The sequence below is a fragment of the Danio rerio genome, chromosome 23 (genome assembly GCF_052040795.2).
Source record: "Danio rerio strain M-AB ecotype USA chromosome 23, GRCz13ab, whole genome shotgun sequence".
Taxonomy (NCBI): domain Eukaryota; kingdom Metazoa; phylum Chordata; class Actinopteri; order Cypriniformes; family Danionidae; genus Danio; species Danio rerio.
The window spans coordinates 717,171-789,259 of NC_141043.1; the positions used below are offsets into that span (position 1 = coordinate 717,171).

Sequence of the window (72,089 nt, forward strand, 5' to 3'; positions counted from 1 at the left end):
CGTCATATGAAGCCAAACAACCAGCCTGTGCCTGAAACAGAGCATTAATTGTTGCATAATTATTATTATTATCCGTCACCTACAGCCAGACAAACAGCCCAGAGTGACGTGAACTTCACAAACATTATTTTTAGACTGCTTTTTATTTTAGAGAACTGGATGAACAAGTTTATGAAGTCACACTGAAGTGAAAGTTAATCCATCAACACACTTTCTTACAGCCTTAAGCAAGCGGCTCATCAACGGCTCCGCAAATTATAGACTTTTCATTTTGCCGATTCTTCATATACTGTCATACTGCAAAGCCTTACTTGGTTTACCTTTGTTTTTGTTGCTGTTTTGTGTACGAGCAGCAGTTCTATGAATATAACAGTAGAGGGCAGCAGTGCAGCATCACAGTACCGTGTATAAGTATGCTGTTTCTCTGTTTGTGTGTAGGTGACTCCTATGTTTGCTGTGGACGCTCTGCGCAAGCTTAAAGCTGATAATAATGTGGAGATGAAGCCCCCACACCCCCTCGCACAGGAAAACCAATGAATACTCCAGCTTCAACATCGCTGCGCCCATTTATATTATGTATAATACTAGTAATAATAATAATACTGATAATGCAGTACTGCAAGCTATATATATATATATATTCAGATTAATGGTTGCAACTTTTAAATCTGAATTCTGACTATTAATCACAATTTTGTTAATTATTTTCTTAATCTGTTTGTAAAAATATTTTTTCAAAACTGAAATAAAGAGTTTGTTTAGTGTGATGTGCTATCTGGTGATTACTGAAGGTGTTAGAAGGTGTCAGCTTGTACTGAAGAGATGCATGTCACATTTGATATGGGTTGTGTTTAATGCAGAACATGCGTCAGACACTTTAAAAATGGAAACTTTCCCTGCTGAAAAAATAAGCTTGAGCCAGCCTAGGCTGGTTGGCTGGTTTTTGCTGGTCGACCAGCCTGGTTTTAGAGGGGTTTTGGCCACTTCCAGCTATTTCCAGATGACCAGTTAAAACCAGCTTGACCAGCCTAGCCAGGCTGGGAGCCCAGCCAAAACCAGTTATGTCCAGCTTTAACCAGGCTGGTCAAGCTGGTTTTAGCTGGTCATTTTCCAGCCTGACCAGCTAAAATCAGGCTGGAAATGGCTGGAAACCAGCCTAGAAATGGCCAAAACCCCTCTAAAACCAGGCTGGTCGACCAGCTAAAACCAGCCAACCAGCCTAGGCTGGTTTAAGCTGGATTTTTTCAGCAGGGTTATGTTTAAATTATATAAATAATTAATGCTTGGGCCTGGGTGATAACTGTATTTTCTATTTCTTAGTTGACATTTTCACAAGTTGAGATGATTCCTGAGGGTCTTAATGAAAAGTCTGTATCATTCAAGAATTCATTATAAGAATTACATCCCGTGACACCTTTAAAGCAGGCTAGTGTGTGTTAGATTTCATCTAGTAATCTTTTTTTTTTCTTCAAAAAGCTTGACATGCTGTCAAATTTATAATAATATCCATCTCAAGCATATTTTATTTAAACCAGGGCTATCCACACTCGGTCCTGAAGGGCCTGTGTCCTGAAAAGTTTAGCTCCAACCCTAATCAAACACACCTGAAGCAGCTAATCAAGCTCTTACTAGATACACTAGAAACTTCCAGGCTGAAAAATCCAGCTCGACCAGCCTGGTTTTGGAGGGATCTTGGCCATTCCCAGGCTGATTTCCAGCTATTTCCAGCCTGGTTTTAGCTGGTCAGGTTTGAGATGACCAGCTAAAACCAGCTTAACCAGCCTAGCCAGGCTGGGAGCCTAGCCAAAACCAGCTTTGTCCAGCTCAAACCAGGCTGGTCAAGCTGGTTTTAGCTGGATTTAGCTGGTCATTTTCCAGCCTGACCGACTAAGACCAGGCTGGAAATGGCTGGAAACCAGCCTGGAAATGGCCAAAACCCCTCTAAAACCAGCCTGGTCGACCAGTTAAAACCAGCCAACCAGCCTAGGCTGGTTTAATCTGGATTTTTCAGCAGGGTGTGTGTCGAGGCAAGTTGGAACTAAGATCAGCAGGACATCTGCCCTCCAGGACACCCCTGATTTAGACTCTCTGACCTTACGAAAGGAAAACAAAAGCAAAATAATCCATCACTGCTGCTGTTTTCATGTGCCACTTCGAAAGCGAAATAAGATTCATTAAATATAAATCTAGAAAGCTGATCTTTTATTTCTAGCCAACATTGTATTACAGTCTCACAACTTTAAAAATATACAATTTTAGAGCATTTAGAACATTTATAAAGAAAACAACAACAACAAAAAACTAACAGCAATTGTTATTTGAGAAATCACAACAACAAAAACATAAATCAGGGAAAATAAAGTGATAGAGTGTGCTTAATCAAGAGTAGATATACCCGTATCTGAGTTCAAAACCCGAGGTTTGTCTTCTTTTTTTAATCCCCTGCTCTCCGACAGAAGGAAACACCGAAGGAAACCCCACTTTTCTTTTCTGATGTGTGATTAGCACCATCGCTCTTCAAAGACACCAGGTCCAAGATCCTGTGTGTGTGTGTGTGTGTGTGAGAGGAGAGAAAGAGAGAGAAATAGAGAGAGAGAGAGGGTTTGGTTTTGTTCCATCTTTAGTGTCTCTTCCCTGGCTGAGAACAGGCTGAGTGTAATGCTAATGTAAACTAGCATGTTGACCCCACACGGAGAGCTCGGCTGAAGGCTGCTAATACATTCAGCTCGCCTGCTAGACCGAAGGTACAAACGCAGTTCATAAGCATGAAACAAGACTGCCATTACGGAAATAACAGTGACTATCTCATTTAGCATATTCACAGAACACTCATGTTGATATATTCTCGTACAATGGAGTACATGTGTTTTCACCCAGTAGTATTGGCTTCCTATAATACTGATTAAAAAGACATACCCTGCAGAAAAAAGGCTTGAGATTAGCATAACTAAAAGGTGCGTGGCATCACGAACAAGTGAGTTTTGATTGTCTCGTATTTTTGTTTTCATTTTGGGATTTGCTAGCATATGTTGTTCTACATTTTGACGTTTGATAAGAGAGTATCAGCTGACTAACTGTACCGCGTTATCTGTGAGGTGTCCTATAACTCCTGAAGGCGCACCAGCAGTACACATTTTCCAACATACAGTAAAAACGTACCCCTGTCTACGTTTCTGGAGATCGTGAATTATGTAGCCAGAGGTATATATGGCTGCATTTCATCTTTAAAGTGAACACTATGGGACGGTATGATGTCTTTTATTTTCGTGCTACCAGCTGGCCGATTTCCTCTCTATGGATGGCGTTTCGGCGGTAACCAGTTTGTACATTGGCTCACCACATGTATTGATGGACTTAAGACGCAGAATGCAATGTCGGGGTTTAAGTCCGGTGAAGAACGGATCCAGAAAGCAGGCAAGACAAGAACAGAAGGCAAAAAATTAAAAAAATAAACAAGTAAATATCAGGGTGAGAACGTGGTAAAATCTGAAAACGTGGTAAAAGTCAGGCGAGGGCTTTCTGGATGGCTTTTGAAAACACTATTGGTTGGGTTCAGGGAAGGGGGTTATCAGGGGTCTGTTCTCCTTACCTCAATTAAATGATCTAAGATGATGTGTCAGAACAGAAGCCGAAAAAAATAAAATAGATAAATAATCAAGTAAATATCAGGGTGAGAATGTGGTAAAATCTGAAAACATGGGAAAAAATCAAGCGAGGGCTTTCTGAATTGCTTTTTAAAACACTATTAGTTGGGTTCAGGGAGAGGAGTGATCAGGGGTCCGTTCTTCATATCTTGCTTAAATGATCTAAGATGATTTGTCAGATCCTGGATGTTAATCTTGATGACTGATCTCTGGCTAATTTGGTTTGGACTTAAAAAGTCTGGATGAGCTGATTTGAGATCGCTGCGTGTGTTGTGAAGGACAGATCTATCCATCCACAAAATCATGATTGATTTGATTGGCTGACGGCACAGCAGCGTAATGACATCATTTAATTAATATTAAATTATCCATAGGAGCAAAGTTACATACAATTCATAGTAATCAGTTTAAATATGATATGCAATAACTTTACAGCATTACTATGGGCTGCAGGCGTTACACTTTCACGTGTCAAGTGTCTTAAGCAATTTATTTAGTTTTACATTTTAGATCGGATTTTCTTCACTATAGTAGCCTATAGGCATATTTTAGTTTCTTAAATGATGTAAGGAATTTAAATTAATTTTGCATCAAAAAAGCATTTTGAATTTGTCACAGGCGTCTGCAGCATTTGCAATTGTACTAAAGCTGGATTGGTACCTTAAAATAGTATGCATTTGTATCTAAAAAATCCATATTAATAAATGTTCTCTGTGATCCCCTTGGGGAGAACCATCCTGTTATATATATATACGCGGTGGTGCAGTAGGTAGTGCTGTTGCCTCACAGCAAGAAGGTTCTGGTTCGAGCCTCGACTGGGTCAGTTGGTGTTTGTGTGTGGAGTTTGCATGTTCTCCCTGTGTTGTGCGGGTTTCCATTGGGTGCCTCAGTTTCCCCACAGTTCAAACACATGCGGTACAGGTGAATTGGGTAGGCTAAATGGTCCGTAGTGCATGTGTGTGAATGGGTGTGTGTGGATGTTTCCCAGTGATGGGTTGCAGCTGGAAGGGCATTCACTGCATAAAAACATGCTGGATAAATTGGTGGTTTATTCCGCTGTGGCGACCTCGGATTAATAAAGGGACTAAGGTGAAAAAAGGAATGAATAAATTTTATTTATATTATTAATTATTATAAATTATAATTTTTAAAAACTATTTTCCTATTTTCCCCAGTGTATATAATCTATAGGTTACTTCTGTAGGAAAACATCAGCATTCAGTACATACTTTCAGTATCACCTTTGCTTGAAATATGCCGATCTAATCCTGTTCATTTGAAATAAGCTGCTGCTCCTGAGCAGGTTTGAGCTACCAGACCTGTTGCTATGACAACAACTCTCAGATCAGTTTTGAAGAACGAAACGATCCTGGATCATGTCAAATTTTCAATAACCAAATCCAGCTAACTGAGTAATCCACGTACGAAGAACAGACCCCTGGTCAATCAGTGCTGTTGAAAACACTACTGGTTGAGTTTAGGGATGGAGGAAGGTGGGTCAGTTGATCAGTCAGTCAGTCTACAGCGGCCTCTGGTGGATTTACGTGAGAACAGCAGGCGAGAATAACACTCATGAGAGAAATTTGAGATCTGAAAAAGCGTACACAGTGACCTCTGGTGGATTAGAGAAAAAAAATGCAAAGAAACGTAGCTCCTGGGACATATTTGGCGTTCTCCAGAAATGTACATAGGGGTACGTATTCAGAATGAGCCTGGGTTGACATTTTTAACCTCTCCCTAATTAAACACACCTACATCAGCTCATCAGAACATTAGAAGAGACTCCAAAACCTGAAGTTAAGTGAGACATATAAAAAAATGTACCATTGGTGTGCCTCCAGGGACAGGGTTGGGGAGCACTCCTACAACTAAAGCAGGTGAAGAGTGTCAGATCATCAGTGGTGTGTGTGGGAGTGCTGAGGTAAAGGGCTGTGTGTGTGTGTCTGGCCTCCGGGCTCCAGCTCAGGGGCCGACCAGCGTCTCTTGCGGGGCCGATGTGTGTTCTGGAGTTCAGTGCCGGATGGAGGCTCTCTGCTGCCCCCCGGTGGGCCCCGGCTCTCGCTGGGGGCGAGGTTGGGTTTGTGTGTGGGGGTAGGGGTCAGGGCCAGACACACGTCTCCTGTGCTGAGCTGTCGACACTGCAGGCCGTACAGCTGCGCGCTCCGCTGGGGACTGCAAGACGACCAGCCGCGGTCCCGCACGAAGAACGGGTACTCCGATAACACCGTCAGAAGCTCCTGAACAACAACAGAGAATAGTTCAGTCAGTTGCTTTATGCAGTTGATTATAGACATAATGATCTACCCAAGCACCGGATAACTGGAATACCCTGGTGTAATAAACCCAAGTGTTTCCTGTTTACTGTGGGTATTTCTGATCTCAGCGAGGTGATGTTTGGGTCTGCTATTTCAAGCATTTAATGCTTATAAATGGCGAGCCACTACTCATTTAATTAGTGTGGAAATGAGACAATGACCAAACCTTTTTACTTCTCCAGTCAAATTAATGAAAGGCACAGTGGTACACTGGAAATCTGACAATTAGCCAATCAACAAAACTGTCTCAAGATCCTTAACCACACAATAAACTCCCCAAACAATTCTCATCGTCATGCATTCTATAGGAGACAGTAGATATGTTCTATATATAGAGCAATTCAGACAGTGTAAATATGCCTTATTGAAACCGTAGAGTACTGTAGAGTACGTACAATGTCTTTAGATCTTTTATAGATCTGTTCTTACTGTTATTTGACCTAAAAACTCCAGTTACATCACATCACTGTCATTTCCAAACCCCAAGTCATTCACGGTATAGTGAAGTGCACACTGGAAGTAGTATGTCATTTAGGCAACTCTTTTATGACTGTTCCTTATACTGTTTTAAACAATTAAACCACAACAGCATTTCCAAAATTCAGTGCAAATTTCCACTACTGGTCAATCCTCACTTCATTATCACTGCTTCTGTTTTCATTTAAACTCTCTGAATTTGAACACTGAGCTTCCACATTACTGGACAATCATTTACTCAATGTACAAAGCTGACTACTTTATTAGAGACTCTCTTCTCAATAATGTTTTTTTCCTTAGGTGAACTCTGCCAGAACTTTTCAGAGAACATTCACTTTTATCTCAGAGATTTATATCAGCATCAACAAATTCATGATCTCTATGTGCACGTGACTGCTGGTTCAGTCGTTGCATCAGGAAGAGGTTTCAAGTTCATTTTCATGGTTACCCGTGTTTGTGTGTATATTTTTCCTCATTATTCTGGTAGACTGTGGACATCACTAGTAAACTGTGTCTTCACTTGAGCTGTGCTTATACAGTCAAGTCTGGAATCATGCCGCAAGTGTGTGAATCATTCCAGGGTTGACTGTAGTTTCATTTGTGTATGCATGTGTGTTGAGCTGGACTAACCTGAGTGTTTCGGTCTGTGAGCAAGACCTGCAAGTGGTTGAATCCGTAAGTGGGTCCTGGTGAGATCAACAGAATAGTGCAGGAGCTCAGGTGAAACTCCGGCAAGGTGTCAGCACTGCGCAAAAAGTCTTCTGTCTTCAGCTCCTCCACCCTTTTCAGATGGCCACCAGCTAGTTCAATCAGGGAACCTTTGGCAAAATGAGGTAGGACTGCAGAAGGTGGAGGGTCTGGACCCATGAGCACAGCAAGGGGAGGGCGGCAGGGTCCTGCTGGAGAACTCCAGTCTGTCTCTACACCATGGCTGTTGTGTTGGTTCTGGGAGCTCCTTGCGGAGCAGGACAGGGGAGATCTCGGCTGTGGGAACACTTGAGGGTTCTGCTGAGCAGAAGGACAAAGAGACCCCAGAGTATAGTAGATCTGAGCTCCGGCCGGAGAGGCACTACCACCAAAATGGTCCTGAGAAGTGATGGCCTTCCCTGCCTTTGTGTCAGGTGAGGGGGGCATTGAAGCTTTGGGTGTTCCCCGAGGGTCCCTGTCCCACGGTGAGGAATGTGCACTTGTACTCACTTGTGGCGGAAGGCGCTTCTCAGGGGTCTGTCTGCTTGTGTTCTCCTGTCTTCTTCTGCCATTGGCATGTGGAGCATCTAACCTGCTGACGCTGTCATTCCCATAGTCGTTGCAGGAGGGCACCCTTCTGCTGAACCCAGACTTGCAGTCTTGGCCATCGATGCCGTTGTGCCGCCTACTCTGGTACCTGAGTCTGCTGTCGGGGAGGCTGTCGGGCGGATAAACGGCAGGCTGTGGGAAGACATGGGGGGAGAACAGAGATGAGCTGTAGTCTGGCCGACTGAGGCCACAGGACCACATTTCCCTGGAATCCCCACTGTAGACACTCTTGAATGTGGGCACGGAGAGGAGCGGCTGCATGTTAATGTGAGGGATGTCACTGCTGAGCCAGCGAGAGTGCTGAGGAACGCTCTGCTCCAGTCCTCCATCCACACCCCGTCCACACAGCGCCTCTCTCCAGGACCCGCGCCGCTCCCCCAGCTGTAGAGGCAGGTATGTGTGGGGATGGATAGAGGGGGTGTAGGACACCGGCCAGGGTAGCGGCAGCGGGACAGGTGGCAGCAGATCCCCACCCTCTCTGGGACCCTCTGTAGGCTGATGTGGCCTCCGGCTCCGGAAAGGTGCAGGAGGTTTGAAGTCATCCTCTGGGGCTGGCTGATCCGTAGAGCCCTGGCGGGACTCCCTCTTTTTTGGGGGGAGACATTCCTTGCTGCGGTCTGGGCTTGGATTCATGGGACAATCCCACGGGCCTCCTAGGCCACACTAGGTTACATGGGCTGGGGAGAGCAAAGGGCTTGGAGAGAGATGAGTTCTGATCAGCATCACGCACAGCTCAAGTCACACACCGCCAGCTCCTGAACACACACTCACCTGACAGGAGAAAGAGGAGAAGAAAACACACATCACTGATCACTCGCAGAGCATCAAAGCCAGAAACAACTCTGAATGACACATTTCTGAATGCCTGAAACGTTTAAATGAAAGTGAAACGCACTGAGCCAATTACATATTGGTCATGAAGACATGTGGAATCACTCTGAAATGACTTTGTTTGCTCGTAAAACACCTTTAACTGATGATATTAAAATACTATGAGCAAATTCTGTTTGTGTTTCTTAATTCCAGCATGTGGTCAAACTACAAACAGTTTTTACTTGCACAGCAATTATGATTGCTTTAGATATATTTATTTGAACTAAAAAACATAAATTTAAGGATAAAATAGAACATTTGGCTAAATTAGATGTTTAATAATAGTTGGTTCAAATGTTTGTGTCTTTCTGACGTATCTAAGTTCTGTATTTTGAATGTAGGCACTCGCTGTCCAAGCAGAACAATCCCAGTTGTCATCCTCTCCAAAGCCAATCACTAATATATTATGATACCTACCTTTGATTATACCTGTCAACCCTCCCGTTTTTCCCGGGATTCTCCCGTATTTTACAGTTCTGTCCCGCAATCATCCCGTAAAGGTATTTTCCCGTATTATTTTCAGTCTTTCGCTGAAGGGTGGCAATAAACATTGAAGAGCCAATCCTCCCTATAGACAACCCATACAGCCCAACCACCAGGGGCCGCCCTTGCTCTTAAACGTGAGTCTGTTCTGTGCTTTAGTTTTATTTAGACATGAAAATACTTTAAAATAAATATAAAATCACGGGATTCCCTTTTCCTTTTCATTACAGGTGCCGTGGCCCCTCCTATGCAAGGCTCAAAACAGTCATATAGCAGTGCGTGACTGTCAGCTGACGCGCTCTATAGTGATAAATCTGTACGAAGCAGAGTGAGAGTCCGGGTTTTGGGTGCATGTTTGAACAGACAGATACACAAAATTAATAATAATAACAACTAAAGATATCGATCTTGGTGGTGGTTTTTCCAAACACATCTAACTTTGTCCTAAATGACTATAAAAAGTAACAAAAGCAAGAGAAAATATCAAGGGAAATATCCATTATTATGGTGGGCATGACTCTTATTTTTATTTTTTTTTTTACATCCAAATGTTGACGTATGCCTTTGATACTTAAAAGTTCAGAAAAAAATCATTTGTTGTAACAAAACTGTGATCAAATACACACACACATGCACACACACACAAACCTCCTTAAAGTAGTGAAAGATGCTAGTCATTTACACCTTCTTATGGAGGAGTTTCTGTAATGTCAGTTCAACACTCTGAATTAGGCACTTATATTTGACTGCTGCACAGTGCCAGCACATCTGGTCTCTCTCTACGCCTCTGTCTACCACACTGTCTGCATGGACTGAACCCAATACCCTGTTGTCGTCTCCATGGAAACTGAGTCCATACATCTACAGTGACCAAAGAAGGCTAAGAGGGTTATATAGGGATCCTGTCAGGAAACGTAGGCCGGCAAACTGTTCAGCGCTCATCGCATGTTGAGTAAAAGAAAAAAACAAATCAAGTTCTGGAATGAATAATCTGTGGGGGGAATATTTACTTGAATAACAGAGAGAGAGAGAGAGTTGAGCATTAAGACTCTTCCTTAAATAAAACATTGATCTGTCAAGTGATTAAAAGTGCTTCATTATGCTGTATGTGTAGATTGATATATGTGTGTTTCGTGTCTGAACGCTGCACATGATAGCAATTCATGATGCACGAAGAGAAATCTTGAACTGAACATGGAGAAACAACATTTAAATATTAATTTTAAAGATTTTTGTTGTGACAATAAACTGCTGTGATGTGAGTTATTGTAAATGGAAAACGCACTGCAAATTGATATACACTCACCGGCCACTTTATTAGGTGCACCTTATTAGTACCGGGTTGGACCACTTTTTTCCTTCAGAACTGCTGATTCCAAGCTACTGGAAATATTCCTCAGAGATTTTGCTCCATATTGACATGATAGCATCACACAGCTGCTGCAGATTTGTTGGCTGCACATCCATGATGCCAATCTCCACCACATCCCAAAGCTGCTCTATTGGATTGAGCTCTGGTGTCTGTGGAGGCCATTTGAGTACAGTGAACTCATCGTCATGTTCACCAGTCTGAGATGATTGAGCTTTATGACATGCTGCGTTATCCTGCTGGAAGTAGCCATCAGAAGATGGAGACACTGTGCTCATAAAGGGATGGACATGGTCAGCAGCAATACTCAGGTAGGCTGTGGCATTGATGCTCAATTGGTACTAATGGACCCAAAGAAAATCTCCCCCACACCATTACACCACCACCACCAGCCTGAACCGCTGATACAAGGCAGGATGATCCATGCTTTCATGTTGTTGAGGCCAAATTGTGAGCCGAGCATCCGAATGTGTCAGCAGAAATGGAGACTCATCAGAGCAGCAACGTTTCTCCAATCTTCTATTGTCCAGTTTTGGTGAGTCTGTGTGAATTGTAGCCTCAGTTTCCTGTTCTTAGCTGACAGGAGCGGCACCCGGTGTGCTCTTCTGCTGCTGTAGCCCATCCGCCTCAAGGTTGGACGTGTTGTGTGTTCAGAGATGCTCTTCTGCAGAGCTCGGTTGTAACGAGTGCTTATTTGAGTTACTGTCGCCTTTCTATCAGCTGGAACCAGTCTGGCCATTCTCCTCTGACCTCTGGCCTCATCGACAAGGCATTTGCACCTTGGTTGTGCATGAAAATCTCAGTAGATCAGCAGTTTCTGAAACACCAACAACCGTGGCACGTTCAAAGTCACTTAAATCCCCTTTCTTCCCCATTCTAATGCTCACTTTGACCTGCAGAAGATCATCTTGACCATGTCTACATGCATAAATGTGTTGAGCTGCTGCCATGTGATTGGCTGATTAGACATTTGCGTTAACGAGCAGTTGGACAGGTGTACCTAATAAAGTGGCCGGTTAGTGTATTTAAAAAGAATCTTAAAAAATCCCATAGGATTTTGAAATACCCATAGGAACTTGAAAGTTCTGCAAACTGCTTTTCTTAGTGGTCAGACGACATATCTTAACCTGACATTTACTACAGTTAACCTTTGCAATAACACCGAGGCTTAACTGAAATAGTTCTGTTAACTCTGCAGCTCTAGTTCACACTACCTGCAAAGCATCGCTCAATGAACAACCAAGAGCAGCAATAAAAAGGAAGTGAAAATAATGACAGAATGAAGAGTAGCAGCACATCTCCAGCACACAGAAGCAGGAGTCAAAGCGTGATCAGAACGAAAAGCACCGCTGACCTGAAGAGACTGACCTGGATGGGCTGTTCTGTGCAGATTCCCGTGTGACGCCACTGCAGTCCATCACACCTGCATCTACACACACACACATGCAGACACACCACTGATGCAACGGCGTTTGCAAATCTACAGGCAAACTGTGGTGTCACACCATGTCGAAAGGCTGCAAGGCTGACGGTGAAGAAGTGTGAGAGTTTGTGCGTGTGTGTGCATGTACACAAGGCTGAGGAAATGAGTAATAGCGTGCACTGAGAGGCATGTCTGCTGTGCAACAACACACAGGCAGACCAGTTGCTGCTGTCGCCCACTCGCCTTACTCACCGAGAAAGGGATAAGCACACACTCTATCACACACACACACACACACACACACGCATGCAATAACAGACGGGTAATTACACACACTCCCACTCATCCTATCGCTCTCAAACACACACTCTCAACTCTGAGCATATGCATTTACATACGTGACAAGTATGTAGATGGATAGTGATGCAGCTCCTGTTTCATGCTTGTACCGTAAGCAGCAATCAGGGATTTCTGATCATAAACTGGGGAAACATTAAATGCTGTCCTCACGTAGAGCATCTTTTGTCTTGTTTCTAGTCCAGTTATTTTAAAACTCTCAAATCAAGAAGCACTAAAAATTAAAAGATTTCGGCAAAACTGATGCAAACAATTTATATGGGCTGAATTTAAACTAATTAAATTGATTATTGTTCAACTTGATTTGTTAGTAACACTTTATTACACACATACAAATGCTCAATTCCTGACTTATAAGCACTTTTAATAATAATAATAATAATAATAATAATAATAAAATAACAATATTAATAATAAGAATAATAACAATAACAACAATAATAATAATAATAATACAAATATTAATAATAATAATAACAACAATAAAAACAACAATAATAATAATAACAAAATAATAATAACAATAATAATAATAACAATAATAATAATAATAATAAAATAATGATAACAATAACAACAATAACAACAACAACAACAACAATAATAAAATAATAATAACAACAACACTAATAACATTAATCATAATAATGACAATAATAATAACAACAACAATAATAATTATAATAATATTAATAACAACAATAATAATAACAATATAATAATAATAATAATAATAATAATAATAATAATAATAACAACTACAACTACAACAACAACCAACAACAACAATAATACTATTATGTTTTATTTAAATGCGCCTTTCTGGGTGATGTGAAAATGTGCTTAATGATTGTACATAATTTGCTACAGATTAATTTTTCATGACAATGAAGTATGGCATTCTTTACAAACCATTAGTATTTATTTTTATTTTAGTAATTTGGACTAGAAACAAGACAAACACTCTATGGAAAGCATTTTTTTTTTTGGTGCAGTTTATGGGATTCATTGTGTAAATGTTTACTAAAAAAGTATGTCTTTAATAAAGATTGCCAATGAAGAAATATCTTAATTTGTGTTAAGAAGATGAACAAAAGTCTCAGAGGGTTAAAACAACATAGGGGAGATTAATTAATAAGAGAACGTTTATTTTTGTGTGAACTAACCCTTTAACAGAAAGCCAGTGTACACTCTCAGAAATAAAGGTGCGTGAGCTGTCACCGGGGTGGTATCTTTTCAAAAGGTACGTAAAGGTTTGTACGTAATGGGTCCATATTGGTCCCTCATAAGTATATATTAGTACCTACAAATTTAAAGAGGAATACTTTTGTACTTTTTAGGTACTAATATGCATCCTCGAGTTATTAATATGGACCTTTCAGGTACAAATGTGTACCTTTTGAAAAGATACCACCCCAGTGACAACTCACATATCTTTATTTCTGAGAGTGTAGGAAGACTAAATTGGCATGATGTGATCATATTTTCCTGACCTGTATAAACTCCAGCAGTGGCGTTAATTAACTTAAATGAACTTTTTGGAGTGAATGGCCGGGGGCCAGAGAAAGGCCAAAAACAAAAACAACAAATAGGCCAAAGGCACTCTTATTCCCCCAAATGCTTTTCTTACTCTTAAATCAAGAAGCATTTTTTAGACAAGCACAAAATATAGTGTTGTTTCCAAAAGTAATGAGTTAAAATTAAGTGAGTTTTTCCTTAAAACAAGCAAAATAATCTGACAATTGGGGAAGCAGAATAATCTTATGTCAGAAGGAAAAAGGGTATCACTTTATAATAACTACACACTATAAATCATTTATTAAGCATTAGCAAATAATGAAATCATTATCAGTTAAGCATTAACTCTACATTAATATATGTTAGTGAGCAGTTTATAACTGCAGATACAAATGCTCTGTTCTTGACAAGCACATTTAAAATGTGCTTAATAATTGTGCCTTCATATTTTGTTGCTGATTAATTTTTCACTACTAAATTAAGTATTGCATTATTTACAAATTAGTTGTATTTAAAAGTAGGGGTTTTAAAAATCATTCAGATATAGTAAATGATTACTAAACTATTCAAATTAACATTTATCTATCTGATTATTCAGGCACATGTTGATGGTTCATTTGTATGTCAATAAATGCTTTATTAACACAACTTCCTGCAGTTTTGTGACCTAATCTAAAGTGAGGACTAGTCATGCTTTATAAATCACCAATAAATGATGTTTACTGACTGACTGACTGACCGACCCTCCTCCTTTCCTAAACCCAACCAATAGTGTTTTCAAAAGCAACGAATCACCCGCCCACCACCTTTCCTAAACCCAACCGACAGTGTTTTCAAAAGCAACCCAGAAACAGAAACCTCTGGCTTTTTACCATGTATTCAGATACATTATACAGGGGTACGTATTCAGAATGAGCCCGGGCTGCCATTGGCAGATTACTTTGTTGTGATAAAAATTTTAATCTTAATTTTAAGTTCCACTAGAAAATAAGATTTTTTATTTTTAGACTAGAAACAAGACAAAAGTTCCTTTATCAGTTGTTTTGGCAGGGCTGTGGAATAAAGATGAGCAGCAGCTGTACTGATTCAGTCAGAGTTGCGTTGTGTTTTGTAAAGTACCTGCTGAACAAGAAGCCAGAGCTATCTCCTCCATGCTAATCTGAGTTTCTGAAGCAGCCAAAACAAACAGCGAGGGACATATTTTGCAGTGTTTGTTGCTTGGCTTCTGTGGCATCATGCTGGCTAGCCTCTCGCACACTGAAAGTCTGAATCCTGATGGAAGTGTGTACGGTGTAAGCTGAGAAGTGTCCCTGAGTGGGAAGAAGACGCTTATCAATGGTCATCTGCTCAGAAACGCAGTGCTGCTCAACTCTCATCATGGGATCAGCATTCTGTATCTCTTATTTATCACACCTGATTCTCCATCAACATCAAAATGAAAGGTAAAATGAAGCCTAGATTTACTACCATGGACCGAATTAATGTTTTGTTTATATTTAGATATTTGGTTAAAATATGACCCTGGCACATGTAAACCTTTTTACAAATGCACTTTACTTTCTCTTTATTAAAATCTGTATCATTGAATTTAACTTTTTTCTGTACACGTTATTCCATAACTTTTTACATTTTTTAAGTCAATGAGGCCTCTGTGAATGTACTACACCCTTTAAAATCATAACATTACAGTACAGTAAATTACTGTAAATATTTTCCCTCAATATTTGTGTACTGTAAAAATATGAATATAAATATGGGTAAAATCTCACCTGTAACAAATCAGTTAGGCCTCTGTGAATGTACTACACCCTTTATAATTATATAGTTAATGTGCGGTAAATTACTGTAAATATTTTCCCTCAATATTAGTGTACTGTAAAAATATGAATATAAGCATGGGCAACATTTCACCTGTACTTAGTTATTAAGGTCTCTGTGAATGTACTACACCATTTAAAGTAATGAAATTACAGCACGGTAAATTACTGTAAATAGTTATCTTCTTTATTTGTGTACTGTTAAAATATAATTGAAAATATAAGTAAAATCTTACTTGTAGTAAGTCAGTGACGCCTCTGTGAATGTACTACACCCTTTAAAATTATAATATTACAGTACGGTAAATTACTGTAAATATTTTCCCTCAATATTTGTGTACTTTAAAAATATGAATATAAATATGGGTAAAATCTCACCAGCAGTAACTCAGTGACGCCTCTGAGAATGTACTACAACCTTTAAAATCTTAAAATTACTGTATAGTGAATTACTTTAAATATTTATCTTTATTATATGTGTTATGTAAATATATGAATGACAATATGAGTAAAATATCACCTGTAGTAAGTCAGTGAGGCCTCTGAGTATGTACTACACCCTTTAAAATCATAACATTACGGTACAGTAAATTACTGTAAATATTTTCCCTCAATATTTTTGTAATGTAAAAATATGAATATAAATATGGGTAAAATCTCACCTGTAATAAATCAGTAATGCCTCTGTGAATGTACTTCATCGTTTAAAGTATTAAAATTACAGTACGGTAAATTACTGTAAATAGTTATCTTCTTTATTTGTGTACTGTAAAAATATAATTGAAAATATGGGTAAAATCTCACCTGTAGTAAGTCAGTGAGGCCTCTGTAAATGTACTACACCCTTTAGAATTTTATAGTTACTGTGCAGTGAATTACTATAAATATTTTTCTTTAATATTATTATTTAATATTATTTATGGTAAAAATATAAATATAATTATGGATAAAATCTCATCTGTAGTAAGTCAGTAAGGCCTCTGTGAATGTACTACAACCTTTAAAATCATAACATTACAATACGGTAAATTACTGTAAATATTTTCCCACAATATTTTGTACTGTAAAAATATTAATATAAATATGGGTAAATCTCACCAGTAGTAAGTCAGTGACGCCACTGAGGATGTACTACAACCTTTAAAAATGTTAACATTACTGTACAGTGAATTACTGTAAATATTTATCTTCATTATATGTGTTATGTAAAAATATCAATGAAAATATGAGTAAAATCTCACCTGTAGTAAGTCAGTGAGGCCTCTGTGAATGTACTACAACCTTCAAAATCATAACATTACAGTACGGTAAATTACTGTAAATATTTTCCCTCAATATTTGTGTACTGTAAAAATATGAATATAAATATGGGTAAATCTCAACTGTACTTAGTACAGAGCTGGTAGCACCAAAAGGAACAGCATCATACCGCCCCTAAGCATTCATTTTAAAGATGAAATGCAGGCAGCATACGTTCCTCTGGCTACATAATTCGTGATCTCCAAGAATGTATGTAGGGCTACACTTTCAGAATGAGCCTGTGTTGATTAACTGTCAGTCAATCCAACTACATCCGTAGACATAACAGAGTGATTGTAAGGAACAATGCTGAACTTGGCACCAGGAATCAACTGCACATTCACACCAAAAAGTTTTTACAGTGATCTGATAACACATGAGTGGGAGACAGCAAGACGCAAAGCTGCTGAGAGAGAGAAAGAGTGAAGGAGATAGAAAAAAATAATGTCAAGTCAAAAGGGCAGGGTAGAAAAAGAGACAGCAGTAGGAGAGAAGATGTTCAAGAAGACTCATCCTACACAGAGCCTCTATCTCCGAGAGTCCGTGGTGTCACAGAAACCTCTGAGTCAAACCAAAACTGTAAGCCACACACACACACACACACACACACACACACAGTCCAGCGGATGCAGTGTCAGCGTTCTCTTTGAAAACATATTTCTGAAGGAGAATCTGGCACATTCACATAGGCGCTTCTTTGGATGGGACTGCACAGAGTAGCACACAGTTACTTCACTTTAATTACACGTCTGACATGCATTTGGATGTTAGTCAAGTAGAAGTGTTGTAAAGAAAAAAATAAAGCAGAATGTCTCTAATTAATGTCTCTATTCATTATTAGTATGGAGGCACTATTTAGCAAGTACAGGACACCCCAATGAACAGCTCCATGATCACTTTTGGTCCATTTGACGAACGTAAACATGATGGGCCCTATCATACACCGGCGCAATAAGCCGTGTTTGGTGTGATTTGTTGCTATTTTCAGACCAGCGCAACCCTAATTCTAACGTTTTGCGCCACGTTGTTTGAATTACAAATCTATGAGTGCCACTTTGTGGACTTAAGGGTGTGCTTGTCCATAAAAGACAACACAGGCTCATTCTGAAAACATAGTCCCGTAGTTGTTTCTGGAGGCCGTGAATTATGTAGCCGGAGGTATGTAAGGCTGCAATTCTTTTTTTTATTTAAATGAACGCTTCGGAGCGGTGTGACACTGTTTTTATTTACAGTTTGCCCCTCTAGCTGACGATGGGAAATTGAGTCCAGTTCCAGATATCAGGTAAGACAAAAAGAGAATCCAAAAAATAAATTGAGTAAATTGAGCGTGTGAATAACAGGGCGAGAATGTGGTAAAATCTGAAAATAAGGTGAAAATCAGGCGGCGGTGAGGTCTTTTCTTTTCTGGATTGCTTTTTAGGCAAGGCAAGTTTATTTATACAGCACATGTTATACACAGTGGCAATTCAAAGTGCTTTACATAAACAGGAATAAAAAACAACCCAGGCTCATTCTGAAAACGTAGTCTCGTGGACGTTTCTGGAGGCCGCGAAATACGTCCCGGGAGGTACGTATGGCTGCATTTTATTTTTTTAAGCGAACTCTACGGGGCGGTGTGATGCTGTTCTCTTTTGCGCGGGCATGAACGGCACTCGCCAGAGACATTAGGGATCCGAAAAAGCAAACAAAGCGGCCTTTCGCAAATTTACAAAAACAAAAATTGCAAAAATACGTAACTCCCGGGACGTAATTTGCGGTCTCCAGAAACGTCCACGGGACTACGTTTTCAGAATGAGCCCGGGTTGAAAAAAAGACAAGTATAAGAAAATAAAATCACTGATATGAATGTGGTGAAATCCGAAAACGCGGTCAAAATCAGTCGAGGGCTTTTCTTTTTCTGGTCGGCTTTTGTAAATTGTGGCTTGGGTTTAGAGAAGGACGAGGGTGGCTGGGTCAGTCGATTGGTCGACCGCTTAGACATCCGTTCAGTCATTCAGTCGGACAGACGATCGCTCAACAGCGGCCTCTGGCGGCTTTTTACGTGAGAACTGGCGCGCCCTCGCGAGAGACATTCGAGACGCAAATAAGCACGCACAGCGGCCTCTCGCTGATAAGCAAAAACAAAAACTGCAAAAATATGTACCTCCCGGGACGTATTTCGCGGTCTCCAGAAACGTCCACGGGACTACGCTTTCAGAATGAGTCTGGGTTGAAAAAAAGACAAGTATAAAAAAATTAAATCACAGGTGATAAAAATGATTAAAAACATTAAACTGTGTTAAAACAGGTTATTAAAGAATGAAGATCTGAGCGATCTGTTTATATTCAGTGAGCATATCTGTAATGTATTGAGCTCCTAGGCCATTTAGTGATTTATAGACCAGTAATAATTTTTTTAATATGGGAAGTGGGTGATTGGGTCAGTCTGTGCTTTTGAAAACACTATTGGTTGGATTTAGGGAAGGAGGAGGGTGGGTCAGTCAGTCAACAGTGGCCTCTGGTGGATTTACGTGAGAACAGCAGGTGTGAATGGCACTCACGAGAGAAATTTGAGATCTGAAAAAGCGCACACAAGGGGCCTCTGGTGGATTTGCGAAAACAAAAACAGCAAAAAAAAAAACATAGCTCCAGGGACGTATTTGGCGCTCTCCAGAAATGTATACAGGGGTACTTTTTCAGAATGAGCCTGGGTTAAATAAATGTTTTTTTTAATTATTTTTATTGAAACCAAAGATGAATTACAGAGACATCGGATTCAACAGACAGCACTCTGTTAAGGACCAAAGATGCATTTGATTCATTCCAATATTTAGTGACCCAGCTAGCTGCATTTCTGTGCCGTATGTGAATCGTTTTTCCCGTGTGCAGCACTTCTTTGGGCCGATCATGTTTCTGAGCTCGGAAATCTTTATGATGCAGCAGATCTCCGGAAGACCAGAGGAGGTGAAGGTGAGGAGGAGAGATCGGGATCTCAGCCCTGCTGGAAAATACACCACAAACCTGCATGAAGTCCTTTCTACTTAAAGTGTATTCTGGTCTTCTGGTGTTTTGACTACACCATCGGCATATACAGTTGAAGCCAGATTTATTTGCCCCCTTTTTTAGTTTATTTTTAAAAATATTTCCCAAATGATGTTTAACAGATCAAGGAAATGTTCACAGTATGCCTGATAATATTTTTTCTTCTGGAAAAAGTCTTATTTGTTTTATTTCGGCTAGAATAAAAGCAGTTTTTAATATTTTAAACACCATTTTAAGGTCGATATTATTAGCCCCTATAAGCTATATTTTTTTCGATAGTCTACAGAACAAACCATCGTTATACAATAACTTGCCTAATTACCCTGACCTGCCTAGTTACCTTAAATAACTTAGTTAAGCCTTTATTAATTACTCTAACTTTACCCTAATTAACCTAGTTAAGCCTTTAAATGTCACTTTAAGCTGTATAGAAGTGTCTTGAAGAATATCTAGTCTAATATTATTTACTGTCATCATGACAAAGAGAAAATAAATCAGTTATTAGACATGAGTTATAAATAAATAATACTATATCATGGTGAGACATCTGATTTACACCCCTGCTAGGGATGCCGTGCAGGTAAAGCTCACTCTCCTGATCTCTCAAAAGGTGCTCAAGCCTATATAACTGTCCTATATGAAATATAAATAATCCATTCAAGTCCAAATGGCTGATGAGTAAACACTGAGATGGTGTTTTTGCAGTTTTATCATGTTTGTCTGTTCATCTTGCTCCTCTTCAGTGGTTCTGCAAGTGTCACCACTAAAGGTCAGACTGTAGAGTGAGTCTAGTTCACTTCACTTCCGGCCGCTCTGCTTCAGGGTTACTTGCACTCCCTGTGGACTTGGACATTATTTAACACTGAGGATTTGTCTGGGATAAAAAATTCTTTATTAATTAATGGATCACATATATAACTATGAACACACACTTATAACCATGCTATGCTACACATATGTGAGTTTTGTGCTTCTGCTTGGATCATAACTGGAGATCCGCCAGTCTCATGTGAACCAGAATGCTGTACGGGCCCAACACGCAAACCATACCCCTATGCTGCATCTTCATTGATGACAGAAGGCAGGAAGTGAGAGTGTTTTTATCTTTTTCATCGTAAAGGAGAACTGAAAGGTAGTGTCTTCAAGCATCTGTTTTGTTTGTTCTCTTTAACCAATCATATGCTGTATCTTCTTGACAACATGTCAATGGTTTGACCAATCGCAGCTCACACACATTTCTTTAGATATTACACATAAAGGTTTGGAAGATGGTATGTGCTATGTTATGCATTCAAAAGGCGGATGCTTTGTGCTCACAAATCCAACAACGAATTGAGATTGAGCATACGTGTATATTTTGGTGACACTTTACAATATAGTTTAATTAGTTAATGTTATTTAAAGGCTTAAAGGTGCAGTAGGTGATCGTCTTCACAAACATTTGGTGGTTTAAAGTCTCTTCACGTTCCGGTAGTACTGATTAAAGTATATAATTTAAATGCATTTTTATATTCTGGGTAAGGCATAAGACTAAAAAAATGTTTGTCCAATTAAAATGTCGGGCCGATAATTCCCATAATTCTGATACGGAGCTCAAACTGTCCGTCAGCAAATGCAAATTTGCTTGCAGGAACCATACCGTACTGTAGCACTCTGTGAAACGTATGCTTTGGAGTGAAGGACCTGCACACCAGAACCAGTGGACGGTTTATTATTGCTGTCCCAGTGTCTGTCTATGCAGAGCTCAAGACACAGTACAATGAAGAAAACTTCAGTTTAAGAAGACAAAGCAGTCAACTCTGAATTAGAGTTATCAACAACAATAATGGGTTTAATGCATGTGACCGCTTTAAAGATTTAATACTTTGGCCTGGGTGTTTCTTTCAAATCATTACCATTAAAGAGGAGCAAAAACCATTTTTCCAGGCACCACTATAGTTATTAGTAAAATACAGCAGAGACGTGTGGCTGTGTTGTGACTGCTGCTGTCTAACAAATGGATTTGAATGCCGCTGCAGAGAAACAATGAATGGTCCATTGAGAGAAAAAGAGATAGAGATAGAGCGATAGCACTGCTAATCCTCTGATGGTTGAGGCCAAAGCAGGATTAGTGGAGTTCTGGGTGTAAAGCTTCTTCAAAGCACGGGTGAGCCCTGATGGTATAAATAGGGCTGCAGCATCTAAGCCAGCTTTCAGGAGCTGCTGATGTCCTCCTGCTCGTTCACTCGTCTGTCAGAGATCTGCAACTCATCACATTTGCACTTTCAACTCGAACGCAGCTTCTTTTGAGGGGACTGAGTATTAAGGGGATACTTCACCCAAAACATTCTGCCATCATTTACTCAGCCTTTACTTGTCCCAAACCTGTCTGAATTTCCCTTTTGTGTTGAACACAGAAGAAGAAATCTTGAAGAAATCTGAAAATAGGTTTCCTCTGTAAGCCTTTACAAGCAGAAGTTTACATGCACTGTATAAAAAGGCACATGACCATTTAAGAAGAAGTCAGATGTTAATGTGACTAAACGTTTTCTCTTTTAGGTAAGTTAGTGTTATCACATGTGTTTCTGTTCTGCTTAATAGCAGAGTAATGAGAGAGAGATTTATTAAGAAATTGTTATTTGTACTTTTCTTGAAAGTCAAGTTTACACACAATGAGATTATTCTGCCTCTGGAAAAGCTCAGATGATGATGTCAGGGTTTTGAAGGTTTCTGATTGGCTAATTGACAACATTTGAGTTAATGTGAGGCACAACTGTAGAATAGTATTGAAGGAAAAGCTCAAACACACTGCTTCCCTGTGTGACAACATGGGGAAATCAACAAGCCAGAATCAACAACAAAGCCAGATTACCATTAGCTGAATGACACTGGGAACAGACTGAAGACTGATGTGTGGAGACATGTCCTGTGCTCTGATGGAGCTAAGATTGAACTGTTTGGCCATAATGAGCAGTGTTACATTTGGATGACAAAGGGGAAAGCGCACAAGCCTAGAACACCATCCCAACTGTGCAGTATGGGGGCGGCAGCATCATGTTGTGGGGCTGTTCTGCTGCAGGAGGGACTGGTCCACTTCACAGCATAGATGGCATCAGGAAGAAAGAACATCATGGAGAAATACTGAAGCAACATCTCAACACATCAGCCAGGACATTACAACTAGCCCACAAATGGCTCTTCCAAACCCTAAGCATACTGACAAATTAGTTCAAATGTGCTTTAAGGACAACTGAGGGAATGTTTTGGCCATCACAAAGCCCTGATCTCAATCCTATAGAAAATGTGTGGGCAGAGCTGAAAAAGCGAGACAGCCTATAAATCTGACTCAGTTACAGCAATTCTGTTAGGAGGAATGGGCCAAAACTTCTGCAAACTATTGTGAGAAGCTTGTGGAAGGATAATCTGACCAAAGTTATACAGTTTTAAAGCAAAGCTAAAAAATATCAAGGAAATGTGTGTAAACTTTTGACTGTCTAGAAATGAATAAAAAATTCTCTCATTATTCTGGCATGTAGCAAATGTAGATCATCCTGACGGACCTAAAATAGTAAACATTTAGTGTGATTTACCATCAGACATTTTTTTAAAATGGTTATGCTCCTTTTTTAGAGTGTGTGCAAACTTCTGCTTTCAGTATATTTGTTTTTAACTACTATGGAAGTCAGGTTTTCAGCTTTCCTCAAAATATCTTCTTTAGTGTTTAACAGTAGACATAAACTCAAAGGTTTGGAACCACTTGAGAAAGAGTAAAGAGAGAATACAATTTCATTTTTGGTGAACTAACCCTTCACCTATAGTGTATGAGTGTGAATGAGTGTGTGTGGATGTTTCCCAGAGATGGTTTGCAGCTGGAAGGGCATCCGCTGTATAAAACATGTGCTGGATAAGTTGACGGTTCATTCCGCTGTGGTGACCCTGGATTAATAAAGGGACTAAGCTGACAAGGAAATGAATGAATGAATGTTTAGTACGCGAGTAAGTAAATGATGAGGAAATGAAAGATTTAGGGTGAACTATTTTTGGGTAACCTTTAAATGCCCAGTGACTCCTGTTGTAAACTAAATTAAATTAAACTAAAGTCCATTCATTCATTCATTCATTCATTTTCTTTTCAGCTTAGTCCCTTTATTAATCAGGGGTCGCCACGGCGGAATGAACCGCCAACTTATCCAGCACGTTTTGCCCTTCCGACCGCAACCCATCACAGGGAAATAAACTAAAGTCTAAATAAAAATAATTTATAAAGTAATTTTTTCATGTTTTAAGCACAAATGTATTTTTTACATAAATCAAGACAACTGATTCAAAAAACCTTTGCGAGCGCCTGAGCGAACCTGCAGATTGAGCGATTAATTAACCAGCAGACGCCTCGCCGCCCAGTTTCCCATAGAGAAGCACAAACCAGCAGAACTACTCTATTCACACACCCACAGACTCACTGCTCACTGCCTCCACCTCACACACACACACACACACACACACACACACACACACACACACACACACACACACACACACACACACACACACACACACACACACACACAGAGAGAGACACGTGTGCCAGTGCTACTGTAAAAATAGACATCTTAAAGAGGCAGCAGCTGCTTGAGAATCACTGAGTTAACTGACAGAGATCCTAAACCATCAGGAATCTTCACTGATATAATAGAGGTAAAATTGGTTTTACATTCGGATATTCAGACATTCTCCTTAATAATATAATGTCAGAAAAGTATTGTAAATAGGGAAATCATATTAGCAGTCAATGACTATCAAAGTACAACATTGTTCACAGTCAATTAGACAGTGTTAATGTTGTTTACAAGTCATACTTGCATGCTAATTCAGATCCAATATGCTAAACAATACAGAGACTGCTACTGTAAATGAACGAACGTGCGATATATAAATCCTACATTAGCTCTTTGATGCATTTAACACAGCTTTCACTGCTAGATTTAATTCGATTTTCAAAAAAATACCGCAAAACAAAAATATTCACAGGATGCTTCATCACGTCTGCTGTCCAAGGATAGCGTTCATGATAGAAATGTGCACTCACATCAAACCAAAGCATTTGAATAGTCCAGTCAGTGTAATCAACAGCCACCGATGCACACACTTCTATAAATAAATATATTAATAAATCTATAGTTCTCCGAATGACTTACCGAATAATAACACGCCAATATTTCCTAAATGGAAATGAAAAGATCTACTACATGAGGTGGGATAGTGACTGAAATAGCCAAGCAAGGTTGAAATAAGTCCACGGTTCATTTTATAGAGGTAAATTTGCTTGTATATCGGGATATTCAGACATTCTCCTTAAAAATATAATGTCAGAAAAGTATCCTAAATAGTGAAATCATATTAGCAGCAAATGACTATCAAAGTACAGCATTGTTCACAGTCAATTAGACAGTGTTAATGTTGTTTACAAGTCATACTTGCATGCTAATACAGATCCAATATTCAGAGTAACATGCTAAACAATATAGAGACTGCTAAATGAACCAATGTGCCAATATAAAACCAACTTCACCTCTATCTTCATGAGGTGGGATAGTGACTGAAATAGCCAGACAAGGTTGAAATGAGTCCACAGTTCATTTTTGAGAGAGCAGAACTGCAAAGCCATGTCTGAGAGGCCCTATCAGCTTCCCTATTACCTCTTTCCAGCAGTTTCAACGCTGTCCTCTAAATGTGCTCCGCTCCCAACCCTGCGCTTGTGCTTTTCTATTAAGCCGGAGACTTTGAACAACACACAAATTTGGACCCATCATTACTCAAATACCCACACAACATATCGTCTCACGAAGACTCTCAGTAACACTTATTCTGTCACACTTGTCAACAGAAGCACACACACACATTCAGAAGTGTCCTACCTCTCTGGGTGTCTGTTTATGGTGAGAAACACACTGAGTGATCATGGGAAGCAGCAGCAGCAGCAGCAGACAGGGATATCCAGTGTGATGCTCTAAACTGTGTGTTTTTCCTTGTCCTCACCTAGTCATTCTTTTGCTGTATCTTCTGTATTTTTCCTGTGTCACCCGTTGTGAGCATGCTCCCTCTCTCTCTCTCTAACACATACACACACTCAGAGAGAGAGAGAGAGAGAGACTCACACACACACAAACTTCAGCTCGCTCGCCCTTTGTGACCCCCTCCTATCTCTCCCTCTCTCTGTGGGTGTATAATTAGACTCAGTCCTGTCGTGATGCAGCTTTCACTCATTGTGGGAACGTCTCTGAGCTGCTGGACGTGCTGGCAGGAAGCCGAGCAGCTTTGCTTATTAACCTCTTAAGAGCTGGGGAATGTGCCGGCAGAGCCTGCAGCCCATTGGTCACTTCCTCCTTCATCCCAGCCCAGGGCTGCTGTGATTGGCTGCTGCAGCACATGCTTCCATACGGCAGCTCGCATCATTGGCTCTGCTGCTGGCAGCTTGACCATATGCATTGCTTTACGTTTGACCACCAAACTTTTCTATACTTACCTGACTGTGTTTTCTGGTGAAAGAGCATTCTGGTTTAGTTATGATCCGCCATGTGTGTGTGTGTGTGTGTGTGTGTGTGTTTTCCAAAAAGCATGTACACAGAAAAGAAAGAGCACAAAATTTTCAATGATTAATGCAACATCACTGTATGTTCAGTGTGACTAGCACATGGTCATACTGTCACATGGTGTGTGTGTGTGTGTGTGTGTGTGTGTGTGTGTGTGTGTGTGTGTGTGTGTGTGTGTGTGTGTGTGTGTGTTTGTGTGTGTGTGTGTGTGCATTTTCCCTTGTGTGCTTTGGAGTAAAGAGAAGAAGACAGAAGCCGTACTCTCATTTCCTCTCCATCTCTAACATTCTCACTTCTGTTACACTGACATTATCTGACCGCTAACACACACACACATACACACACACACACACACACGACAATCATGAAGGTGTAATTTTGCAGACACAGATACTGCGGAAGGGGTCAGTGCAGACAGAACAGAGGGCCTGGCGTCTGTGTCTGTGACCCATCAGTAGATGATCATTACCAATGTCATCGGGTCAACTGAGATTTCAAGTACTGTTCAAGTACTGGTTCAGACACAAAGCCGAGTTTGAAATATTTTTGACACCCAAACCACCAAATATGAACCAAGAAAATTGGGGGAGCAAAGGACCAGGGTGGTGACGACAATGGAGGGAACCAGGAAGGAAACTGACAGGGCAGACCAGGGTGGGCCATTAGGAGCTGTAGGAGTCAGGTGGGACCCAGGCCACAGCCAAGATGACAGCCCACGTTGAAGCCAACCGTAGGAGGAGTCATGGAGGACGCAGACTGGTAGAACTGAGGAATAGTGTTGAGTCTGTAGGATTGATGACCAGAGTGGATCCAGTAGAGCAAAAGACAAGTGGGAAACTTACAGAGTTGGAGGCCTGACTGTGGCCAGCAGAGCTGCAAACTAGCTAGGAGCTTGTGTGGAGCAGATACAGGGCAAAAAACAGGAGAACAGGAGCTGAATCTGGTGCCAGAGCCACTGGACTGAGGTCGGAAACTGAAGCTGACACTGTTCTTGGCTCAGGAATTGAAGCCAACACTGCACTGAGCTCACTGCACTGAACTGGAGCTGACACTGGATTGGGCTAAGGGAATGGAGCTGACAAGGAACTGGGCTAGGAAACGAGTCGACCCAAAACTGGACTCAGAAACTGGAGCTGCCATTGGACTGGGCTTGTGGACTGGAGCCAGCACTGGACTGGGCTTGGGGACTGGAGCCAACACTGGACTGGGCTTGGGGACTGGAGGCAACACTGGACAGGACTGGGATCGGGGACTGGAGCAAACACTGGACTGGTTTGAGAACTGAAATTGACACTAGACTGGGCTCAAGGAATGGAGCAGAGACTGGACTTGTCTCAGGAACTGGTGCAGACACTTGAATGGGCTGGAGGACTAGTTTCACCACTGCATTGTGCTTGGGCACTGGAGCCAATACTGGACTGGGCTCAGGGACTGGAGTCATCACTGAACTGGGCTTGGGAACTGGAACAGACACTGCACTGGACTTGGGAACTGGAGCAGACACCGGTCTGGGCTCGGGGACTGGAGGCGACCCTGGACTGGACTTGGGAACTGGAGCAGACACCGGTCTGGGCTCGGGGACTGGAGGCGACCCTGGACTGGACTTGGGAACTGAAGCCAGCATTGGACTGGGCTTGGGAAGTTGAGCAGATTCTGAACTGGACTGGGATCAGCAACTGGAGCCGACACTGGACTGGTCTCAGGAACTGAATGACACACTGGACAGGACTCAGGGACTGTAGCTGACTCTGGACTGGGCTCGGGAGTGGAGCTGACTCTGGACTGAGCTTGGGAACTGGAGCAGACACTGGAATGTGATCGAGAACATGGTCCGACACCGGACTGGGCTCTGGGAGTGGAGCTGACTCTGGACTGGCTTGGGAACTGGAGCCAACACTGGACTGGGCTCGGGAACTAGAGCTGACACCGGACTGGGCTCGGGGAGTGGAGCTGACTCTGGACTGAGCTTGGAAACTGGAGCAGACACTGGACTGTGATCGGGAACTGGAGCAGACACCGGACTGGGCTGTGGGAGTGGAGCTGACTGTGGACTGAGCTTGGAAACTGGAGCAGACACTGGACTGTGATCGGGAACTGGAGCAGACACCGGACTGGGCTCGGAGAGTGGAGCTGACTCTGGACTGGGCTTGGAAACTGGAGCAGACACTGGACTGTGATCGGGAACTAGAGCCGACACCGGACTGGGCTCGGGGAGTGGAGCTGACTCTGCACTGGACTTGGAAACTGGAGCAGACACTGAAATGATGTGATCAGGCACTGGGGCCGACACCGGACTGAGCTCGAGGACTGAAGCCGACACTGGACTGGGCTCAGGAACTTGTATCTCAGTGTCAACACAACTTATATCTCAAACGTCACTCGAATATATTTTGTCTAAGTGATGTGCTCATCATCGCTCACACCATGTGATCTGCCAGGACTGAGGTAGCTGCAGCAAACCACAAGAACCTTGAAGTGTCTAACTTGACTCTGCTAATCTCATTGACTGCTACAGTTAAATGCATTATTAACCTTTGATACCAAATAGCTGGAAAAATATAGAAGATATGGAATTGGGATAATACCTTGAAGTCAACAGCATTTATTTAATCCTAAACTGCTCAATAACACTGAACATGATTTATAATGAATTCGCTGCTATTCAGTTGTGTAATTAAACTGACACTGAATTGAGCTGATTACTAGCCCTATAGTATTGCTCTATCACTGAATTTAGATCAGCCTTTTTCCTCTTTTGTATAAAGTATAAGGAGTAGTAGACCAATAATATGAAGATCAGTGTTTATGGCTTTGTGCTACTTACACTATTTGACACCACACACTCAGAGGATTGCTATTAAATATCGTTAGATCTCTTTCTCACTCTGCATTCATCAATGAGAACTCAACAGTCTCAAGAAGACGAACGATGTCTTGAAAATGACTTCCAGTGCAGAGCGGTTCACTGCTGCCTCCATGGCAAGCGCACTCTTCTTCTTCAGACCTGCGTTTGTAGCTGAGTCAAAGACTTCCTCTGGAGTGATCAATTACTCTGACAGTGGTGTGGTATTTATAGTACTGTGATACTCCAGCCATGGCCAGCGAGGAAAAGAGAGAGAGAGAAAGGCCAGGTGGTCACATATTCACCAGCTGCACACTGAGACACCTTTTAATTTTGAATGCATTGATTAATTATTCTTTAGGGCCGGCACTTGTTCACCTTGCTCCTCTAGGACACACATCAGAGGACAGAACATCATGGGTTGGTCTTATCAACTATAGGGTGCGATGACACACGGAGTTGATGAGTGAACTGAGCGAAAGTGTTCTGGAGAGTGTTTACATCCCTTCATCTGCTTCCTTGTCCTCATCACCGCCTGCATCAGTGACTCCAGTGTCTCCAAGACCCTGTTTTAATAATGGTGTTAGGAGTTTCATCAATCACATCACAAGTGCACAACTGGTTTAAGATGCTTTTCCAGGGGTAGTAGAAAGTATTCAAGCCTAAATAAATGATCTACATTGTTATGTGCTGGAGCAGACCGCCAGGTTGATCACCACTGACCACCATTGATCAGGTCACAGCAAAGGCATGTTAATATCAGGTGGAAACAGAGCCTAGCAAAGATGGTGAAGAGAAGCGTCCGTAAAGAGATATCTTTTTCTGAAATTTCTACTTAAAGCTTTTAGATGGTCAAGAGGATCTGCTGCAGTTCAAAGTGAGCATCAGAATGGGGAAGAAAGGGGATTTAAATGTGGCATGGTTGTTGCTGCCAGACGGGCTGCTCTGAGTATTTCAGAAACTGCTGATCTCCTGTGATTTTCACGCACAACCATCTCTAGGGTTTACAGAGAATGCTCCGACAAAGAGGAAATATCCAGTGAGCGGCAGTTCTGTGGGCGCAAATGCCTTGTTGATGAGGCCAGAGCTCAAAGGAGAATGGCCAGACTGGTTCCAGCTGATAGAAAGGCAACAGTAACTCAAATAAGCACTCGTTACAACCGAGCTCTGCAGAAGAGCATCTCTGAACACACAACACGTCCAACCTTGAGGCGGATGGGCTACAGCAGCAGAAGAGCACACCGGGTGCCGCTCCTGTCAGCTAAGAACAGGAAACTGAGGCTACAATTCACACAGACTCACCAAAACTGGACAATAGAAGATTGGAGAAACGTTGCTGCTCTGATGAGTCTCCATTTCTGCTGACACATTCGGATGCTCGGCTCACAATTTGGCCTCAACAACATGAAAGCATGGATCATCCTGCCTTTCCTGCAGGCACACAACATCACAAGACATTAATATTAGGTTAGATTTAGATGTCTAGTCAACGTCTAAGGACAATGCGTTGATATGCGTTGACAATTACGTTGATATTTGGTTGATTTTAGATTGTGTTGGAAAGTGACCAAAATCCAACGTCTGATAGATGTCATAGTATTAACGTCAACACAACGTCAAGCTGTAACATGATTAGATGTTGATATTTGGTTGATTTTAGGTTGATTTTAGGTTGGACATTGACGTCGGCCTGATGTTGGGTTCTGATGTCAACCCGATTTTCATTCCCAAACAAAATCAAACGTCCCCATGACGTTGAGGTACAACGTCAATATGACGTCATGTTGACGTCCTGTGCCTGCAGAGTTGTATCAGCGGTTCAGGCTGGTGGTGGTGGTGTAATGGTGTGGGGGAGATTTTCTTTGGGTCCATTAGTACCAATTGAGCATCAACGCCACAGCCTACCTGAGTATTGCTGCTGACCATGTCCATCCCTTTATGAGCACAGTGTCTCCATCTTCTGATGGCTACTTCCAGCAGGATAACGCAGCATGTCATAAAGCTCAATCATCTCAGACTGCTGAACATGACGATGAGTTCATTGTACTCAAATGGCCTCCACAGTCACCAGAGCTCAATCCAATAGAGCAGCTTTGGGATGTGGTGGAACGGGAGATTGGCATCATGGATGTGCAGCCGACAAATCTGCAGCAACTGTGTGATGCTATCATGTCAATAAGGAGCGAAATCTCTGAGGAATATTTCCAGTAGCTTGTTGAATCTCTGACATGAAGGATTAAGGCGGCTTTAAGACAAAAGGGGTCCAACCCGGTACTAATTTTACAATGGACTTTTCACTAACGTTCATATATTTCTATTTGCACCTGATTGCCTTTAAAGTTCCACCTTGGCTTCTTCATGTTGTGTTAATGAAGATCCTGCTGCTGTTTCTTATCATCACAGTTCTAGTCAACTGTTTTCAATCAATGCTGAGTGATTAGATGAACAGCTCTTTCTGCAAATGGCAGACGATGGTGCCCACAGTGTGTAACACTAGGAGCCAAGGGGCCGTGTCAGCACAAACACAGGTGCATTTCGCATCAAACACCAAACACATGGACTTCTAATTATCCCTTAAATGCACACGACCATAAGACATCGACACAGATTGCATTTGACCATGTTAGTTTGAAATCTCTCTCTCTTTCTGTAAAGTCTAAGCATGGATCTGTGTTATTGTTTATTAGCTGCCCAGTGCAATAGGTTCGAGAATGTGTTTGCACTCATACCAAAGATTGCCCACTTTATATGAGCATGTCTGAGCATACTGTCGAAGTGTTCTCTCATCAAACTCGGAGAAGCCTCTGAGAAGCAGACGACTTCATTAAAAACGTCCACCTGCTTGTTTCATGCCACCGCTCTCGTGACTAAACGCTTGAGGTATTAAAGGGATCGGTTGCATTTGAACTTGAGCTGTAAGCGTATAGGAGTCGCCTACATGATCCTGCGCTAATAATCATCTTCAGCGTTGTTTATGAGCTCGCATGCATGCGTGCTTCCAACAACTTGTTTTTCTCACTCTCTTTCAGCTTGTTATCAGAGTGACATTTGTGTGCTTGCTGGAGGAGCCATCTGGAAGCTGCCCACACACATGTGAGAGCCGATTCTGACTCACACACACACACACACACTCAGACGCACTGCCCACACGCTGCAAATATTTTAGCTCCAGTGGCTTCCAGAAACAGCTAATATCTGACATTTAACGTGAGTTTATGTGTGCGAAGACAGTCATCATTGCACTGTCACAAGACGCTGAAAACACTCGCGGTGATACGCGCACCTGCTGACTGAACACACACGCACACACAGCGCATATCGACGGGGATATAAGCTCACAGACTGACAGGGAGATCTGACCGTCATCAGTCCAAAACCGCACACAAGCAGATCACATCCCCGGTGTGTCTGTCTGAAGTGTCAGCCAGATTTTTTTAGGCCGCCCAAGCGCTCGAACCCACATGTTTTACTAACATGCGCAATTATGAAAGCTAAGAAGAAGGTCAGTGAATGTAAAAGCAGAGGGACGGCCCCGTGTGCTGCATAATAGTGAAGATATTGTCAACCATACGTGATTTCACCCACACATGTGGTTTTAAGCTGCTATAAAGTTCACGGTAAAAACTTTCTTTAACTTTGATACCCAGTACAACAGCAGTATATAGGTGTATACCTGCAGTGAAATTGAGTATTGCAATACACTGAAGTATAAACACAGTTGAATGCAGTACAGCTGCAGTCTAACATGCTGTGCAACTCTACTGTACTTGTGTTCCAAGGGGTTTGTTCTTCATCATCTTCATGAATATTTTGCACTTTTTTCAGAGATGTTTTTGGGTTTCAAGGGATTTTTCTAATCAGAATTTGAAGAGTTCTGAAGAAGTAACTGTAGTGAACGTTCGAGGTTACAGAAGTAACCCTTCGTTCCCCGAGGAGGGGAACGGAAGTGCCATGAATGGGAGGATTCGGATCAGAAGCCGCTTATCTGGAGAGTATTGAACGGGCCAATGAATGAAATTAATTGGCAGCGTAAGCTTGCGCAGGTGTGCGACATCTGCAATTATCTCAGCATATAAGCACACCTGAGCCAGCAGACGCCATCCTTTTAAGCTGAAGAGACTTTCAAACAGCTAAGGGACAGTCATTATGGCGACGGAATATGGCACTTCCGTTCCCCTCCTCGGGGAACGAAGGGTTACTTCTGTAACCTCGAACGTTCCCCTTCGGTTGGGGAACTTCAGTGCCATGAATGGGAGAATATGGAAAGCGCCATAATGACTGCACCTTACCAACACCCCCGATGAGGAGATAGTCAAGCAAGCGTGACGCACCCACATCATGGGGGGCGCGGTCCTCCAACGTGTCCCTGGCCCTAATTTATCCTACTTCAACAGAAGTTTTACGGATTTAGATATATTTTTTGGGAAGTCGTGAGCATCTAGATAATTCTAGGAAATACGACAGTACGTTGGGAAGCGTGCAATCCCGATAGGGAGGACGCTGCGGAGGCCATCCGTTACCCAAGGGGGGGATAGATGGCAGAATTTACCTATGGACTAGCCCTAAAAAGGGGGAGTACGCATAGCAAAGAGTGGTTAGCGGAGAGGGAAGACACGGGTCCGCCCAGGGGGGGGACTTAACCGTGGCGGAATAAGCATATGGGATCGCCTAGTGGGGATCACGCATAGCAGGCACCTATACCCAAAACGCGGGCTGACCAGCGGGCAGACCTACAACGTAGTGGGCCAGCAAGTGACTCCTCCGCTGAGTCAGTGCTGGGGGCCACGGAGGAATCTGCAGGGCTCACCTGACGGGGAACTTTACTGACAGATAAAAAAGGCGCACGTACCTCCGTGTTAGGGAGAATGGCGCAGCAAGCGTGTTTCAACACCCTACCGAGTTGTCTCCTCAATCACCAAAGGGTTACCTAATACCCTTGAGGAAACCGGCTCCACTCGCAGATTGTAAAACCTTGCAAATGTGTTGGGTGTCGCCCAGCCCGCAGCTCTACAGATGTCTGTTAGAGAGGCGCCGCGTGCACGCGCCCAAGAGGATGCAACGCTCCGAGTGGAGTGTGCACGTACTCCCGGGGGACACGGCTGACCTCGACTCGAATAAGCGAGTGAAATGGCATCCACAATCCAGTGGGATAATCTTTGTTTCGATACGGCACTTCCCTGCTGCCGACCGCCATAACAGACAAAGAGCTGCTCAGATGATCTAAAATTCTGAGTACGGTCCACATAAATGCGCAGAGCGCGAACTGGACAAAGTAAAGAAAGGGCTGGGTCTGCCTCCTCCGGGGGCAGCGCTTGCAGGTTCACTACCTGATCTCTAAAGGGGGTGGTAGGAACCTTGGGCACATAACCGGGGCGGGGTCTCAGGATAACGTGAGAGTAATCCGGCCCGAATTCCAGGCACGAGTCACTGACCGAAAATGCCTCCAGGTCCCCGACCCTCTTGATGGAGGCCAACGCAACCAGCAGAGCTGTCTTCAGGGACAGAAATCTTAGAGATACTGATTCGAGTGGCTCAAAGGGATCGGATCGCAGACTCGTGAGAACGAGGGCGAGATCCCAAGAGGGCATGAGAGGGGGGCGAGATGGATTAATTCGCCTAGCACCCCTAAGGAACTGGATGACCAGGTTATGCTTTCCCACGGTGCCGCCAGCTACCGCGCTATGATAAGCGGAGATGGCGGCCACGTAAACCTTGAGAGTGGAGGGCGACAGCCTGCTGTCCAACTTCTCTTGAAGGAAAGAGAGCACAACACTAATCTGGCAATTTCGGGGGTCTTCTCTGCGAGAGACGCACCATTCAGTGAATAGACTCCACTTCAGGGCGTAGGCGCGCCTCGTGGAGGGGGCTCTAGCCTGAGTGATGGTATTAACCACCGCAGTCGGTAGGTTACCTAAGTCTTCCTCGCGTCTAGGGACCACACGTGGAGGTTCCAAAGATCGGGGCGAGGGTGCCAGATGGTGCCCTGTCCCTGAGAGAGTAGGTCCTCTCTCAAAGGGATCCGCCAGGGGAGGGCCGTCGCGAGGAGTGAGAGCTCTGATATCCAGGTCCAGTTGGGCCAAAGGGGCGCAACTAGCAGAACCTGTTCCTCGTCCTCCCTGACCTTGCACAGAAACTGCGCGAGCAGGCTCACTGGGGGAAACGCATACTTGCGCATGCCCCGAGGCCAGCTGTGGGCCAGTGCATCCGTGCCGAGAGAGCCCTCGGTCAGGGAAAAAAACAACTGGCAGTGAGCGTTCTCGGGGGAAGCAAACAGATCGATCTGGGCCTCCCCGAATCGCGCCCATATCAGCTGAACAGACTCGGGGTGGAGTCTCCATTCTCCAGGGCGTAACAGCTGTCGTGAGAGCGCATCGGCTGCACGATTGAGCGTGCCTGGGACGTGAATGGCGCGCAGCGATTTCAGCCGCGGGTGACTCCAGAGGAGCAGACGGCGGGCGAGCTGAGACATGCGGCGAGAGCGCATACCCCCCATGCGGTTGATATACGCCGCCGCCGCCGTACTGTCCGTCCTGACCAGCACGTGTTGCCGCTCCAGCACCGGTAAAAAGCGGTGGAGAGCGAGGAACACTGCCAACAGCTCTAGGCGATTGATATGCCAATGCAGCTGGGCACCCTTCCAGAGGCCCGCAGCCGCATGCCCGCGACACACGGCCCCCCAACCCGTGTTGGAAGCGTCTGTTGAAACAACAACATGGCTGGACGCCTGTCCTAGAGGCACACCGGCCTGTAGGAACGAGGGGTCGTTCCAAGGGCTGAGGGCGCGGCGACACAGCGCAGTAACCGAGACCCGGTGTGTGCCCGCGTGCCATGCGCGTCTGGGGACCCGATCGTGAAGCCAGTGCTGAAGTGGTCTCATATGGAGCAACCCGAGCGGCGTGACGGCGGCTGCGGATGCCATATGCCCCAGGAGCCTCTGAAAGAACTTCAGTGGGACCACTAGTTTGCTGTCGAGCTCCCTCAGACAGTTCAGCAACAGGCGAGCGCGTTCCTCGGAGAGGTGCGCTACCATGGTGATCGAGTCCAGCTCCATCCCGAGAAAAGAAATCCTCTGCACGGGGGCGAGTTGCTCTTTTCTCGGTTGACCTGAAGCCCCAGTAGGCGGAGATGCCGAAGCACCTCGTCCCTGTGCATAATCAATTGCTCCCGCGAGTGGGCTAAATCAGCCAGTCGTCGAGATAACCGAGTATGCGAATGCCCGCGAGCCGAAGGGGCGCTAGGGCACCCTCCGCGAGTTTGGTGAAGACCCGCGGAGACAGAGAGAGCCCGAAGGGGAGGACCTTGTACTGCCACGCTCGACCCTCGAACGCAAACCGCAGAAATTGGCGGTGGCGTGGAAGAATGGAGACATGGAAATACGCGTCCTTCAGGTCTATGGCTGCAAACCAATCCCGAGGACGAACGCATTGGAGAATGCGCCTCTGCGTGAGCATTCTGAACGGCAGCTTGTGCAGACAGCGGTTCAAAACGCGCAGATCTAGGATTGGCCGTGACCCACCGCTCTTTTTGGGTACGATGAAGTATGGGCTGTAAAACCCACTCTCCATCTCGGCTGGAGGAACCGGCTCGATTGCACCTTTCGCCAGGAGGGCAGCAATCTCCTCTCGCAAGACAGGGGCGGACAGGGGGTTGACCCTGGAGAAATACACGCCCGTAAACTTGGGGGGCCGTTTCGCGAACTGAATCGCGTAACCGAGTCTGATTGTGCGTATGAGCCACCGCGAGGGGCTGGCCCGCGCTAACCAGGCAGGCAGAGCCCTCGCTAATGGAGTCATCGCTACAATCGCTGACGTACCAGCGGTGGGGCAGCGCGGAGTGGGTGTGCTGATCCGGGAAGCACGAGGGTCCCGCGGAAAAGCTGGAGGAGAGCGATTCGCTCTGGCTCCGCACCCTGACTCCGGAGAGGGGGCTGGAGGGCTGAGGGAAGGGAGACCGTCCCCCCAGCGCTCGTGAGCCACTGGCGAAGCACGTAGAGTCTGCGAGCCGGAAGGCAGCGCGTCCCGGACTGGCAGAACTCGTGCAGTCACATCCGGGGAAGGGAAAAAGTGCTCTTTTACTGATGTTTTGGTGGCACTGAAAAGTACCGTTGTTATCGGGGCCCCGCCCTCCAGCGGGGAAAGAGCAAGTTTCCTCTTCTCCGGATGGCCTGTCTCAGGGACGCTTCGTGGTCCGTTTACCGGACTTAACGGCGCCCTGGGCAGGAGGGGCTGCCTGCTTTCGAGGTGAACGCCGCGCCCGCTTGGCCGGAGGCGCAGGCGGGGGCGGGGCAGCACTCGTTGGCGGGCGCCCTCGGCGAGGAACAGCGGAGGTGGATGGCTCGGCGGGCGGAGCGGGCTTACGGCCACGCCGATAGATGACATTGCCCATCGCATCCGACTGCTCTTTCACCGCCTTGAATTCCTGGGTGAATTCACCGACGGTGTCGCCGAACAGGCCAGCCTGGGATATGGGCGAGTCAAGAAAGCGAACTTTGTCAACGTCGCGCATATCGGCCAGGTTTAGCCAGAGGTGGCGTTCCTGAACCACAAGTGTGGACATCGTCCTCCCCAGCGCACACGCGGCGGACTTAGTAGTCCGAAGAGCATAGTCGGTCGCGGTGCGCAGCTCATGTAATAAGCTTGGGTTGGACCCGCCCTCGTGCAGCTCGGCCAGCGCCTGCGCTTGGTAGCGCTGGTAGGTGGCCATCGCGTGCAAAGCAGAAGCAGCCTGGCCCGCAGCCTTATAAGCTCTGGCTCCGAGGGAGGCAGACAACCTACAGGCTTTGGACGGGAGGCGGGGCAAACCCCGCCACGTAGAGGCGCCGCGCGGACAAAGATTGACCGCGATAGCGCGCTCCACTGACGGGATCGCCTCATACCCCCTGGCAGCTCCGCCGTCAAGGGCGGTGAGGGCGGAGGCACTCGCAGCACGGGCAGAGAAAGGTGCCCTCCAGGACTGCGTGAGCCTACTGTGCACTTCCGGGAAGAAGGGGACGAGAGGCTTCGAAGGCTTCACCTTCTGGTCCTCTACGTAGCACCCATCTAGTCGGTCCGGCCGCGGAGCTGGGGGATAAACCATCTCCAACCCCACGGCCGAAGCAGCCCGGGAAAGCACGGCTAACATGTCCGCTTCAGGATCCGATTTGACAGCGCTCACCTGCCCGGAGGGGGCGAGCGGGTCCGGATCTTCGTCGGACAGTGAAAGCCCATCCTCCGATGCCGCGGAGGACATCTGATCTCCGGTGTCAGCGAGTGTGAGAGCTACCATCTGGTTAGACGGATCACTCTCACCACCCGAAGCTTGGATGGAGCGCCGTGAGGAGCGAGAGGTCCGCGAGCCCGTGGGCGGCGGATTAGCTCCCGCTGAAACCCTCAGATCTGCCCGAGCGCCCGCTGCTTTTTTAGAACAGGAGGCAACTGGGGTGGCTCGCTCTCTTGCGAAAGTTAGCCGCGATCTTAGCTGTGCAACGGTCATGGCATCGCAATGACGACATGAACCGCCCGCGAGCACCGCATTAACATGCTGGACCCCCAAACATGCAATGCAGTGATCGTGTCCATCATCCGGAGACAGGAAACCCCCGCATCCAGAAACGCACAGTCGGAGCGCCATCCTGAAAAGGACGTGCTGCACGACTGTGTTGCTCTTTTAGGAAAGTTGCAACTATACGCACCGCTCTGGAGGACCGGACCCAAAGAACCGCAGGCAAGGGAGTAACCCAGCTCGACCGTCTGCCACCGCGAAGACCCACTCTGGACCGGGAGACACACTCGTTCGCTCTGAAGTGCTGATCAGCAAGAGGAACCCTCATCGACTCACTCAGAAAGGATCTGAAGCGAAAAGGATGGCGTCTGCTGGCTCAGGTGTGCTTATATGCTGAGATAATTGCAGATGTCGCACACCTGCGCAAGCTTACGCTGCCAATTAATTTCATTCATTGGCCCGTTCAATACTCTCCAGATAAGCGGCTTCTGATCCGAATCCTCCCATTCATGGCACTGAAGTTCCCCAACCGAAGGGGAACTGAACAGTACGACAGCAGTGGCCTATATGCAAGCATACACAGTTGAAGTCAGAATTATTAGCCTATTTTTCTTTTTTCTCAAATGATGTTTAACAGAGCAAGGAAATTTTCACAGTGTGTCTGATCATATTTTTTCTTCTGGAGAAAGTCTGATTTGTTTTATTTTGGCTAGAATAAAAGCAGTTTTAAATTTTTTATGAACCATTTTAGGGTCAAAATTATTAGACCCTTTAAGTTAATTTTTTTTAAACTGTCTACAGAACAAACCACTGTTATACAATGATTTTCCTAACCTGCCTAGTTACCCTAATTACCCTAGTGAAGCCTTTACATGTCACTTTAAGCTGAACACTAGTGTCTTGAAGAATATCTAGTCTAATAATATTTACTATCATCATGACAAAAATAAAATAAATCAGTTATTAGAGATGAGATATTAAAACTGTCATGTTGAGAAATGTGTTGAGTAATTCTGCTCTCCGTTAAACAGAAAATGGCAAAAAAAATAAACAGGGGGGGCGAATAATTCAGTTATATATTTATTTATTTATTTATTTATTTATTTGTATATAAACAATGCATACACACACACACACACACACACACACACACACACACACACACACACACATCAGTTTGTTTGTGTGATTGCACTTGTGAAATCCCCTCACGGTCAGACACAAGTGATTTCCTGCTTTTACCGCTAACTTGTCTTCCGCTTGTGTGATTCATTCATGTTCTTTCATTTTTGCTTCAGTGTTTATGTGTGTGTGTGTGTGTGTGTGCGTGTGCGCGTGTGCGTGTGAGTGAGGCTCAGTGTGAAATTCATGATAAATGGAGGAAAAGCTGTGGTGCCTGCACTGCTGCATGCTGTACAGTATACACACACACATGTGCACAAATACACACACAGGTATGCACACACACATACACACACAAACACACACACGTTTGTTTTTGTGAAAAGTGGGGACATTACATAGGTTTCCATTCATTTTATACTGTCCAAACCGTATATTATATTGCCCTCACCCCACCCCTAAACCCAACCATCACAGGAGACAGTGTGCAGCTTTACTCTCTGATTAAACTCATCCTGTAGCATTTATAAGCATTTTAAGAAATGAGGACGTCATCAATGTCCTCATATTTCACCTCCTTTTTGTAATACCTGTGTCACACCCATGTCATCATACAGATTTGTGTCCTGATATGTCACAAAAACATGTACACACACACACACACACTTCATTTTGTAGGCAAAATAGTAATCAGGCTGTGCCCCTCCCCGAATAGTATCATCAGATACTTGTGTACAAGCTAAAGTCGGCAGCTCGCTCAGCAACTCTCACATGGTCACTCACTGAAGCTAGGCAGTATGGGAGACCACATGGGAAAGCTATAGGCTGCTGCCGGAAGTGGTGTTAGTGGGGCGCTCAACCTGTGGTCTGTGTGGGTCCTAATGCCCCAGTATAGTGACGGCGACTCTATAATACACAGTGAGCGACGTCTTTCGTATGGGATGTTAAACCGAGGTCCTGATTCTCTGTGCTCGTTGAAAATCTTGAGATGTCCTTCGAAAAAGAGTCGGGGTTTAACCTCGGCATCCTGGTTAATATTGCCCACTGTCTCCTCTCCACCAATGCATTATCATATCTGCTCAGGATGCTTCCCTCTCTCAGCACAATACACACTGTAGACTGCAAATGCACTGTTTATCAGTAGTTCAAGTTTGCATCAGACAATAAAACACTGTAATGTCTAGATCAGGGCTGTCCACACTTGGTCCTAAAGGGCCGATGTCTTGCTGAGTTTAGCTCCAACTTCCTTCAACATTTTTTCTAGTACATCTGGTACGAGCTTGATTAGCTGGTTGAGGTGTGTTTGATTGGGGTTGGAGCTGAACTCTCCAGGACGCCGGCCCTTCAGGTCCGAGTTTGGACTCCCCTGGTCTGGATGATCAACCCAGGCCTTCATCATGAGCATTTCATCATGTTCCTTACCAGATCTATCAATCGTTTATGAATGTGTTTCATAGTTGAGTGTGATTATGGGTCTACATGTGATGTGTGCCTGTCTGTACATGTGAACATTCAGCAGCATAAAAATACATTGGTCTACTTCACATCAGGGTTGTCACGATATTGTATTTTTCACACCATGATTATTGTGGCTAAAGCAATTCACAACATCAAGATATCTATAGAAACCATGCAGAAAAACCAAACCTAACCAAGTCACATTTCTGATCATAATAGTGTTAATAACTCATCTCTAATAACTGATTTTTTTTATATTTGTCATGATGACAGCACATAATATTAGTCTAGATATTCTTCAAGACACTAGTGTTCAGCTTACAGTGACATTTAAAGGCTTCACTAGGGTAATTAGGGTAACTAGGCAGGTTAGAGTAATTAGGCAAGTTATTGTATAACGATAGTTACAATGTAGACTATCAGGAAATAAAATAGCTTAAAGGCGCTAATAATATTGACCTTAAAATGGTGCTTAAAAAATTAAAAACTACTTTTATTCTAACCGAAATAAAACAAATGAGGCTTTCTCTGGTAGAAAAAATATTATCAGACATACTGTGAACATTTCCTTGCTCTGTTAAACACCATTTGGGAAATAGAGGACTAATAATTCTGATTTTAACTGTAAATCATACTACAGCTCTGCAAAATATGACCACTAAAGTTCATTCATTCATTCATTCATTCATTTTCTTGTCGGCTTATTCCCTTTATTAATCCGTGGTCGCCACAGTGGAATGAATCGCCAATTTATCCAGCACGTTTTTACGCAGCGGATGCCCTTCCAGCCGCAACCCATCTCTGGGAAAACTACTAAAGTTGTATTTGTAAAATTAATTCAGCATTATTTTTCAGGAAAACAGCTTCAATGTTGAAAGCTCTTCTGTGTATCACATATTAAGTATTTTTTTATGACATTTTAATGTAAATACATGTTCAAGATGTATCTTAAATTAATTTAGACTAGTCCAGATTAAGTGAAAACTACATTTTAGGTGAAACATTTTAGCTTGTTTTTTTTAGAGCACTCCTATTTGACAGTGTGGTCGACATCTCATTTTGTGTAGTGCCTCAGCCTCTATGTGTGTGTGTGTGTGCATATGAGAATATGAAGGGCAGTATCTTAGTCAAACTGATACTTAAGTCAGCCTATCTTTGTACTTTCTTTCTGAGTCACAGCCTACGTTGTGACAACAAGAAAACCTGTCTTGACACACACATACACACGCAGACAGAGACACACAGACTACTACATACAACTACATTAGTGGAGATATCTCACAGAATGTTACTCATTCTACTCGTTCTTGTCTTGTGTCATGTCTGACCTGACCTCAGCCACTAAATCCTCACAGAGCCTTTAGTTTGAATCATGAGGATAATATATAGGAAACACATCTCTGTACAAACACACAGGTCCACTGATGACACCGAAGGAGAACACTCTTTCTTATTCCAATAAAGTGTTCTGTGTGTGCACAAAATAAACATATTTATTAATTAAATCAGCATTGGATATGATTTTTAAAGTTTACTTTGAAATCCTGCTCATGAAATTTAAGGAAACACATGAAAATATGAGCATTTCTAAATAAGGATGTGTTAGATTAGTTTGGTTCAGGCTGATGCAGGAGACTCTTCAGATTGACCTCAAACTATTACTGTTCTTGAGGAATTCATCTGCATCTTAAACTGACCAGAATGAGCTCAATATGCTGAAAGGAACACTGGCTGGTGGTGATTCTGTCTTGGGGAGAGATTTGTGATCAGTTCTGAGTTAAGGTTGTGCTGCCTCCTAGTGGTATTACTTAGCTTTTGCAGGATAACATGAGCCAGATCTGTTTATCAGAAATCAGAACACGTGTAGCACATTCCCAAAGGCCAGACAGACTTACTACACTTGACATTAATTCATATTTCTATTCATTCATTATTCATATAAATATACAGTACACAAATATTGAGGTAAAATATTTACAGTAATTTACCGCACAGTAACAATATAATTATAAAGGGTGTAGTACATTTGCAGAGGCATCACTGACTAACTAAAGGTGAGATTTTACCCATAATTATATTCATATTTTTACCGTAAATGAATATTAAAGAACAATATTTACAGTAATTCACTGCACAGTAACTACAATATTTTAAAGGGTGTAGTACATTCAGAGAGGCCTCACTGACTTACTACAGGTGAGATTTTACCCATATTTTCAATTATATTTTTACAGTAGACAAATAAAGAAGACTAAGTACAGGTGAGATGTTGCCCATATTTATATTCATATTTTTACAGTACACAAATATTGAGGACATAAATTTACAGTAATTTACCGCACAGTAACTATATAGTTATAAAGGGTGTACTACGTTTGCAGAGGCATCACTGACTTACTAGAAGTGAGATTTTAACCATTTTTTCATTAATATTTTTACATAACACAAATATTAACAATAAATATTTACACTAATTCACTGTACAGTAACTAAAAAATTTTAAAGGTTGTAGTACATTCACAGAGGCGTCACTGACTAACTACAGGTGAGATTTTACCCATATTTATATTCATATTTTTACAGTACAAAAATATTGAGGGAAAATATTTACAGTAATTTACTGTACTGTAATGTTATGATTTTAAAGGGTGTAGTACATTCTCAGAGGCCTCACTGACTTACTATGGGTGATATTTTACTCATATTTTCATTCATATTTTTACATAACACATATAATAAAGATAAATATTTACAGTAATTCACTGTACAGTAATTTTAAGATTTTTAAAGGTTGTAGTACAGTCACAGAGGCCTCACTGACTTACTACAGGTGAGAGTTTACCCATATTTATATTCATATTTTTACAATACATGAATATTTAAGAAAAATATTTACAGTAATTCACTGCACAGTAACTATAATATTTTAAAGGGTGTAGTACATTCTCAGAGGCCTCACTGACTTACTACAGGTGAGATTTTACTCGTGTTTTCATTAATATTTTTACAGTACACAAATAAAGAAGAGAAATATTTTCAGCAATTCACCGTATAGGAACTATTTAATTTTAAAGGATGTAGTACATTCTCAGAGGCCTCACTGACTTTGTCACTAGGGGGGTCTGAAAAGTTGCTAAGATGGCAAAAGTCCCTAAATAGTCTGTCTGCTCACTTCTCATTGGTGTATCAGTCACCCACAGACCAAACCCATCAAGCCTCATCCTGCCACACCTATTTCTGACAAAAGCATCTACTAAATGTAAATGTCATGTAAATGTAATCCCAGCTCTACCCCTACCCCTTCCTCCTGGTTTTGTGCATTGATGTGGAGGGGTCAGGGTGTCCCAGTCCCCTGCAGGGAACTCTATTAGGAGACACTATGGGATACAATCCCTCTCTTGTAACCTCCTGAAGCACAGGTGAAATCAATCTCATTTAATTGGCGGGACCGTGTTTGTGTGTGACATCAGACCGGGAGGTATAAAAGCTCCACGGAAGTGAACAACTTCAGCTTTTTCTCTCTTCACTCAGATGCCTTTTTCGTCCTACTTACAAGTACTGATAAGGCACTACGATAAGACATTACACTGAAATTCACACACACATGCTCTCTTTTTGCATCACTATTAAAATTAATAAGGCAATTAGAGGAATAACATGTAAATCCTGTGCCTCCCCGTGTCCTCGTGTTATCACCAATCAGGACACGCACGGTTTATGTGTGTGCGCAGTGCCTTTGTCCAGAGGAAGGGGGACGGGAAAAAGTAGGAGTGACATTGGGCCAAAATCAAGCTATGTAGTGTAAACCAGACTTATTAGACTCGAATCAACGACCTTTCTGTGAGTCAACAACTGAACCAGTGCAATGCCATGCCAACACATCCTCTACTGTACATTCCGGATCTATTTATAGTCTCCTACAGTTCCTCCCTCCACCGTCACCTCAGCCGCGGCTTCACTTTCTGCTTTACACTTGGCACAAGTTTGACTTCGGTGTGTCCAAAATGAGTGATCGTGAATTCAGATTGGAGCATTCTGACTGTACGTGGAGCAGGCGGAGGGCAGACTGCATGCCCGCTGGAGGACGACTGTCAGACGCAAAGATGTGAGTCAATGGACACTTTCTGAAAAATTATGCGTATTGATATATGGTGACACGGTGGCTCAGTGGTTAGCACTGTAGCCTCACAGAAAGAAGGTCACTAGTTCGAGTCCCGTCTGGGTCAGTTGGCATTACTGTGTGGAGTTTGCATGTTCTCCCCATGTTGGGTTTCCTCAGGGTGCTCCGGTTTCCCCCACAGCCCAAACACATGCGCTATAGGGGAACTGATCAACTACATTGATCATAGTGAATGAGTGTGGATGAGTGTTTCCCAGTACTGGGTTGCAGCTGGAAGGACATCCGCTGTGTAAAACATATACTGGATAAGTTGGTGGTTCATTTAAGCCTGCTGTGCTTTACGGTTTAGCCGTTGCGCTCGGTGCACCTGCAGTTGAAGAAAACTGAGCGTGGTTGTTTTTTCTTTGTCCAATCAAATGAAAGCAGAGGCGGGGTTTCCGTTGAGGCGAGCTTATGTTGTCAAGACGACTTTGAAGACATTTAAAGATGGAGGGGAAACTTGCGGTTGCTGGTTCGAGCTTTCTGGAGATGTATGACTTCACAAATCTTGAATATTATAATTATGACAACATCAACAGCAGCGCTCACACACAACACGCAACTGACTCAATGGTTGCATAGCGACATATAAAGCACAGAGCACTTGTCAACAAACAAAGTGTGTGGTGTGGTGCACATAGTGTCTCAGAGCAGAAGAGTGTGTTCGAAGGGAACGGCACGTTATACACATTGCAATAAAAAAAAATCTTCCCTGCGCAAACAATCATGGATGCCTGAAGTGTCCATCAGTTGTACTCTTCAAGATCCAAAGGGCCCTATGAAGGGGCCAGTTTTCAGCACTTTTTTTTTTTTTGGAACGACACCTCAATAGGGGTGAAGCAGTGGCGCAGTAGGTAGTGCTGTTGCTTCAATGCAAGAAGGTCGCTGGTTTGATCCTCGGCTCAGTTGGCGTTTCTGTGTGGAGTTTGCATGTTCTCCCTGCGTTCAGTCCAAAGACATGCGGTACAGGTGAATTGGGTAGGCTAAATTGTCCGTGGTGTATAAGTATGTGTGAATATGTGTGTGGATGTTTCCCAGAGATGGGTTGCGGCTGCAAGGGCATCCGCTGCGTAAAAACTTGCTGGATAAGTTGGTGGTTCATTCCGCTGTGGCAACCCCAGATTAATAAAGGGACTAAGCCGACAAGAAAATGAATGAATGAAAGACACCTAAATATGAAACCATGTTCGTTTTCACTGCAAAGTGCCCTTCGGAGGGTGATATATCCCATTTGGGGCGTACAGTGATTCTCGATGTTCTCAGTGTTACTGTTTCAACCTGGACTTGGCTGAGTGCAGCACAAACAAATCAATAAACAAATAAATTTGCACCAAAAATAAAAAGGGAATAAATATAGTAAAGGCTAACTCTTACTTCATTTCTATCTCGCAGTGAGAATTGTGATGATTTTTCATTTGTGAATGAGTTCACTATAAAGTCAGTGGTGAGTTGTTTGCTTCATGTTGAAGTGTGTTTCTATTTCAAGAGCCGACCTTACAGTAGAAAGCATGAGGTCAAGTTCACAGAGAGAGAGTGTGTGTGTGTGTGTGTGTGTGTGTGTGTGTGTGTGTGTGCTGTATGTCTAGTGGGGCAGGTTTAGTGTCTGTGCACTTTAATAGACTCAATTCTCTCTTATACAGTTGAAGTCAGAATTATTAGCCCCACTGAACTAAAAGCCCCGCTGTTTATTTTCCCCCTAATTTCTGTTTAACGCAGAGCAAGTTTTTACAACACATTTCTCAACATGATAGTGTGAATAACTCATCTCTAATAACTGATTTATTTTCTCTTCGCCATGATGACAGCACATAATATTAGACTAGATATTCTTCAAGACACTAGTATACAGCTTAAAGTGGCATGTAAAGGCTTCACTAGGGTAATTAGGCAGGTTAGGGAAATTATAAAAGTTTTTGTATAATGACTATCGAAAAAGTAAGGGGATAATAATATTGACCTTATAGTGGTCTTTAAAAAAGACTCTCCAGAAGAAAAAATATTATAAGAAATACTGTGAAAATTTCCTTGCTCTGTTAAACATGATTTGGGAAATATTTTAAAAAGAAAAAAAAAAATCAAAGGAGGCTAACATGACTTTTATTTAACAGAGTAAGTCAATCGAGAGCCAGTTCTTATTCACACAATATAATAATAATTGCAGATAATAACAAATAAAACCAAGGAAAAACTAGAAACAAGCACAGAGATCTTGTACTATTGACTGGATTGAATTTTAAAAGGATGATAGTAGAATAAAAGTGTTGAGCTTTAAGGTCTGCTGCATACAACATACAGCATGAGTATCTAATATTCAGATTCTATATGTAGGTATGTATATCAAACATTATGGTTCTCCAAAAACTTAATATCACAAATGGTGTACAAATCAATTACCATTTTTGGAAGCCGAAATGTAAACAAATTACACAAAATACTGCTAAAATAAATAAATACATAAATAATACAAACGGTAAAGAACATGCACCATATTTGTAAACACATTATACACAATACTAGGTTTAAAATGTGTTAATTATTACAAATAATGTAAAGCATGTGTACATATTTAGATGTGCACATAGTTTATGTATATATTTTTAGCCAAAATGTAAATAAATTATACAAAATATTGTGTAAAAAACGTTTTAATATAAAAATAATTAAATTAATATTACAAATTGTGTAAAGCACATGTACCACATTTTTGGCTAGACTGTATACTATAGTATGTTTATATATATATATATATATATATACTCTGTACAGAAATGCCAGCTGACCCAGCCGAGGCTCGAACCAGCGACCTTCTTGCGGTGAGGCGACCCACTATGCCACCTATTATTATTTATTTGTTTATTTTCTTTTCGGCTTAGTCCCTTTATTAATCTGGGGTCGCCACAGCGGAATGAACCACCAGCTTATCTTGCATATTTATATATGCAACCCATCTCTGGGAAACATCCACACACACTGATTCACTCTTATACACTACGGACAATTTAGCCTACCCAATTCCCCTGTACCACGAGTGTTTAGACTGTGGGGGAAACCGGAGCACCCAGAGGACACCCAGGTGAACACAGGGAGAACATGCAAACTCCACACAGAAATGCCAACTGAGCCTGCCGACCTTCTTGCGCCACCGTGTTGCCTATTATTTATTATATCTTAATTTATTCATTGACTAATTTTAATGTTGTTGTCATTATTATTTCCCTTTAGAATTCTTTTGATTGTGGATCTGGCTTTGGGGTGTGCAATGTTTGCTGTGTTTAAGTGATGTGTGTGTTATATACTGTGTATTATATAGTAATATGCAAACTGAATAACAGATAAATATATAGTTTAAAAAGTGTGTAATTTGTCTCCACAGTTACGAATCTCACACAGAAGAAGGCGTCACATGGACAGTGGTCAGTCCAATCATCTTCAGCTATCGAGTAATTCAGTCTGAGAATCTTCTAGATGTCAGAAACGACACTCTACTGCTGGGCCACATCAGCAGCCCTGAGGAACGCCAGATCCTTCAGAACAACAGCACACAAATAAAGCGATTTATAGTGATCGACGAAGCCGTAAACAATCTCTACGGCTCTCAAGTCAAGGCCTATTTTGACGCCAGAAAAGTGACGTACAGGATCCTTCCATTGCCAACAACTGAGGAGAACAAATCCATGACTCTGGTGACTTTAATTTTGGAGGAAATCCACAAATTTGGGATCGACCGCCGCACGGAGCCTATTATTGCAATCGGAGGCGGTGTGTGTCTGGATGTTGTGGGTTTGGCAGCTTCATTGTATCGCAGACGCACTCCATATATACGCGTGCCCACTACTTTACTGGCGTACATTGATGCTAGTGTTGGAGCAAAGAATGGAGTCAACTTTATGGACTGTAAAAATAAGCTCGGCTCATACGTTCCTCCTGTGGCGGCGCTTTTGGATCGGACATTTCTAAAGTCTTTACCACGCAGACATATATCCAATGGGTTGGCTGAGATGATGAAGGTACACCTACTGCATGGAGGACAGCATGCTATTGGTCAGTTTTACACGTTTCAGAGAGCTTAAAGGCACAGTATGTAATTTTGGCTACTAGAATACAAGCATATTTTGATGAGTGTGGAATCCTGGGAGTTGTAGGCTTCATCGTCATCCTGCAGAAATCATGTAGATGACGCGGAAAGTTTTCAACACATTATCATAGTAGTATGAATAGAGCTGTACAAAAATAAAGCTTTAAAACAAAGATAAAAACAGAGAATAAAGCATGAACATAATTGAAACTTGTTGAATAGAAATCTTACTTCAAGAAATGAAAGGCACGGTATGTCATTTTGGCCACTAGAGGGCGTTTGTTTGCAACAAACATAGGCTTATTTTGATGAGTTTAGACTCATGGGAGTTGTAGTCTTCATCATCAATCATATTGAGGATGAGGTAAAGTGTTCAACACTCATTATCATGATAGTATGAACAGAGTAAGACTGAAAGAAGCAAAATGAGAGAAATCCTGAAGTGAATGTTTCAGTGACGCCTCTATTCTGTAAGTTAGCATCATTCTGCTTCCCAACAACAAAAAAACAATATGATTTTTCATTAGCTTCTGTATTATTATAGAATTAAGCTCTCTGACCAGCAAAGGTTATGACTCTTACTCACTGTCTTCATGATAATCTTCATAACAGTACATTTTAAAAACAGGTAAAAGCTTTAAAAATAACACCTGCATTTCATATATAGAAGAAAACGTGAAAACAATTCAAACTTATGTTGAATAGAAATCTTTAAGAATCTAGAGAATCAAGAAAATAAAAACATGAAAAGCACAGTGTGTGATTTTGGCCACTAGAGGGCGTTTGTTTGCAACAAACAAAAGTGTATTTTGATGATGGTGTGACCGAAATAGGAGAAATCGTGTTGATGATGAGTAAAGTATTCAACACTTTTCATACCAGAATGTATGAAGCTATAAGATTCAGAAAATCTTTTTTCCCTTACATTTAAGTGTATAAATATAACCTAAAGATATAGTTGTAAATATGGTTAACAATGTTAAAGAATAGCAGTTTACAGCACAACTACAGCGATAAAGAAAGAGGAATCATATTGTCACATACAAGAGGATTTTTCCAAGATTTTTCAGAGTAAAAATCTAAAAACATAATCAGCAGAGGAATATTTATGTTTAAAGTCAAATGTATTGGCCCTCCTGTTAATTTGCATATATATTTTTCTAATATTTCCCAAGTGATGTTGAACAGATTCAGGAGTTGTTCACAGTATTTCCTCTAATGTTTGTTCTTCTGGAGAAAGTCTTATTAGTTTTATTTGGGCTAGAATAAAAGCAGTGTTTAATAGTGTTAAAGTCATGTTAAGCTCAATATTATTCACCCCTTCAGCAATATTAGTGTTGGATTGTCTCCAGAACAAACCACTGTTATACAATGACTTGCCTAATTACCCTAACTTTACCCTAATTACCCTAGTGAAGCCTTTACATGTCACTGTAAGCTGAACACTAGTGTCTTAAAGAATATCTAGTCTAATATTATTTACTGTCATCATGATGAAGATGAAATAAATCAGTTATTAGAGATGAGTTATTGAAACTATAATGATTATAAATGTGTTGAATAAATCTGCTCTCCGCTAAACAGAAATTGGGGGAAAAACTCAGGAGTATAATAATTCTGACTTCAACTCTACATCTCTCCAACAGATGGCGCTGATGAAACACAAAGAGCTGTTTGAACTTCTGGAGAAAGAAGGCAGACATTTGTTGGACTCCCGTTTCCAGCCATCGTCTACAACCCAAGAAAGTGTGTGTCCGGATGCAGCGAGTGTGTGCACCAGGCTGGCCATCGAGTCCATGCTGGAGGAACTAGCCCCGAATCTGTGGGAGGACGAGCTGGACAGACTGGTGGATTTCGGACATATCATCAGTCCAGAGCTGGAGATGGTGCGTTCGCACTTATATTAGCACTTGATAGCACTTGTGTGTTTCTCAGTGTTGAAGTGGTCATAGGTAACTCAGAATGAATGGGAGAGCACAACACATCATTATTCCACAATCCTATTAGCTGATCCCTAACCCTAACTCCAGGATGGTGTAATCAAGACTTTCAGGCCCCGTTTACACAACCCAAGCTCATTCTGGAAACGTAGCCCCGCGGACGTTTCTGGAGACCGTGATTTACGTGGCCAGAGGTACGTAAGGCTGCGTTTAGTTTTTTTCGAGCGAACGCTGCGGGGCGGTGTGGCCCTGCTCCGCCCCTCCTCTTCGCGCTCGCCGGCCGACGGCTCGCCTCCGAGTGGAGGGCTTTCCCGATGCAACCAGTTTGTCCGCTTAGCTCACAGCGTTGCGTCGGCGGAGCGGAGGCTCTGGAGGAGGAGCCGGCCTCTGGAGGAGGACGACGACCGTGATCGAGTCCGGGGAACAGCGGTTCCGCAAATCAGGTAAGACGAAAAACGGAATCCGAAAAATAAGGGCGAAAACGCGGCGGGATCCGAAAACGCGGTCGAAATCGAAGACGAGGGCTTTTGCTTTTTTTTTTTTCTGGACGGCTTTTGCGAACTGTCGCTCGGGTTTAGGGAAGGAGGAGGAGGAGGAAGAGGAGGGCGGCCGAGTCTTCCGATCCGGCGGCTTTTCGAGCGAGAACGGCGCGGACGCGAACGGCGCGCGCTCCCGAGAGGTGCCTGAGACGCGAAAAAGCGCGCACAGCGGCCTCTCGCGGATCCGTGAAAACAAAAACCGCTCGTATACGTACCTCCCGGGACGTAAATAAAACGTAAATAAAAATTGGGATACAATACTACAATGAGCCCGGGTTGCGTTTACACTAGTGCGCTTTAGTTTTAAAACGATGTTTTAGATCATAAATGATCCGCGTCCACACTACGCCACCAAAAACTTATATCATGTGACCATTCGTGCACTCTGGGCATGCGTGTTCGAGTATAAACAGGAAGCATGTGTCTCGCTCGGCATTTGGTTATTGTTAGTCAACAAACGCCGGTTGAACAATGAACACGATGGCAAAGAAAGCAAGAGAGGTATTTTTGTGGACAGACGACGAGGTCGAGTTACTAAACGTAACAAATGAATAACTGCACAATGGCGCCTAAAACAGACAACAGTGCAAACAACGCTCCCATTTCTGTGTCAGTGTTGTTGTTTACAGTGAAGGCTGGTCTGCTGTCTTCCGGTAGCGTTAGAGCCATGTGTTATAGTCATGTGATAGGGGCTTGACGAATAAGGGAAGGATACGCAATGACACAAAAGCTCCAATCAAATAGCGAATCTCAGCAGCCCCGCCTCCTATTTCAGATGTCTCCGTTTTCCCTCATCCACACTGAGACGGAGCAGCAGCGCTTCAGAATGAAAACAGCCTCTCCAGCGTTTCCAAAACGATCCGCTTTCGGCGCTCGAAAACTCTGGCGTAGTGTGGACGGATGGCGTAACCGTGTCAAAACTTCAAACTAAAATGCATTAGTGTAAACGCGGCCTCAGAAAGAGGAAAACAATAGTGTTAGACTGATAACGGCAGCCAGAAGAATCAGATTTACTGTCCACCAGCAGGGTTCCCACACTCACCAACAGCAGATTCCAGGGTTTTCAAGCACTTTTCAAAGCAACATTAATTTTAAATCAAGCGCGTTTATAATTCATGCCCAGCATATGTAGCACCGTGAAAGTCTTCACTGTATTTAACGTTTCACTTACACTGCCGTCTCACAGCAAGAAGATCACTGGTTCTAGTCCTGGCTGAGTCAGTTGGTGTTTCAGTGCAGTGTTGCCAGATTGGGCATATTTCCAACCAATTGGGCAGTTTTGAACTTGATTGTGCGGGTAAAAAATGACAGACGGGTAGAGAAAGTTCGGGCGGTTTTGCCACGGCGCCCCCCCAGCCCCAGCACATGTGTTCTTACTGACATGCACAGATGAATTGCTCAGCAAAAAAACTAGCAATGTGAGCTAAAAACATCAATATGGGTAGCTTCAGGGTAATTCCATGTGTACTTTAAGATGCTGATGACCATTAAACGTGTCTTGTGAAAAGGGTTCATAAATGTGCAGATCAGCAGTCTCGAGTTAATAATCGTCTATTCTCCTTAAAAACAGAAGGTTCTTCCAGCGCTTCTGCATGGTGAGGCGGTGAACATCGATATGGCTTTTATGGTGTACGTGGCTCATGAACGAGGTTTTCTGAGTGAACAGGACAAACGGCGGATCGTGGTGTGTATGCAGAGTCTGGATCTGCCCGTCTGGCATTCACACTGCAGTCTGGAGCTCATACTGAAGTCTCTGAACGACCGACTCAAACACTCGGCTGGATCTCTGAGGATGCCTCTGCCCACAGCGCTGGGGAAAGCACGTATGTTCAAATTTGTGTGTGTGTGTGTGTATATATATATATATGCCTAATTACCCTAACTTTACCCTAATTACCCTAGTGAAGCCTTTACATGCCACTGTAAGCTGAACACTAGTGTCTTGAAGAATATCTAGTCTAATATTATGTGCTGTCATCATGATGAAGAGAAAATAAATCAATTAGAAATATTACAACTATTATGATTAGAAATGCGCTGAAAAAAATCTTCTCTCCATTAAACAGAAAATTGAGAATATAATAATTCTGACTTCATTCATTCATTCCTTTTCTGCCGCTTTTCCGGGGTCGGGTCGTGGGGCAGCAGTCTTAGGAGAGAACCTCAGATTCCCCTTTCCCCAGACACTTCCTCCAGCTCCTTCGAGGGGATCCCGAGATGTTCCCAGGCCAGCCGAGAGACAAATTCCCTCTAGCATGTCCTGGGTCTTCCTCGAGACCTCCTCCCGGTAGGACATGCTTGGAACACCTCCATAGGTATAGGCGTCCTAGAGGCATCTGGATGCCTGAGCCACCTCAGCTGACTTCTCTGGAAGCAGCGGTTCAACTTCGAGCTCCTTCCGGGTGTCAGAGCTCCTCACACTATCCATAAGAGTGGGCCCTGCCACCCTTAGAAGGAAACTCATTTTGGCCACTTGTATTCGAGATCTTGTCCTTTCGGTCATGACCCAAAGCTCATGAGCATAGGTGAGAGTAAAAATGTAGATTGACCGGTAAATCGGGAGCTTTTCCCTTCGGCTCAGCTCCTCCTTTACCACAACGGAGCGGTACATCGACCGCATTACTGCTGCCGCTGCACCAATCCGCCTGTCAGTCTCACGTTCTGTCCTTTCCTCACTCGTAAACAAAAACCCAAGATACTTAAACTCCTCCACCTGGGGTAAGGACTTTCCTCCAACCTGGAGTTGGCAAACCACCTTTTTCCATTAGAGCACCATGACCTCAGACTTAGAGGTGCTGATTCTCTATTCTGACTTCAGCTGAATATTTTAGGAGACACTAGTAGTTCACACGGAGTTGATCACTGCAAGTTCATGTTGAGCTGATAGAGCTTTAGCTTGAAAGCACCAATCACTCTAATTGGTATAAAATGGGCTAACAGAATGCCTATGAGATTGGCAAATGCAGCTCTCACTATTATTATAATCTCTGTAATCTACCAAACAAACCATCTTTCCATACGTAGTGCTCCCCCTACCTAGGGTGATCCCATATGCAACTCTTGTCACAGGTCTCTCCATTAGGGTAGCAGTGATCTCCGCAGTGTCCTTCCCCTTCATGACTGGCACGCTTTCAGAATGTACTGTTGTGTTCTGGATTAGCGCTAGAGGAAATTGCCAGGCATGATTGGTTAGTAAGGTAACAAGGGCTAGGGATGTTGGATGGTTACGCCTTCAGTGGTGCTTTGGTGTTCATGCCAATCGCCTGGCACTCGGCACCCCAAAGCACATAACGGGTTCAGGTGCACAAGAATTTTCTCCCTAGTCAATCAACTTGACATAAACTTTTAGTGATCGACTGAGGGGGAACGTCTTGGTTACCTAGAGTACGTAACCCTCTTTCCCTGGAGGAGGGAACAGAGATGTTTATGTCCCCCTGCCACAGGAGCTGAATCCACCATTGCTGAATGCAGGCAGGTTCAGCTCTTCAGTAATTAGTCTGATGAGCTCCTCTCTCAAGCAGCCTTTTTTACTCCTGATTGGCCGATTTTATACAAATTAGAGTGATTGGTGCTTCTAAGCAAGTCCCCTAGTCGATCAACTCAACATAAGCATCTCTGTTCCATCTTTAGGGAACGAGTGTTATGTACATAACAAAGACCTTTTGTGTGATTGTTTTTCTCATCTCCTACAGGAATCTTCAATGACATAGAAGAAATGGTCGTGTGTCAGGTGTTCAAGAAATGGAGTGAAGAGCTCTGCGAGAAACCGTAATACTGGAAATGCAAATGTATCAACCCAATGAATGTGAACCCAAATAAAACACACCACCAGGAGTTGTGAAAACCACTCAGTTTTATTTCAACGTCTTGTAACATTTTCATTCCCAATACACTTGTCAAGCTACAAACTTTCCTCAGAAAGTGCTTCAGGAATCTCTAAAAACAACTCTTGTACTGAAAGGTGACTTTTCCCAACAGGTTCCAGATTGAGGTGAAGTCGTATTCGCACATTCAGACTTTAAAAAAATAGGAGAGAAGAATTTAAAAAGGAGAATACAGATTATTATAGTGACACATTCCCAACCCAAGCTCATATTGAAAGCGTTGCCCCACCGACGTTTCTAGAGACCGCGATTTAAAAGGCCGGAGGTACGTATGGCTGCATTTCGTTTTGTCAAGCGCTCCTCTTCGCGCTCGCCAGCTGACGGCTCACCTCCGTGTGGAGGGCTTTCCCACCACAACTAGTTTGTCCGGTTAGCTCGTCGTGTTACGTCGGCAGAGCGGAGGCCTGGAGGAGGAGAAGCCGGCCGCGGTGACGACCGTATTCGAGTCTGGGGAAGAGCGGTTTCAGAAATCAGGTAAGACAAAAAACAGAATCCAAAAAATAAAGCGAATGAGTTCATAACGGGGGGAGAATGCGGTAAAATCCGCGGTCAAAATCGGACGAGGGGTTTTCTTTTTCTGGACGGCTTTTGTAAATCATCACTTGGGTTTAGGGAAGCAGGAGGAGGAGGAGGGTGGCGTCAACCGTCCAGTCATTCAGTCAGTCAGCCTCCGGTGGCTTTTTACGATAGAACAGCATGGGCGCGCGCTCACGAGAGGTGTTCGAAAAAAAAAGCATGCACAGTGGCCACTCGCGGACTCGCAAAAACAAAAACTATACAAATACATACCTCCCGGGACATATTTTACAGTCTCCAGAAATGTCCGCGGGGCTACGTTTCCAGAATGAGCCTGGGTTGCACATTCCCTATATTGTTTACCACATTACTTTGAATATCGGCTCTGAAGAATGACTTCAAAACAACATTTGCACTATTTCATCGACTGTCAGCAATGTTCTACTTTGACAGTCATTGGTGATTAGTTGATGATTTGGTGTCAGAAGTGTCTTATATGAAAGGCGCGAAGCCCTTTAGATTTTGCTTATTTGAGTTCAATAAATCTGATCATGTCTTGATGTTGACTGATTTGATGAGGACAGTGCGGTCTTACTCAGCTCAGACTAAAGTGTCATCACTGAACAGAAATAATGTCCAGTATAGAATATAAAGTCCTGCTGCAGTGGAGACAGAATGAATATTGTGTCTGACTCCATCATGAGCTTGGAGGACTGCATCCATACATCTCTGACATGACTCACATCACTGATTAATAAAGTCATCTGGAATGAAGAAGAAAGCCTTCAGCAGGATCCCAGAGCTCATCAAGAGTCTTTGTGTTCATCTTCAACACCTCCTCCTTCATCAGCTCAATAATGTTGATGCTGGTGACTGGGCTGGCCAATCCTGGAGCAGCTTTGCTTTCAGGAGCTTTAATGTGGAGGCTGAAGTATGAGCAGGAGCGCTATCCTGCTGGAGAATTGTCCCTCTCCTGTGGTTTGTAATGTAATGGGCAGCACAGATGTCTTGATACCTCAGGCAAGTGTGTGATTGCACTAATACTTCTCTGACAAGTCTGAATGTGCGAATTTAAAACCAACTTCACCCCAACGTCTTGAACTCACAAGCTTCATAAGGAAATTCAACCAAGCTGTTGTAAGTCCTTCCTTAAATAAAGTTTGGTTAAGCTTCAATAATAAGACACAAAAGTATTTAAGAAAACGAAACAAATAAAACAATCTTTAGAGCCAAGACACTCTTATAACAGCGCTTTAGCCGAAAATCACCTTTCATTGACGTCACACATGCATTCGTACAGGAGCCTGTGCTTAACCTGTTACCTGATTGTCTGAATTATTGCTCAGAAAAGGAAATTGCAACAGCCAGTTTTGCTAAACAAATCCACAATGAGAGATACGGAACAGTTTCACTGCATATTTAGACTTCACTCGGGATTTGGCAACATCTTTTAAGTAGTCAACACTGTAACGTTACATTCAGAGGACGACTTTCAGTAGTTTCTAGGCAAAGTATATGATAGGTTGTGTGAATTATACAAAATCATTTCCTTGCTGACATGTTGATCCAAACTAGGGAAGCTCATTTGTGCTGCAGAATAAATAAAAAAGTAGATTGCCAATTGGGTTAGTGAAATAATCTGATTTTAAAGCAAAATTTCTTCCCCCACTGTCAGATTATTTAGCGTGTTTTAAGGAGAAGCTCACTTCCTTTTGACTTATTATTTCTGAAAACAAGACTACATGTATTGCTCATCTAGAAAATGCTTCCTGATTTAAAAACTTGTAAATATTTGGACTAGAAACGAGACAAAAACTCTAAGTGAGAACATTTGTTTTTGCAGTGACGTTGCTCACTAGAGAAGCTCATTTCTGCTGCAGAATAAATATAAAAAGCGTGACTTTTTGTCCCAAAAGATGGACTTTTTTTCATGTGACTGCATTCAAATCTCACAACATTGACTTCTCCTTTTAGACCTATGGGTTTTAGGAATATTTTGAGTTAACATCTTCCAGTCATGAGCTAAAAAGTCTTTAAATATGCATTTCAAGAGTTCACATTGCTTTTAGCAGGTTAGGCATGCTGTCCCGAGAGAGAACCCTGAGCTTGAAGATGATTGAGCCCAGAGCTCCCGCCTGGTCAGTTAGCATATAAGGGGTGTCTGAGATCAGCAAGGTCTCCAGAGCTGCCCCTAGTAAAGGAGGAGATGCGGTGGAAGGGGGAAGATTAAGCTGCGGTCACACTGGACTTTTCACCCCATAGACTTCCATTCATACGCATGTGAATCTGTCAGACCGCAAACGGAAGCTCGTGTGACACGTTCTGCAGTTTTGGAAAGTTCAAGCTGCAAAATCCGTTCAGGTGACTGCATGAGGACAATCCAATATCAAAACATGACCTCTCTGTACAGAAATTCAAAATATGGACCAATCGCTCACTCTTTTAATGACTGATCATGTTTAATCCTGACATATTTTTACAGCTCCATATACGACGAATTTTGCATGCTCAAACTCGAGTGCAGGGGTGGCCAACCCTGTTCCTGGAGATCTCCCTTCCTGCAGATTTCAGTTGCAGCCCGTATCAAACACACCTGCCTGTAATTATCACGTGGTGTTCAGGTCCTAATTAATGGGTTCAGGTGTGTTTGATATGGGTGGCAGCTGAAATCTGCAGGAAGGTGGCTCTCCAGGAACAGGGTTGGCCACGCCTGCTCTAGTGTGACCGCGGTATGGTGAAATCGGTCTATTTATTGTAGGCTTGAATCAATCTGATTGGATTATTGCTGATTACAGATGAAGGACAAGCCGCGATCAACCATATCACGTGCTCCTCTCGAAATGAGTTTATAAAACTTCACTTGTCAGATGAAGTCGGGGAAAATTGTTGATAAAAATAGCCATGTGAATTTACTGTAGGCATGGCCTAAGAGTTACGAAACTGCCTATGTAGAAATAAAGGCAGAAAACAGATGAATGCATGCAAAAAAAAAAGCATGTAAACATGCAATTGCAATAGTCAGAATTGTGAATTTAAAACTCTGAATTTTAAGAAAACAGTTTAAAAAAGTGAGTTTTTATGTACACTATATACAGTTAAAGGTAAAGTTATTCAGACATTTGTATTATTTTCCAAATATTTCCCAAATGCTGTTTAACAGATTTTTTTCAGCACTAAATTTTTAATATATTTCCTCTTCATCATGATGACAGCACATAATATTAGACTAGATGTTCTTCAAGACACTAGTGTTCAGCTTACAGTGACATGTAAAGGCTTCACTAGGGTAATTAGGGTAAAGTTAGGGTAATTAGGCAAGTCATTGTATAACAGTGGTTTGTACTGGAGACAATCCAACACTAATATTGCTGAAGGGGCGAATAATATTGAGCTTAACATGACTTTAACACTGCTTTTATTCTAGCCCGATTAAAACTAATAAGACTTTCTCCAGAAGAACAAATATTAGAGGAAACACTGTGAACAACTCCTCAATCTGAGAAACATCACTTGGGAAATATTGGGAAAATATGTAAATTTCACAGAAGATAGAATAATTTTTCAACTGTATGTGTATAAGTAAACATCAGTCTCCATTCAGTTGTACAGAACTCATATTGTGAACATAATATTGTGTGACATGATAGAAAAATAATCTGCAGGTTTGGATCAACACGAATACAAGGAAATATCTGACACATATTTCCGTCGAACTATTGCTTGAAGTACCATGTTTGTAATGTAAGGCACTTGACAGTGATCTGACTAAGACAGCTAAACTAACATCTTCCCATCAACACATCTGAACGTTACCTTTGCATAGTTCTATCAAACAACACTTAATATAGTACCTACGTGATCATAATAGTGGCACAAACTGGATGCTACGTCAAGGCAAACATCAGTAGAAATACACAGTAACAGCTTATTATTATTATTATTATCATTAGAAACACACCATGTAGGAATTATTATTAATAAAAAAACACAAGTGTTAGAATAAAATGTAAAATATGTATTAAAATGTTCAAGGTATGACCGTTCTTCCAGTGTCTTCGCTAATATAAAACATAAATAAAAATCCCAGATCTTTCTCCTTAATCTCCTAAACATGTGGAAATGCTAATTATAAATGTGTTTTAAGGGTAATACACTGGAGTCTGAAGATTGACACGTTATTCCTTTAGTCATTAAAGATGTGTTAAGAAGTTATTTCACATTCTTATGGATTAGTTCGTGCTGTGCGCTGTGTGAAAACACATCCGCTGGGTGAGAAATGCATATGAGGTGAGGAGCGCTTGCATAATCGTATACTGTAGGCACGGCATTTGACCTCGAGAACGGTTCTGTCTGCAAGGTTTGTCTCTGATAAATATTGCTTATTGCTTTGCACATTCGGTCATATGGATAAGACCTCCTTCAAACATAAATAAAGGAATACTGCCTTCGGTTAGTAATTGAAAATAAAACATGATTTAAGGGCAGATGCCCCTATAGCAAACATACTTCATCCAGAGCTCTTCAGTTTCTGTGCGCTTTTCATCTGGAAGATTTGATTTGATTAAAAGTTGCATAAAGATTCAGCGATGTCAGACTCTCAACAGATTTTGCAATATTTACAAATGAGTTATGATTAAATTAGTTGTGCTAAATTCTTTCTTTACTTAGAGATTTTGTCTTGTTTTTAGTCCAAACTTCTACAGATTCTTAAACTGTTTTATAGACAAGCTAAAAATATTGTCGTTTTTAAAAATAATGAGTCCAAACGAAGTGAGATTTTCCTTAAACAAGCAAAATAATCTGCCAGTGAGGTAAGCAGAATAATCAATGTCAAAACAAGATTGTTTTGCTTAATAGTATGCTATTATTTACTTAAAACAAGACAATGGCTGCGTCCGAAACCGCATTCTTCCATACTATATAGTACGCTAAAATCAGAATGCGAGCCGATTAGTATGTCTGAATTCATAGAATTCGAAAATCAGTATGCGAGAAGTACCCGGATGACTTCCGGGCGAGATTCTGAAGTGCGCATTCCATGCACGCTGTGCTATCCCATGATGCCCCGTGAGAGAATTCATGAATGGAAGTGATCGACGCAACTGACGCTGGTAGGTCACGTGACCATGACAAAATGGCGAATGTAGTACGTCTGAATTCCATTCATACTTTTCACATTCATACTGTATAGAACGCACTTTTCTAACGGCTGAGTAGTACGTTTAAATTCAAATGCAGTACCTACTGAGTAGTAGGCGGTTTCGGACGCAGCCAATATATTTAGCTTGTCTAGAAAATGCTTCTTGAGCTTGATTTTTTAGATATTCATTCATTCAGTTTCCGTTTTAGTCACTTTTTTAATCCAGGACCGCCACAGCGGAATGAACCGCCAACTTATCCAGCACATGTTTCACGCAGCGACTGCCCTTCCAGCTGCAACCCATCTCTGGGAAACATCCACACACACTCATTCACACCCATACACTATGGACAATTCACCTGTACCGCATGTGTTTGGACTGTGGGGGAAACCGGAGCACCCGGAGGAAACCCACGCAAACGCAGGGAGAACATGCAAACTCAGAAACACCAACTGAGCCAGCTGAGACTCGAACCAGCGACTTTCTTGCTGTGAGGCGACAGCACTACCTACTGCGCCACTGTGTTGCTGATTTTTTAGATATGTGGACTAGAAACAAGACTTAAACTCTAAGAAAGAAAAGCAGCGTGGTAAATGAAAACAATCTTGTATTTACTCTCATATTGTTAGAAACCTGGGCCCGACTGTGAATGGCCTTTAAATAAAACGTATAAATGATCATAGGATCTTAATGTTGCGTTCTGTCCTGCAAAAGCATTGTAATCCAAGTAGCACTTGAAAATCAAATGCAGTTTAAAAATTACTAACGTAAAGCTATGAGAACGCCTACAGAACAGGACAATCTGCAGATTACACCCTGTGTTCATCATTCAGTCAATCATCTTCCTTCAGCTTAGTCCCTTTATTCATCAGGGGTCTCCACAGCGATGTGAACCGCCAACTTGTCCAGCATATGTTTTATGTAGTGGATGCCTTTCCAGCTGCAACCCAGTATTGGGAAACAACCATACACACTCATACACTATGGACAATTTAGCTTACCCAATTCACCTATAGTGCATGTGTTTGGACTGTGGGGGAAACCGGAGCACCCGGAGGAAACCCACGCCAACACGGGGAGAACATGCAAACTCCACACAAAAAAGCCAACTGACCCAGCTGGGACTCGAACTAGCAACCTTCTTGCTGTGAGGCTACCTTAGCCACCGTGTTGCCCCAACTGTATTCACGCAATCATAACTAAATGTTTTGGTAGTGCCATGTTGTACAGTAAGTCTGTATAAGTATAGGTGCTTTATATAGACATTTCTTGATTGCTAATTCGATGCCGATTATTGGGTTAAATTTATTAAATAAATTTATTTCGGAAATTAATCAGCAATTAACACATAGAATGTGTTTTCGCACATCAAAGTTTGGCAAATAATGAGTGTTCGTAATATTGCACATTGAGAATGCTCTTAAAGGTGCAGTATGTGTTATTGACACCTAGTGGTTGAACTAGGCATTGCGGCCCAAATATAAAATATGTAGCGGGTTTTTTTACACTGCCACTCCAAAAATGATGATGACTCCAAACTAATGTTGAAATCTGATCAACTAATGTTCATGTAATATTGTAATAGTTGCAAGAAACACCACCAAGTAGACAAATCTTTACAAATCTGCGACTCATTTCGGGGGTTGCTGCTGAGGTCACATTTACATATATAGAGGATTGAAATGAAATACGCATGTTTTCCGCAAAGGCAACCTGGAGTGCTGAAATATAATTGGCTGAACTGGCAGTGGGCTGCTTATAGAGACCAAAACAAAGATACTCTCAAAGCAGAACAACTGACTTCAGCATTGTTTTTCAGATGAACGAATATGTCCACTGAGCATGTTTCTGAAACATCTGCAAATATATGATGGTATTGTTATGCTTAAGAAGAGTCAAAAATGTACATACAGCCGCTTTAACGCCCCATACACAGGAGGCTTCAGCGTCAACGCTTGACTGAAGGCGTGTCTGAAGTTGGGGCTGACGCGATCGTCATAGCAGCGTCAGCCAATGAAATTCAGTCAGCAATAGGCCACTGTCTGAGCTGGTGTATTTGCATACAGCGATCTGATTGGCTGACACTTCCGTCGGTGCTTAAAAAGTTGAGCTAGTCCCAACTTCTGCAGCAAGCAACACCTCTGAAGCGGCACCGACGGATGAGCAATGCAGTTCGGCAATGCCTGATGTCATCTATTCAAAGTGAATGGGAAGCGTTAACACTGGCACCCCGTGTGACAATTAAATCCATTATCACTGGGATTTTTTTGTGACATCATCTTTGATGAACTGGCTAATGTTATATGTCATTGACATGATTTTTCAATAAAGTTTAGAACAACACGAGAGTAAATACTGAAATTTCTTTCACATTTGAACTATTGCTGCTCTTTATATTCCAGAGGTTTGCGTTTACTAAATGCATTGAGATATTAGCTGTTGATTAATATGTTCATGGGAAGCGTAATGCTTTAGGCGTTCCTTTTTACAAGGAGATATATAAAGCTATGTACATATATGAATATAAAAAAGCAAAATATTCGTCTAAACTGTGCGCAGACGTGCTACTGTACAAGCGAAAGAATCACCATTCAAGTGCACTTTTTAATGACCCCAAAGATGATTAGATTATACTCTAAAGACACTTTTTTTTTGTCTATCGGATACTGACCTTGATTATTTGATATTATGCACGCATCTCAATTATTAGGACACAATTTGGGTGGACAGGTTAAAAACAGTAAAAAAAAACGAGTGTAAACATAAAATAACGGACCCTTTTCACAAGACGCATTAATCAGCAACTCACGATTTTTAAAAATGTATGATTTGAAAACATCTTTGTAGGTTTATATATATTTATGAATGTATTGTATTACCTTTGCATCAATTTAAAAAATGACGAATTACCGCTTATGTGAAGCCTTCCTAATGCAGCGTGTATGGAGGTGGGACAGTAAATCTGACATGATTCTCTCTTCCGGCTGCCGTTATCAGTCTCACACTATTGTTTTCCTCTTTCTGAAAGTCTGGATAACACCATCCTGGAGTTTTTCCCTCATTATTTCAGCTAATAGAATTGTAATGCTGCGTTCACACCAGACGCGAAACGCTTGAGTGATTTACATGTTAAGTCAATGCAAACGCGCGAATAGACATCCTGCGGCGCGATACACGCGGTGCGAATTGAGCGTTTTGCGCATTTGATTCGCTTAATATGCGATTCGTGCGAATCGCTGGAGAAAATCTGAACTTCAGCGGACATTCGCGCCGCGTTAACCAATCAGAAGCTTGCTTTTGTGGGGGCGTGATTGTGACGTAGAACCTGTTGATGGTGTCCAGGGGGAAATCCTCCAGCCGACACCGACAACAAGTCATCAGACTGGGCTTGGCTCAGTCAGAGGCACCGCTGAAAGCCTCCATCATCCAGGTTCAGTTTCAGGATTAGTTGATGAGCTCACAGAGCTGGATGCACCTCTGAAGAATCTAGTGGACTCAGACACGACCCTAAACGTATCGATGCTGTTTTTCAGCCTTCATAAAGCACATAAACACTGTTATTTTCTTCATAAAATCCATGTTAGCATTTTAGCTACGAAGTTACAGTCACTGGGCAGACAGAAGCCCCGCCCATCACGCGAATTCACGTCTGTTCTGAAGTGAATTTGAGACGTGCGAATGAAGCAGGGTTTCACGCGCGAATGAATCGAGTAGACTCAAATGTTCACGTGGCTATTTACGCGCGAATATCGCAATTTATCCGCGCGTTCCGCGTCTGGTGTGAACACAGCATTAAAAGTGTGTTGTCCTCTCCTATTCACTCTGAGTTAACTATGACCACTTCAACACTGAGAAACACGCTAATCTGAAAAGGGTCCATGTTACTTTGCACTTAATAAAACAGCTTCCTCTTTATCACCTTTTTGTCCCCGTTGGCACTAACAAGCATGCTGGTTCTCCTCCATGTTCATGCTGTCTTTGTGCGTGCTTTCGTTGGAGCCGGCGGAGATAAGAGACTCATTTGTGGCTCCAGACGTCAGTGTTTCGTCCATCAGGATGTCGTCCAGTTTGGCGGCGTGTGTGTCTGAAAGGTGTGTGTCGCTGAAGCTGATAGTGCCGTTGTTCAGGTCCAGGGTGCTTGAGCGGCTCATGTCGGCGCAGGACGGGTGCGCATGGGTGCTTGAGTACATATCCTGACTGCAGTCGCCCAGTAGTGGCTCCTGTTTGATGGCCCGCGCCGCGAGTTCTGATGCACACAGAGCTGATGAAGCCATGGCCAGACCGTGAGCTCGAGCCTGAATCTCCAGCTCCTGCACACACAACAACACACATACACTGAGAAACAAGCTCTTACAGAACTTCTGAATCTTTGTGTGCTTTTGGGTCGTTTTCATCCACTTTGAGCTGATTTTGAGTCTTAATTTCGTCACAACTTTCTCAGTAAATGCAATGACAAATCTTATTTTAACACATATTTTGGGAAAATGTTTTGAAAGCGTAAATCAATGATACACTCTGGGCAAATTGACTCCCCTTTCATTATGTTGTGGGCTGTTTTTGCCCCATTGACTTCCATTATAATCACATTTATTGATTACAAAGCCATCAGACTATAAAACTGTGCTGTCTTAACATTTAACATTTCTCATTTTTACTGTTAAATTGTAAGTAAGTAAAAACATCTTATTTCTATCATGACAACTCTCGGAGAGATTTAGTATGGCAATGAATATGCCAGTTTATTAGGTACACCTTACTAGTACATGGTTGGACCCCTTTTGCCTTCAGAACTGCCTTAATTCTCTTCATGTCGTAGATTCAACAAGCTACTGGAAATATTCCTCAGAGATTTTGCTCCATGTTGACATGATAGCATCACACAGTTGCTGCAGATTTGTCGGCTGCACATCCATGATGCCAATCTCCACCACATCCCAAAGCTGCTCTATTGGATTGAGCTCTGGTGACTGTGGAGGCCATTTGAGTACAGTGAACTCATCGTCATGTTCAGCAGTCTGAGATGATTGAGCTTTATGACATGCTGCGTTATCCTGCTGGAAGTAGCCATCAGAAGATGGAGACACTGTGCTCATAAAGGGATGGACATGGTCAGCAGCAATACTCAGGTAGGCTGTGGCGTTGATGCTCAATTGGTACTAATGGACCCAAAGAAAATCTCCCCCACACCATTACACCACCACCACCAGCCTGAACCGCTGATACAAGGCAGGATGATCCATGCTTTCATGTTGTTGAGGCCAAACTCTGACCCGAGCATCCGAATGTGTCAGCAGAAATGGAGACTCATCAGAGCAGGCAACTCTGTGATGCTCGTCCAAAACTTCATGCATTGGGTTAAATTAGGGCTGTCCAGTCTCTGTGTTCACTCTGTTACAATCATTGGTGAAACCCAGACAGGCTGTCAAGCAGCATAATACATTGAGTGGAGCAAAGCGCATCAAATGATGGGTAATTAAAAGGGAAAAGAATAAAAATAAAATAGATAAATGTATACTTTTATATTAGACACACATCTGATGCTTGTCTTTGCAGCAGCTCCATGTCCACACCTTCACGCATTGGGTTAAAATAGGCTTTACAGTCTCCTTTACTTCCACTGTATCTGTTCAGCTGAGGGAACTCAACCAACCCCGTTACGTCAGACACAGCGACATTCCAAGAAGGCTGCGCCCTAGGTCTAAAATCTATAGTAAAACACGTCGTTTTCTGCTAAATGGTTACATTAATCGAGTTTGTTTAATGTATTTTAATTAAAGTGCAATCCAATGCACAAAATAAGGGACACTTGACTGAGTGCTTCATTTCGCTTTCAAGCTAACTTCAAGATAATGAAATCACTTGACTGAATGGCCATATAGGCTACCGTAGCTCAATGATTAACTGTTATTTCTTTTATACAAGGAAGATTATATACAGTATACAGTGTTATTTGATTGTATTATCAGTTTATGTACTGTTAATACATGTAAAACCTGAAAAGCACTGTTTATTTTAGTATTATCTGTCCGGTATTGTATTCATTTTGTATTGTAATTTGCGTGAACATTATTTTTCTTCGACAGTGCATTTTATATTCATAACTGTAGGAAAACTGTCACCCTAAAACCAAAACCCAAGCCATGAGAAGTGTGTATTGTTGCCCTGACCTGTATCCTGAGCAAGAGGTTGCGGTTTGTGTGCTCCAGCTTCTTCTGCCGGTTCTCCAGCTCTTTAGTGCGGTGCTGCTCTCGCTGCAGTTTCCTGATGTAATCCACCGACGCCTTCAGAATCGTGCCCTTGTTCCAGCGCATGTCCCTGAGGAGAGCACACACACGCACCTCAGCTGACCACAGCGCATCTGAAGCTATAACAGCATGTATTTATCTCTGCTTCGTGTGCTAATCCGACAAAATACTGTGCTTACGGGTCGTTTGATTTGGGAATCAGAGTGCCCAGTTCTTTGATTCGATCATTAATGTTGAATCTCCGTCGCCTCTCGACTGAAATAGATGAAACGTAGGTAACATTACACACTCAGAGTTACACATTTCAGGAACACTGCACTTCTTGTATTTACTAACAATGAATAATCTGGTACAGCATAGTTAAAAACAACAGTTGTGCTTGTTAACATTAGTTAAAGGGGACCTATTATGCTGTTTTAAAAAGATGTGAAATACATCTGTGAAGTCTCTAGAGTGTGTTTGTTTGGCTTTGAGCTGAAAATAGCACACTAATAATGTTCTCTAGCTCTCTGACCCTTTCAGGCTTGATTGTGGTGTTTTGGTAACTGTCGCTTTAAATGCAAATGAGATTGTGCTCTTTTCAGAAGAGGGCGGAGCTATAGACGCCTGTGGCAGATTCAAAACTCTAACGACAGACGGCTGCTTCTCACTCAGGGCTGCTGTTTATGCTAATGAGAGAGATGGTCACTAGTGGGCGGTGCTTTCATCCTGATGACGCGTCCAAAGGGAGAATGTCAATCAAAGTGTTTCTGCAGGCTGTTTTCATCAAGTCTGATTATAAAAAAGTAGAGTTAATTAATGTTGACCATTAGAGGCTGGAGATATTCACACACTGCTGACACACAACTGTGTTTAAATCCCTTAGAAAAGTGATGCACAGTGACTTAACATGAGCTAAATAGCAATAACTAATGCTAACAAAGATGAATGAATACAATAATTGTATTAATAATAGTTTGTTCATTAGTAAATACATTATCTAATAGGCCACTATTTTAAAGCGTTATCCAAAATTAGGCAAAATCACATTGACAGTATTCAGTCTAAACAGAAATGTCTATGGGGTGCAGACAATATTATCATTTTTGATTGATTTTATAAACTGTTATGTAAAAACTAGAGGTGGAAGAAAGAAATCGATGCATTTCGAATGATTCAGAGCTTTTAAGAATTGATTCAGAATTATGAGAGAAAGATTCATCTTTTTTTTTAAGAATTGCGATGCATTGATTTATTAAAATTTCTTTTTACAGAATCGATTCTGTAATTAAATCGGATTGTAGAGGCATGAGCACAAGCTACAAACAGAAAAATAATAAGAAGAATTCACAGGCACGTCAATGTACAGTTGAAGTCAGAATTATTAGCCCCCCTGAATTATTAGCGCCCCTGTTTATTCTTTATATTTCTGTTTAATGGAGGGAAGATTGTTTCAGCACATTTCTAAGCATAATAGTTTTAAAAACCTATTTCTATTACTGATTTATTTTATCTTTGCTATGAAGACAGTAAATAATATTTTATTTGATATTTTTAAGACACTTCTATACAGCTTAAAGTGACATTTAAAGGCTTAACTCGGTTAATTAGGGTAACTAGGCAGGTTAGGGTAATTAGGCAAGTTATTCTATAACAGTGGTTTTGCTGTAGACTATCGAAAAAAAAAATAGCTTAAAGGGACTAATAATTTTGTCTCAAAATGTTTTTAAAAAAATGTAAAACTGCTTTTATTCTAGCCGAAATAAAACAAATCAGACTTTCTCCAGAAGAACAAATATTATCAGACATACTGTGAACATTTCCTTGCTCTGTTAAACATCATTTGGGAAATATTAAAAAAAGAAAAAAAAATCGAAAGGGGGCAAATAATTCAAATAATTCAAAGACTTCAACTGTATGTACCGTGTCAAGTCAGAAAAAATAAAACAAATTTAATACAATATAAAAAATTTAGATTGATGTGTTGCAAAACTTTTATTCATAAACTTTTTAAAATCAGTTGAAAATGACTTCGATAACCCTTTAAAGCATATAGATATTGCTTAACTTCGTTAATAAAATATAGAGAGTGCAGAAGACAGAGCAGAAGACAAATCATTCTGGAATCAGACCATGACTCCCAGAATCAGAGCAGGACTGGATGGTGAAGTCCCTATAAAGATTCCCACCACTTGTAAAACAAAAAAAGTAACTCACTTAAGTTGTGGTTGTCCTTTTTTTGCCGTTCCTTTGCGAGAGCCCGAACTTCTACCTCTAAAACAGACAAAGAAGAGTGAGAAAACAAACGATTACTTGAAATCCAATTTAATTATCCAATGTAATTAGCTTCAGTTCTGTCGCCACATTTTCTTAACTCATGCAGAGCAGTGTTAAAAGTTTTCTTCCCAACATTAAGGCATCCAATGATGCAACAGACATCTTGAATTTATTCAGCGTTTTCCCTTATTTAATCTACAGTACACCTTGCACCAGATGTTCAGCGAAGAAATAAAATGTCAATCTTTTATCTGTGCTCTGCGTCTCTGTAATCTGATTCAGATCATTTACCCTTTGTGTGTGTGTGTGTGTGTGTGTGTGTGTGTGTGTGTGTGTGTGTGTGTGTGTGTGTGTGTTGTTTGTAATTCCTTAAGTTTGTTAATTTGGAGACTTTTGTCTGGTCCACATGAGATAAACGGCTCACACAGCATGAAGTTTTTTGAGAATGCTGGGTTGGGTTTAAGGGTAGGGTTTGCTATAGAATATACAGTTTGTACAGTAGAAAAGCATTGCTAATAAAAGAACAAGTCCTCATAAAGATATCTGTACAGATGTGTGTAAACATATACACATACATCAATGTGTCACTTGCCCATGAACATTTCCTGTTAGATATCAAACAATTTCATAACGGTAACAAGAGGCAATTCAATAACTGTAATATTAATACAGCTATCGTGGCATTGTTTATCAATATGTGGCTCTTTGTGTACTCTGTAGAAATTAAAAATGGGAAATAGGTTAGGAGCACTGTTTTTCTTTACATCCCTCAGAATGATCTATACAGAAGTTTCAGACATGATGCCACAGAAAGAGAGAGATGTTTTCCATCCATTGAAGAATCCAGAAAATCATTGATTACTGATTTCAACATTGATAATAATTAGACAGAATTCATATTATAATGCTTTCTGAAGGATTATAATGATACTGAAAATTCAGCTTTGGATCACTGGAATAAATGACAATTTCCTCAAATACAACACACTCATTTAAAGCAGTAAACAGTTTCTCACGTACCCACAGGGAAGCCTTCAGGCCTCTGGTAGCTCTCGAACTTGCTGCAGGAGCTGGGCTTGTCCATCATGTGCATCAGGGCTGGAGATGGAGTCACTGTACAGCACATGAACAAATGTTTTGGCATTACAGTGTGTAATGCAACTGTTTTCTGAACAACCAGTAAACACTGCATTGGAGAGAGGCAATATGGAGTATCCACAAACTAACATGCATCTTTAACGAAGCTGTCAAAACGCACAGCATCCAAAACATCTGCTTTACAAAAACACACCAGCCTGTGAACATTTCTTGAGGAAAGGGGAGCAAAACAACATAAAACAGCGCCATCTTGTGGACGTTTCTTAAGAAAAGTGCAGTGAAACGTACGAGAAGCCACAAATTTGACAGAAACAGTCGCCAGTATCACATGCCTGCAAACAAGTACGCCCACTTGAGGACGTTTCTTAAGAGAAGAGCAGCACAACACACTGAGCAAATATATTTCAGGTTCTGCAGATGAAATCATGCATTAGGAATGAGCCTCAGTGTTGTTGTGTTGTACAGTAATTACAGTAAAGTGACTTACAGTGATGAGAATGTCAAAAGGAGACCTGACTTTAGCATCAAAATCATGAGTTGTGTCCCAAATCGCATACTTATGCACTAATCTAGGCCATTTTGTAGTAAGTAGTGCCCAGATGATGCACTTACTCAATCGGTAATATGAAGTGTGTTATGATGGACACTTCCCACACTCAATAGTTGTACCCTTGCTCACGCAGTGGAAGGGGCGGAGCTATCAGGCACTGATTAGTTTATTTATTTAGAATTGCGAAAGCAACGAGAGTGTTTATAGCGCCTCCTGATGGTGAGTGCAGTACCTGATAGCAGGTATTAATGGTAGTTTGCTCATTTATTTCAGTAATTTGGTAACCGTCATCATCAGCGAAACGGGTTGAAATTCCGCTCAGT

The 72,089-nt window shown here is 42.3% G+C and overlaps 4 protein-coding genes across 7 annotated transcripts in view; 2 read left to right on the forward strand and 2 right to left on the reverse strand.

Annotated features, from left to right (window-relative positions):
- irf10 (interferon regulatory factor 10) overlaps nt 1-767 on the forward strand; it is a 10,345-nt gene extending 9,578 nt beyond the window's left edge. For both annotated transcript variants that reach the window (XM_087305451.1, NM_212879.1), the window contains exon 9: nt 439-767. In XM_087305451.1, coding sequence (XP_087161577.1) covers nt 439-537 — 99 coding nt within the window. In that variant the 3' untranslated portion in view covers nt 538-767. The remainder of the gene's footprint in view (nt 1-438) is intronic.
- Nucleotides 768-5,097: 4,330 nt separating this feature from the next.
- zmp:0000000926 lies at nt 5,098-25,930 on the reverse strand. Its single transcript, XM_087306364.1, has 3 exons — nt 25,787-25,930; nt 7,067-8,503; nt 5,098-5,881 (listed from the first exon to the last, which is right to left on the reverse strand). The coding sequence occupies exons 2-3, from the start codon at nt 8,363-8,365 to the stop codon at nt 5,540-5,542; spliced, it is 1,641 nt and encodes a 546-aa protein (XP_087162490.1). The 5' UTR covers nt 8,366-8,503; nt 25,787-25,930; the 3' UTR covers nt 5,098-5,539.
- Nucleotides 25,931-43,561: 17,631 nt separating this feature from the next.
- Nucleotides 43,562-55,919, forward strand: LOC100000365 (uncharacterized). 2 transcript variants are annotated; one of them, XM_087306369.1, is made up of 6 exons: nt 43,562-43,618; nt 44,105-45,468; nt 48,896-49,529; nt 51,244-51,483; nt 53,647-53,899; nt 55,769-55,919. In XM_087306369.1, exons 2-6 carry the CDS (start codon nt 45,368-45,370, stop codon nt 55,846-55,848), a joined length of 1,308 nt encoding a protein of 435 aa, XP_087162495.1. In that variant the 5' UTR covers nt 43,562-43,618; nt 44,105-45,367; the 3' UTR covers nt 55,849-55,919. The 2 variants fall into 2 exon arrangements, with proteins under 2 accessions (XP_087162495.1, XP_087162496.1); XM_087306370.1 differs by lacking the exon at nt 43,562-43,618 and having other exon boundaries at nt 45,315-45,468; nt 48,896-49,563.
- Nucleotides 55,912-72,089, reverse strand: part of mitfb (melanocyte inducing transcription factor b) — a 62,726-nt gene continuing 46,548 nt past the window's right edge. Inside the window, exons 6-11 of one of the 2 annotated variants that reach the window (XR_015522587.1) lie at nt 71,139-71,231; nt 70,059-70,115; nt 68,042-68,117; nt 67,785-67,932; nt 61,846-65,927; nt 55,912-59,026 (exon numbers count right to left, since the gene is read on the reverse strand). Coding sequence is in view for 1 of the 2 variants with exons in the window: in NM_131847.2 (NP_571922.2) it covers nt 65,556-65,927; nt 67,785-67,932; nt 68,042-68,117; nt 70,059-70,115; nt 71,139-71,231 (746 nt within the window). In the remaining variant the exon portion in view is untranslated. 2 annotated transcript variants of the gene reach the window in all.

Bases quoted from the DNA above. Each gene is read 5' to 3' on its own strand.
- zmp:0000000926 (XM_087306364.1), bottom strand. From the start codon at position 8,365: ATGAATCCAAGCCCAGACCGCAGCAAGGAATGTCTCCCCCCAAAAAAG. The intron at 5,882-7,066 runs GTTAGTCCAGCT...GTTGTTGTTCAG, and splicing joins TCACAGACCGAAACACTCAG to GAGCTTCTGACGGTGTTATC.
- LOC100000365 (XM_087306369.1), top strand. From the start codon at position 45,368: ATGAGTGATCGTGAATTCAGATTGGAGCATTCTGACTGTACGTGGAGC. The intron at 45,469-48,895 runs GTGAGTCAATGG...TTGTCTCCACAG, and splicing joins CGACTGTCAGACGCAAAGAT to TTACGAATCTCACACAGAAG. The intron at 51,484-53,646 runs GTGCGTTCGCAC...CCTTAAAAACAG, and splicing joins TCAGTCCAGAGCTGGAGATG to AAGGTTCTTCCAGCGCTTCT.